Here is a 72089-nt window from a genome sequence, read left to right on the forward strand (position 1 = left end):
TTTTCTTCGCCTCCTCGAAACTGGTCAGACACTTGTTCCCCTTGGGAAGACGTTCGTGCCAGAATGACATGTTCTCGTCAAAGCATGCGTTGGTCATTTTGTGTTTTACCTTCATCTCCAGAGCCATGAGCGTTACTTTCAGGCGGGTATCCTCAGGCCTGCATCCTTCATAAAATGGAGTAACCGCGTCTATCTCCAGTTGATCCAGCTTGGCTTTCTCTCGGGCGACAGCTCTTGCGTTATCCGTCTGCTTGAGAAGCAGCTCTTGAATATGAGGGTCCTGCACCCAGCCTCCATCGTCGTCTGCTCCGGCATCTTCATCTTCATGATCATGCCCTTTGTCTTGATCTTCCTCATCATCATGTACGACATCTTCTACATGATGACTGTGTACAGTATCACCGCCGTGATCATGTCCTGGAGATTCTTCGTCTTCTTGCCCGCCCTCTCCGCGGTGGTACTTGTCTTGTTGCCCTTCCTCATTTCTTGCCCGCCCCCCATGGACGACTTCATAGTCATCTTCATCACCTTGCCACCGATAGCCATCCATGAAACCACGCAAGAGCAGGTGGTCCCGCACCTGCCCGAAATCCGGGTCTGCAATAAGGCTCTTCAGCTTGCATCTTCGACACGGACATCTTATCTCCGTCTTGTTCTTTTGAAGCATCTCGGCCTTCGCGGAGCTCAAAAACCTATTCACGATGCCTTCGGTCATCGTGCGGACCATGGTGGCCTGCGGGGTAGAGCAAAACGGTATTTTAGAACCAAGAAAAAATTTGGCATGACATTCCCTAAAAATAGGACCAAAAAGAATGCATAGTGCCAAAATTCTCGCCGAAACGGAAATGAATCAACATTTCGGTAAAATGTTGGCAACTATCGCATTTCAAATACCGGTACCTGCAAACACAAACACATGCAACACCAAAACACATGCAACACCACAAACATACATAGATCTAGCTAGGCCACAAAAAGTGCATGTGCACGTTGTTGGAGCGAGCTAGGGAGAAAAAAAAGTAGATCTACATCATGAAGATAGCTTTCCCCTTACTTACCTATCAAAAAAAGGTAATTTCACCACTTAATTTTGATGAATCTATGGTGCAAATGAGGTGAGGAGGAGGAGGCAGCCGAGACAAGCTTGGAGGAGGAGGTGGAGAGAATGAAGTGGGGAAAGTGAGTGGGTAGGTGGGCTGTCCAAAATATCTTGTTGGTTCCAGGTTACTAATGGCGCACCACCAGCAAATGCGCCATTAGTAACCCTGGTTACTAATGGCGCACCTGCAGGTGGTGCGCCATTAGTAGTTTTGTAGAAAAGTAATAAATAAATATATATATACTAATGGCGCACTGTGGAAAAGTGCGCCATTAGTAGTTTAAACTAGTAATGGCGTACTGTGACAAGGTGCGCCATTAGTAGTTTTGCAAAAAAGTTAAAAAAAAATACTAATGGCGCACTGTCTGCACGGTGCGCCATTACTAGTTAGAACTAGTAATGGCGCACTTCGACCTCATGCGCCATTAGTATGTATGGAAAAATGAAAAAAAATTAATACTAGTGGCGCACCGTGTGTCTGGTGCGCCATTAGTATATAGTAGTGGCGCACTACTTACCTGGTGCGCCATTAGTATCAATCCTATCTATAGCCCTTTTCCTGTTAGTGCTCTATTGAAATACTATATTTCATTAATTACAAAACTAATTTCAAAATTATTTAGCTCATTTCAAAATAATAATTTCACTCAATACAAGTTTAGCTCATTCCAAAATAATAATTTCACTAAAGTCAAAAACAGATTCCCCACACCGAATTAATACATTGAACGAAATAAGTGAATTGAAACGTTGAAATTTAAACATTTCAAATATATCCAAGAATGATCTTGTTGTAAAGGTCTTGATCCTAGAAGTTCAAATATAAAAAGAGTTTTAAAAATAAAACTATAAATTAAAAGATATGCATGATTGAAATTGTCAAAGCGAAAATAAAATGCGTGCGTGCTTCATAGGTACTTGTGTGTAGCAAGAGATGGCCAGACATGCATGTGTCCTTTATCTGACACATGGTAGGTCCTAGTGCATGAAATATACTACATGCAAATCTAAAGAAACAAGTGAAATACATCTCCTGTATAAGAATGCTTGACGTGGTGTCGTGTATCATTGGCTAGCTGGTTGCCGGTACATCCTGGCACCGGTAAAAAGAGGTTTGCGATTTCTTCCTTGTACACACACGCTGGACTACACAGAATACAGACAGCAGCGGTGCGCTGATCTCACGGGCCGCCGATACAAGATGCCAACATGCGCATGCTGCCGAACCTCCGGGACCTGGACAGCCCGCGCCCGTCGTTCCGGCCGCCGGACGCCGGAGACAGCTCGCCGGACAGGTCCTCCGGTGGCGGCCGGTCCTCGTCGTGGCCGAGGGCGAGCTCGTCCGCCCCGGAACGTCGGACGGGGAACCTGCAGCTCTGAGAGTACTGGTAGTGCCCGCCGCCGGCCAAGCTCTCGTGCTCCCGCCCGAGCCCACCCGCCGCGCCGGCGGGTACGGCGAGACGCTCGTAGCGGTCCGGTGGCCTCGGGCTCCGCCTCCTGATGGCCGAGCAGAAGAAGGGGAAGATGCCCTCCATCGCCGGCCCGGAGAAACAGATCCACCGAGTAGAGCGGCGAAGTTTCTTGTTAATTTGCAGAGGTGCTTGACTGCTTGGCTGGTTTCATGGCGAGATTTGAGGAACTGAGGGATGGAACGAACTGGCATCCTCATCAGGTTTCTTATAGCAGAAGAGGGCAGTAGGGATTTGACTTGCGCATTTGTTAATCTGATCAGCATGATTGATGGCAGGCTCTGTCGATGGTTGCAACGACTATGCCATGCTGCATATGCATATGCATGTGACCACGAGACGGTAACAGGAGTTTCACATGGACGCATGCAGTGGCACAGCACGATCGATCATCTCTTGATGGCCAGCGTGCATCCCACAGCTGCTTAACCGACATCAGTTGCGGATTCGCAGGTGAGTCAGGTGACTCCTGCACGTGCGCACCTACGTCACTGCGTGCGAAAATTCTTCTCTTCCGGCCGGGGATCCCTAGCACCATTTTTTTTGTCATGAATGATGCTTGAGATGGAGGCCCGTTGCCGCTTCGTGTGTGTTGGTGGACCGGGCCGATCGGAGAAAGCGTCGAGCGGGCCGGAGCTAAGGCACCTCCTCCCGTGGATCCCCAAACCCAAAAATCCACCGGAGAGAGAGAGAGAGAGAGAGAGAGAGAGAGAGAACGCCGGCCGGCCCTCCGCCGCCTTCCCCGTGCAGGCAGGCGAGTCCTCCCCCTCCTCCGTCCCCGGTTTCTCACCGTTGAGCTATCTCGGAGGGGAGGGCTAGCTCTGGGTGCGTGGATGGCGGGGGAGGAGGCAGGTGGAGGCCAGGCGCGCGTCCCCGGAAGCGTTGCACGTACTGACTTCCGCGCGCCGGCGACGCTCGAGCAAGGAAGCGGGAGTGGGCGCCGGCGGCCACTCGGGTAAGACAGGAACTGTTACCACTGACATTTTTTCCAGTCCCATACCTCAGTATACAAGGACTAATAAAAAGTGAAATAAATAATGGAGAAAATAATATTAGTACTAAGATTTAACCACTTGAAGGCCTCCTTCATGAATTCAACCTTTTGTTTGCTTCTCGATCCTCGATTGGTTCGGCTCCGTTGTCACCACCAGGGCAGTTGATTGAACACATAATAAAATGGAGATTTTTTTATACATCGGCTGGATATGTTCTACTTCCTGTGTCTCAAAATGCAAGTCGTTGTTGAGGCTTCAACGTCTTACATTTTGAGTATTTGACAGCTAATTTTGATTTAATACAGAATCTACATGTAATTGGCTTGTCTATCTGTAAATTTATAAATCAGTTGGACTACATAATCTAAGCTCAGAGCAATGGGTGTTGAAAATGAGATTGTCCAATGAAACCATGCTGCATCAGCACATCAATCACTTATTCTTTTGACTAACTCAGCGCAAGATGGACAAAAAATTGTCTAAAAAGGATGTAGTGAACTACTATTAATTCCCTAGACCGCCAGGTTTAACAGGCACTAAGACTGGCATGTAGGCTGTAGCAGTGCTTTTCGCCACCATGGTTAGCACTAGTTACCACACCATGGACTAATATCTGTTTGCCAGTGTTGACATGAATATATGACAGTGTGTGATCTCTAACTAGCTTCAGCTTGGCAATCTCTACAGCAGTGTCTAGTTTTCGTTTTGGACTGGTATAGTATCGAGTGTCCATATTGAACTTAGCTACTTGAGCTCTGCATATTGAGAAGAACAAGGATCAAACTATAACAGACCTTGCAACTCTGTAGTTCCATTTTTTTGTCCCCATTTCTCTCATGATTGGAGATTTCACGGCCTATTTCTCATTCTAGGGGGATTCTATTTCTCAAATTTAATTTAACCCTTGAATCATTCATCCAGCAACTTCAACATCTTCGCACCAGAGATTGCTTAGCGTACAGAGCCAGCATGCAGTGCATTTGCTGGGACCGACCTGTAAACCGAGAGAATGACCAGCGTCATTCTGAGTGCGAGAAATCTTCACATTCCTTTCTCCAGATATTAGCTGCCTAATTGCATCATCTGGATACGTGAGAGGGATTCTGGCCTGGACATTTGATAAGGCTGATACATATCCCATTGTCCACCGCCAAGGAGAAGGTTTGATGGATTACTTTCTCAGTCAAGATCAAGTGGAGACCCCCACCCCCAAAAAAAGGGCCGCAAAATTAACGATAGAAGTGGCGGAAAACCTAGCAGGAGAACTGTATATCAGCTATGCATCTTTGCGCCACTAAAAGAAGTCCTAAACATGCACTAAATGATTTGAAAGCTTTCTTCCTGCATTCATAAATCCCCTAGTCTAGTAGGCCTAACTTGCGGTCAACTAGCGAGACTACTCATTCGTGAGGTGTCGCAAATCGACTTCTCGACTTGAAAACCTTGTTCCATATCAAAAAAAAAAGTTCCAGACAATGTTAAAGATTGTATGAAAAGTTCTGTTAGAGATTCTTGTATGAAAAGTTCGTAAATCCCCTTGTCTGGTAGTGGTTGATTAGTTAAAGTTTGTGAGTCCCATTGTCTAATAGTGTTGATTAGTTGAATATAGCCGGCTGGAAGACGTCTCGGCTTGACTTGTCACTTTAAAACCTTGTTTCTGATATCATCAAAGATTTTCGTGTGAAAATTATAGTTATTTTGGATGATGATGTTTTTTTTGGTTGGGCACAATATCAAGCTGATGCAAGTGCAACTACAGAAGAGGTCACCTCTGAGCCTTATTTTTCAAGCGGGCACTTGTTTTTTCCCAGTTTGTTCAGCCTGTCCTCTCAGGATTCCTTAAACAAGTCTGTATGACAAATTCGAGTTGATTTTCTTACCAGCAGCGAAGGAGAAGGTGAAGCTGCCTAGAAGTTCAGCTGACTGGTTCGTGATAGTATGCAACTCACTTCAGGCAACTTCCTAGAAGGTTCGATTGTCATTTTCTAAATAGAAAAATAGAATTATTGCAAGGAAGGTAACCTCCTGGTAGGATTGATTGACACTTGGAGCACAATGCAGTTTTCGCCAATCCACATTCTCTGCATTTTCCTGGAATACTGGTAGTCAGGCGTGTAACCTCCTGGTAGGATTGATTGACACTTGGAGCACAATGCAGTTTTCGCCAATCCACATTCTCTGCATTTTCTTGGGATACTGGTAGTCAGGCGCACCAATAGAATAAGTCCAAGCGGGGGCGACATGCATGAACCAGTTCTGGCACAACGGTTGGACATCGTCACAAGGATAGTCAAGTTTAGGCATCGTTCACATGATAGATCAATACTCAAGTTCATGAATTCCACTTCTATATACATTGCTGCTTTGCAATGAACAGCCTCTGCCCATACCACTTGACATCTTCTCCCGTATCCTGAAGCCTCACACACAGTGCATAGGACTATTCGGATTGCTTGATTGTGGGAAGAAGATCCCACTACCAATGGAGAGGGTGATGGTGAGCGCTGTGACAGGAGTGATTTCACCACTCCTGCGCAAGCTCACGGCCTTGCTGGAGAAGAAGTACAAGCTGTCCAAAGATGTGAAGAAGGAGATCACCTCTTTGAAAGATGAGATGAGCTCTATGAGTGCTCTGCTCGTGACGCTGTCTAGGACCGAGGAGCTCGATGAGCAACAGAAGGACTGGCGTGACAAGGTCCGTGAGCTGTCTTATGGTATGGAAGACTGCATCGACATATTCATGAATGATCTTGATAGTGCTGATGCCAAGGCTGGGCTTTTGGGTGGACTAAAGAAGCTCAAGGCTCACTACAAGATTGCTAACAGGATCGAAGAACTGAAGGCAAAGGTCTTGGAAGCAAGCGATCGTCACAATAGATATAAGCTTGATGAGCATGTTGGTTCTTCTCGGGGCCCTGAAGCTATTGACCCTCGTGTACAGGCACTCTACACCGAGGCCAGTAGCCTTGTAGGCATAGATCGCCCAAAGGACAAGCTTATCGAGTTGCTGATGATGGAGGAGAATGCACCACAACTTCATGTGGTATCAGTTGTTGGATTTGGAGGCATGGGCAAGACAACTCTTGCCAAACAAGTTCATGATAAAATCAAAAGCCAATTTGATTGTACAGCCTTTGTATCGGTGTCTCAAAATCCCAATCTTGTCAAGGTATTGTCAGATATACTCTCTGGAGTTTGGGGGCAGGTGCCTTCTTTCCTGAATGATGAGCGCCAACTGATCGACAAACTCAGGGAAGTTCTCCAAAACAAAAGGTATGCTCATATTACTAGATCAGCTATAACAAATGATTATGATGTATGAATAGGCACATCGTAATTGGATAACCTCCACAGAATTGACTGGTGAAGTACTATCACTTCTTTATTTGTGGTGGTTCACAATTACATTTGCATGGCCCTATAATTGCTAAATTATTTGAGCATTTTCTGTTGACACTTCAGACATGTCGTTACTTCTTTGACTTATAGAACTACTTAGGCTTGATCATTTCTGCCTGGCCTGTAAAACAAAGTCCACTTAAATCCATGACATGCTTAGATCCTGAGACCAATAGTTTATGGATGTTGTAGATCAAGGATATGTGTAGCCGTATAACATATCCAACTAGGCTAAATGTGGGATGTTAACCATAGAGCACCACCATATAGTATGCAATGAGATAGGATTTGTTAGTACACAAAGCAACTTTTAGTCTGGTCCGAGACTTTGAGCACACAAGGCAGTACTTTAGGAGTGGAGGTCTAAACTTCGCTGTCATTTATGTTCCTAAACTTGAGAAATATACATTTAGGTCTCAAACTTGTATGCAAAAGTAACTACAGATCAGAATTACTCAAGTAGATATTACCGAGTAATCAAAATTCAAACTAAGCTGCAATTACATGTTTTCATTAGAAATTCTGTGAACCTTTTATCTGTATATTTCTCAAATCATGCATAATTATTATGCATGCTGGAAATTTTCCAGTGGTCTAAAATATTTCCAGGGTTCTTAAAAATATGTGAACTTAATGATGATACTTTCACTTAATTTGATTTTAACGATCTGTAACTACATGATTTAACTAGCATATGTAAGAGCGATAATAGGGTGGGATCCTACCATGGCTCTATACTAGTAGCGTGACAAATTGTTATTTGTTTGGCAGATACCTTATCGTGATTGATGATATATGGGCAATGGAAGCATGGAACATTATTAAATGTTCTTTCATGGAGAATAATCGTGGTAGTAGAGTTATAATTACTACACGTATTGAAGATGTAGCTCATGCATGCTGTTCTTGTTTCCATGGCCATGTCTACAACATCAAACCTCTTAATGATCTTGACTCAAGGAGATTATTCCATAGAAGGATTTTCCCCTTTGAAGATGCTTGTCCTGAGAAACTAACAAATGTTTCTGATGAAATTCTAAAGAAATGTCAAGGGGTTCCACTAGCCATACTGAGTGTAGCCAGCCTTTTGGCTAATCATAAGGAGGTAAATTCAAAGGAATTCTGGGAAAGGATACAAAATTATTTAAGTTTACAATTGGAAGGAAACCCTGCTTTAGAATGGATGCGACATGTCCTTAATCTTGGATACAACTATTTATCTCTGGATCTTAAGACCTGCATGCTATATCTCGGGATATTTCCTGAAGATTATGAAATAAGAAAGGATGATTTGGTTAAGAGGTGGATCGCCGAGGGTTTTGTGGGTCTAGAGGAGATTGCAGAAAATTATTTTAGTGAGCTCATCAATAAAAACATGATCCAAATAGCCGAGTTTGATGATTGTGGGAATGTGTTGTCTTGTCGAGTGCATGATCTAATGCTTGACTTTATCATACTGAAGTCCACAGAAGAAAACTTTTTCACTGTAACTAAGGAATTCCCTGTAATTCATGATCCACATACCATGAAAGGCTCCATGGAAGTTCGCCGACTGTCCCTCCAACTCAGAAATACAGAATGCAATCATGTGCTAGGGAACATTGCTCTGGCCCAAGTTAGGTCATTTAACTTTTGGGGCCCTGGTCAATGTATGCCTTCTCTCTCGAGGTTTCAACTTGTGAGAGTTCTACATCTTGATGTGTATGATTCCAAGGAAGAGCAGTATGATCTGCCTTCGATACGCAGTTTGTTCCTACTGACATATTTGAGGATCAGAGGTTTGAAGTGTGATGAACTGCTAAAACAATTGCAAACACTGAAACATTTGAAGTCATTGGAGATAGTCGGTGGAGGAAATCGTGGAGAGCTAGATGTTCGCTACTTACCCTCAATGTTGTGGCATCTCATTGTTCCTAAAAATTTGACTTTGTTCGGTGAGATTGGCAGGATGGAAGCCCTCCGTACTCTGTATCAACCCTTCATTATACATGTGGAGATCTTGAAGGGACTCGGTAATCTGAAGAACTTAAGGGAGTTAAAGCTATATCTCTTTGGATTCAGTGATTTTGAAGATGCCCTACTCCCTTCACTCTGTAGGCTCGACAGCCTTCGATCCCTAACCACCGATGGGTACACCTTAGGATATGATTGTTTGACTTATTGGAACCCACCTCCGCGCCATCTTCATAGACTGCATGTACTGAACTGCCCCTTCTCCGTGGTCCCAGATTGGATTTTGCAACTCGAAAATCTCAAAAGCTTGGAGATGCAACTCGTGTCACTGCCAAGGGTTGGTGTCGAGGTTCTTGCCAGTCTGACCTCGCTGGTGCACCTTATACTGCGTGTCAGGGGCAGTGTAAGGGATCATGCTCCCGAAGAAGACATGGTTATTGTCCGTGGTGCGACATTCCCAAACCTCAAGAATCTTGTCTTTGCGTATGAAGTGCCCTGCCTTACATTCGAGGCAGGCGCCACGCCAAGGCTTCAGAACCTCACTATAGAGTGTTGTGCACAAGCAGTGCGTCAAGCCGATGGTGTACTCAATGGCATCGAGCACCTAGGGAGTCTCAGGGCGTGCAAGGTGCATATTTACAAGTGGGTCAGTCTCTTCAGAGAGAGTTTTGATAGGTTTGCTGCTGTGGCACAAGGAGGGGAACACGTATTTCAGGAGGAGGCTCCACACATGCAGGTGCAGAGTCTCCGGGCTGCGATCAGCGAGGCGATCAACAAGCACCCGGGAAATCCCAGTGTCAGCATTGTAACTTTTTGATAGTGCAATCAAGCGAAGGAGATGGGAGGAAGCATCCAAGTCAAAATGGTAGGCATAGAACTTCCATACTCTTGTGTTGCTGTGTTTTTTCTTTCCCTTGTGTGAAAGCGAAACATACTCCCTCTGTTCCAAAATATAAGAACGTTTTTAACACTACACTAGTGTCAAAACCGTTCTTATATTATGGGACGGAGGAAGTATTACTTAAGCAAATGCAGCACCTGAAATTTTACATACTTGGCCTTTGACAGAACTCCACCAGGAAGCATGTCACATGTTTTCAGTACATGTTCATGGTTTTGTGAAGTACATAATCCCACTAATTCATCTTGTCATAACTGTGGTCTATTATGCAGGTGCTGTTCTTGTGTATCAACTGGTTGCGATGTGAGCAGATGGAAGCTGGGCCCAAGTGTTTGGAGTGTTGGGCTGCAGTACAAGGAGCAAAAGGAAGCTGATGTGGTGTTACGAGGGAGTTTATGTCCCAATCTGAATGATGATTATGTAATGTGTAATAATCTTTCTCGTGTTAAGTTGATATGGTGTGGTCTATCATGTGTTGAGCTTGTAATTCTTTACAGCTACTACTATGGCACTAATAGACATTGGGTTGTGTGCCTTGTACTGCAGCCCAAGAGGATTTTTTCATTCTTATCAACATATGGTTCTCGTTTTCTATTTTGCTATCAACTTGATGGCACCAGTGCTTTGTCTAACACCCAGAACTCCGGTTGGAGGCTTTAGTTAGTATGGGATAGGTTGTTCAGGAAGCGGAACATTTGTTATCTCTCTCTCATGCCCAAACTGCCATCAATAAAAGGAACAACATTGGTAATTCTTCTCCGCTCAAATGGTGGTGGGTGGCACGGGCCGCGGCGCGATGCCAGGAGGTCCTCCATTATGTATCTCCAGCGGCTCCGGCTCGTCAGGGCTTGCAATATCCACTGGCCACTGCCCACACTGATCGATGGAGGGAGGCCGCTCGTGGGAGGGAACGTGTGGCTAGGGATACTGTGAGGGGAGTGAGTAGGTTTCATTGCACAGTTTTGTCCCGAGGTTTTCTCCATCGGCAGTGGCGGATCTAGGTGTGGGGTCGTGTGGGCCATGGCCCCCAGAATTTTTTTGGAGGTTTACCTTTACTAGTTCATATGTATATACATTATACTCATTTTTGTGGGAGCAACTAATTAACGAGCGCTCCTTCGGGAGCCTCGCAACGATCAGCGCCACTTGGCGCGCTCACAGCCATTCGCCACGTGTCGCGCTCTGGGTGCTTCCTCCGGATTTTGTTTTTCTTATTTTTACGCACGCGTTTTCGGCTTTTTAAAGGGTTTTTTTTGGTTTTTTTGACGTTTTGGTTTTCTACCGGTCTTTCCTAGCTTTTCGACAATTTTTTTTTGAAAAAAATATATTTTTTTGCGCAAAAAATGCATTTTTTTTCGCGAGAGGCACGGTTTTGCTTCCGCCAGAGGCACGGTTGTGCTTTCGCGAGAGGCACGGGCGTGCCTCTTTCGGAAAGGGAAAAACGCGTTTTCTGTTTTTTTTTCTTTCGCGAGAGGCACGGTTGTGCTTTCACGAGAGGCACGTGCGTGCCTCTTTCAAAAAGGGAAAAACACATTTTCTATTTTTTTTTCTTTCGCGAGAGGCACGGTTTTGCTTCCGCCAGAGGCACGGTTGTGCTTTCGCGAGAGGCACGGGCGTGCCTCTTTCGGAAAGGGAAAAAACGCGTTTTCTGTTTTTTTTCTTTCACGAGAGGCACGGTTTTGCTTCCGCAAGAGGCACGGTTGTGCTTTCGCGAGAGGCACGGGCGTGCCTCTTTCGGAAAGGGAAAAACGCGTTTTCTGTTTTTGTTCTTTCACAAGAGGTACGATTTTGCTTCCGCCAGAGGCACGGTTGTGCTTTCGCGAGAGGCACGGGCGTGTCTCTTTCGAAAAGGAAAAAAAAACGTATTTTCTATTTTTTTTCGCGAGAGGCACGGTTTTGCTTCCGCCAGAGGCACGGTTGTGCTTTCGTCAGAGGCACGGGCGTGCCTCTTTCGGAACGGGAAAAAAACACGTTTTTGTTTTTTTTTCTTTCGCGAGAGACACGGTTTTGCTTCCGCCAGAGGCACGGTTGTGCTTTCGTCAGAGGCACGGGCGTGCCTCTTTCGGAACGAAAAAAAACCCCGTGTTTCCGGTTCGGTTTTTTCGTCGGTTTTTTCGTCCGGTTTTTTCGTGAAAAAAAATAGTTCGTCAAAACCTATCAACATGGGATCTAGTTTTGAAGATCTCGACGCGAGGAATCCAATGGCGAAAGCGGTTCGAGATTTGGATGCACGGTTTAAGAGATAAACCATTTTGAATAAACGGATCTACGAAAAAAAGGAAAACTCCCAGGTTGCGACAAGTGGCGCACATGCAGCGCGCCACTTGTCGCAACCTGGGAAAGTTGGAGTGATCTCCGCAAGGAGTACTCCTTAATTAGTGATTTCGCATTTTTGTGCCGTTTAACCATCATTGTGTTAGAATTAATGGGCTAGGCCCATAGCAATTTCTGAAATCTCAAAGCCCATGTGTAAAATGGCAAGTGGTGGTGCTAAGTTTAGTCCCACCCCGGAAGTTGAAGAAGAGTTGGACCTCTTTATATAATGGGTTCTCTCGACCACTCTAAGTGGTGTGTGAGAAGAGAAAGGGAAGATCACATGCGCGCGCTCGCTCGCCTCGCCTGGCCGTGGCGAGGCGAGGCGAGGCGTACGTGCGACATGCGCGTGAATTCCTTGCAGGAGCGCAGCTTCCTTTTGCCGTTTTACTTTTTATGTCTTGGCAGACAAGTTTTTGATTTTTTCTTCGGTAAGTATACGAAGTAGAAACCGAGTCGGTTTGGGATTGTGATCGCGACACAATACCGTCTCTGTTCCTAATATATATACAGCTACCGGCTGCAGCCAAAGATAGACTGAAAACAACTAGGGTTTTGCCTCATCTCACAACTTGCGCCGCCGTCGTAGTCTACTCCATCCCAAACACCGGCATGCATCGGCGCGTGGGAGATCAGGTCTTCAGAACCGTTCGTCTTTGCGATCCTGCACCAGGAGAGGACGGATTAGGTTTTTGGGAAGCGTTGTGCGCAACTGCTCAAATTCGTCATCACGGGTCGTCTTCCGTCCAAGTCGGGCGGTGCTACTCATCGTCATATTCATCGCCGTCAGCAGCAGATCATCGCCAACATCGCCATCAACACCGTCACACTTATAATAGCTAACGAACAGTACATCCAACATCATCTGTTCATGTCTATCTCTATAGCTATTGTTTCGTGTTTGCTGCTGTTATGCATGTCTTGCTGTTCTTCTAGTTTGCTAAATTGTTGCATTCTAGTATCTCTTCTAGTCATGAATTATTTACTGTAATTAATCATGAACTTGCCTAATTTTCCAACAATCCAAAAAACTAATTGTAGGCATTTTCCTGAGTTAACTATGGCTGGATTCGCTGATGCACTGAGGCCGGATAAGTTTACCGGTGTGCACTTTAAGAGGTGGCAGGTGAAGACCACGCTCTGGCTTACTGCTCTGAAAGTTTTCCACGTTAGTGTTGGTGCTCCAGAGGGAATGACTGACGAAGATCGGAGAAAATTCCAGGAAGCCAATACTATGTTTGTGGGATGCATTCTGAGTGTTCTTGCTGACCGTCTGTGTGATGTGTACATGCACATAGATGACAGAAAGACCCTGTGGGATGCACTGAATGCACATTTCGGTGCAACAGATGCAGGCAGTGAATTGTACATCATGGAGAGTTTTCATGACTACAAGATGGTGAATAACCGCTCTGTGGTTGAACAAGCTCATGAGATACAGTGCATTGTGAAGGAACTTAAACTCCTTAAATGTGTTCTACCCGACAAATTAGTGGCTGGGTGCATGATTGCAAAGTTGCCTCCTTCATGGAGGAATTTCGCCACAACTCTGAAGCATAAGAGACATGAGATATCAGTTGAAAATCTGATTGCATCTCTTGATGTTGAAGAAAAAGCTCGGGCTAAAGACACTACTGAAAAAGGAGGTGAGGTTCAGCCTACCGCTAACATGGTGCAAAGGTATCCACAGAACAAGAACAAAGGGAAGAACAAACCTGTTTTCAACAAGCCTACCAAGACTACTACCTTCAAGAAGAAGAAGTTCAACAAGGCTGAGCTAGAGTGCTTGCCTGTGGGAAGCCCGGACACTTTTCCAAGGAATGCCCTGAACGTGCAGACCGCAAAGGGAAAACGAGCCGAGACTGTCAACATGGTGACCGCTAGCAATACTGATGGGTATGGTAATTTACCTATTGTGCTTTCAGTATTTCAATCATCTTCGTGGTGGATTGATTCGGGTGCTAACGTTCATGTGTGTGCTGACATCTCCCTGTTTACTTCTTATCAAGTCGCAAGGGATTCTTCCATCCTAATGGGGAATGGGTCACATGCTTCTGTTCGTGGCATTGGCACGGTGGATCTAAAGTTTACTTCGGGAAAGATCGTGCAACTAAGGAACGTGCAGCATGTCCCTACTATGAACAAAAATCTAGTTAGACACTGCTGGTTTATCTAAGGCATGGTGGGGGGAGGCTCTATTGACTTCATGTCATGTCCTGAATAGAGTTCCCAACAATAATAAGGACAAAATCCCTTATGAGGAGTGGGTTGGGAGAAAACCATCACTTTATTATTTGCGCACTTGGGGATGTTTGACAAAGGTCAATATTCCTATTCCTAAGAAATGCAAACTTGGACCAAAGACAGTGGATTGTGTCTTTCTAGGGTATGCTCAACGGAGCATTGCTTATAGGTTTTTAGTGGTAAAATCTGAAGTACCTGATATGCATGCTGATACTATAATGGAATCTCATGATGCAACATTTTTGAGAACATATTTCCTATGAAAGATATGCATAGCATTGCTAGATTTTCTTCTAAGATAATTCTTGAATCTAGTACAACTGATGAATATTTCGAACAATCACATGAGGAAGTCATTGAGAAGGATAACAATGAAGTTTCTATAAGGAACAAGAGACAAAGGATTGCAAAATCCTTTGGTGATGATTTCATTGTATACCTTGTGGACGACACACCCAAGACGATTGCAGAAGCATATGCATCTCCGGATGTAGATGATTGGAAAGAAGCTGTTCATAATGAGATGAACTCAATTCTTTCTAATGGAACTTGGGAACTAACTGATAGACCATATGGTTGTAAACCTGTGGGCTGTAAGTGGGTGTTCAAAAATAAGCTAAAGCCTGATGGTACTATTGATAAGTACAAGGCGTGGCTAGTGGGCAAGGGATACACTCAGAAAGAAGGCGAAGATTACTTTGACACCTATTCACCCGTTGCTAGAATGACCACCATTCGAGTGTTACTTTCCTTGGCTGCCTCTTATGGTCTTATCATTCATCAAATGGATGTAAAGACAACTTTTCTCAATGGAGAGTTGGAAGAGGAAATCTATATGGATCAGCCTGACGGGTTTGTGGTAAAGGGTGAAGAGAGAAAGGTGTGAAAGTTGTTAAAATCTTTGTATGGTCTGAAACAGGCACCTAAGCAATGGCATGAGAAGTTTGAAAGAACTCTGACTTTTGCAGGATTTGTTATTAACGAGGCTGATAGGTGTGTTTACTATCGCCATGGTGGGGGCAACAGTGTCATATTATGTTTGTATGTGGACGACATACTGATCTTTGGTACAAACATTAATGTAATTAATGAGGTCAAGTCTTTTCTATCAAAAAGTTTTGACATGAAAGATCTGGGAGAAGCCGATGTAATTCTAAACATCAAACTTATTAAGGATGATGGTGGAATTATGTTAACACAATCTCACTATGTTGAGAAGGTCTTGAACCGATTCAGTTTTATGGATAGAAAGCCTTCTCCAACACCTTATGATCCCAGTGTGACACTCAGAAAGAACAAGAAAGAAACGAGAGATCAATTAAGATACTCTCAAATTTTTGGTTCACTCATGTACTTAGCTAGCGCTACAAGACCAGATATCTCTTTTGCTGTGAGCAATCTGAGTAGGTTCATGTCCAACCCGGGTGATGATCATTGGCATGCACTATCGGTGTCAAAACCAGCGGATCTCGGGTAGGGGGTCCCGAACTGTGCGTCTAAGGCTAATGGTAACAAGAGGCGGGGGACACAATGTTTACCCAGGTTCGGGCCCTCTCTATGGAGGTAATACCCTACTTCCTACTTGATTGATCTTGATGATATGAGTATTACAAGAGTTGATCTACCATGAGATCGTAGAGGCTAAACCCTAGAAGCTAGCCTATGATTATGATTGTTGTTGTCCTACGGACTAGACCCTCCAGTTTATATAGACACCGGAGGGGGCTAGGGTTACACAGGGTCGGTTACAGAGAAGGAGATCTACATATCTGAATTGCCAAGCTTGCCTTCCACGCAAAGGAGAGTCCCACCCGGACACCAGACAAAGTCTTCAATCTTGTATCTTCATAGTCCAACAGTCCGACACAAGTACATAGTTCGGCTATCCGAGGACCCCCTAATCCAGGACTCCCTCAGTAGCCCCTGAACCAGGCTTCAATGACAATGAGTCCGGCGCGCAGATTGTCTTCGGCATTGCAAGGCGGGTTCCTTCTCTGAATACTCCATAGAAGATCTTGAACATGAAGATCGTGTCCGGCTCTGCAAAACAAATTCCACATACCATCATAGAGAATACAATATTCCACAAATCTAATCTGCTAACAACTTCTCACAGTGTGACATCACGCCATGGCCCAGTTATTATACGAACCATTTTTCCCCAGCCTGCTACTACACATATTGCGAGGCGGTTTTATTGGTACGTCTTGTCGAAGCAGAGATCGTGTCCCCCTTATCATGTGATTCTCATCAATACGGGTGCGGGTAACCCAATCGTGCTGTTAGTATGACTCCTCGGTTTTAGGCAAGTTCCAAACGGCCATGCGGAGGACGCTTGATATTCACCCTCTTTATAAAGAGGTCCAGACCTGTCCTTTTTTTTCTACGCCCGATCCCTCCCTTCCCCTACCTCGAGTTCCAACACCCAAGGCTCAGGTTAAGCGCTCCGGATCTTCAACCATGTCCGGATCCAACCTTCAAGGCCGGTATATGGCCTCTTCTATTACAGAGGAGGACATCAAGAAGCTTAGGGAGGCTAGGTATCTCACCGCCGAAATCCCCCACAGGCTACCTGCTCAAGGGCAGGTTATCCCCACTCCCGAACCCAACGAGAGCGTTGTATTTGTTTCCCACTTCCTCCGAGGGCTAGGCTTTAGTCTAGATCCCTTCGTAAGAGGGCTCATGTTCTATTACGGGCTAGATTTCCATGATCTAGCTCCAAATTATATCCTTCACATCTCGTCGTTTATCGTCGTGTGTGAGGCCTTCCTCTGCATTACCCCACACTTCGGCTTATGGCTCAAGACCTTTAATGTGAAGCCGAAGATGATCGACGGGCGACACGTGGAGTGCGGAGGTGCTATAATAAGCAAAGGTGCCGACACCCTATGGCCAAAGGGCTCCTTCCTAGAGGTGTCCGACTTATGGCAACGGGAGTGGTTCTACATCACAGCACCCCGAGGTACAAAGCGGGCAGCCGCCCTAGCCTTCCGCCCGGGCCCTCCGCCCGGGCCCTCCGCCCCAACTGGCGTCATGGGGTCAACAAAGGGCTGGACTGGGGGCCAGTAAATGACGTGCTGACATTGCAAAGCCACATCCGAGATCTCCTCAAGAGGGATGTTAGTCTCGTCAAAGTAATTCAGGTAATGCTAGTTTGTTGGGTCCTGCCATGCCAACGTCGATCTCTCCGTATGTGGGAGTTCAACCCGAAAGGACCGCGAACTATTCAACACTTCTTCGGCGTGACGCTCGAAGGGATGTATCGTTTATTCTTCGGATCACGAATAAAGTGTCAGGGCACCACCGAGGATGCGGGTCTCAACTACAACCGTCCAGATACCCAAGTAAGTAACTCCACGACCGAACATACTGTCTTTATATTTTTCACAACATTATTCTGAAAAACTACCCTCGGCCAGGACTGGATAAGAAAGACGGAGAGGATCAGGTGTTCGGCCCCTCTTCCCGAAGGCTCGCCGGATCCTGTACTAACCAGGATGCTGGCTCGCGCACCCTATCAAGTGCCATCAGGAGAAGATGAGGGGGGGAATAGAGAAGCCGAAAGCGGGCTTCATACGTTACACATCCAAACCGGGGGAATTAGTGCCTCTGTGAAGGAGGGAGATCGTGGAGGTGAATCTAGAATCTCCTCTCCTCACGGGAAGAAAAGGGGCGCCCCAGAAGATTTGGAAACAGAGGTTTCCAAACGAGGGAAGAAACCTTCGCCAAGGGGCCCTGGCCCGGAGGGCGTCCTTACCGCACAGCGCCCGCAAGGGGGCCAGCCATCAACCGAGCCGTAAGTGAACAAAGGCACTTTGATAAATATATCTTGCTTTTTCTCTAAGAATAATAATCGAGACATATGTTTTGCAGTCCGGCTCATAGGCCTTCTCAACAAAGTTTGTCTTCAGGAGATCTTCTTCCGAAGATGATGGAGAGCGAAACGCCTCCCCCTGCTTCCCCGCCTCATGAGACGGACAACCCTGAGGTGTCGTCGCGGAGGATTTCTCATGATCCGCAAAGGCCAGAAGGTAATTCTTCGGCCGCCCGAAGTCTGGGGTCCTTGGCTCCTAAGGAGACCAACATAAATAGCCCGGGACTATCTGGTGTACAACCGGACACATTGATGGATCTTTTCACTACAAAAAAAAACACTTCCGTGATGATACGTGTTTGTCACAGTAGGTCACGTTTTTTTGTCATGCATGTACATCCATGACGATTTTATGACAGAATCAAGATAGTCATACCCGTGCTGTCATAGAAGTGTTCCATGACATTACCAAAATTATCATCACGGAAGTGTCCACTTCCATGACGATAAATCGCGCGTCACAGAAGTGCTTTCGTCAAGGGTGACTGACACGTGGCATCCACCGTAACAGAACGCCGTTAAGCTATCAGGTCGGGTTTTGGCTCCGATAACCCGTTAACAGCCCCGACCAATGGGGATTTTCCACGTGTAAAATCATCATTGGCTGGAGGAAACACGTGTCGGCTCACCGTTGGGACAGATCTCATCCGTTCATTGGACCAAAGTCACCTATGATACGGCGACACGTGGCACGACCCAACAGAGGCCCATTCCTGTGAAAAGGCCGACCCGTTTGACTTGGTCAAAAGGTGGCGGCCCGGCCCACGGAAAGCCTGTTAACGGCCTGTTCGCATATAGCCCATTTATAGCCCGCTAACCCATGACCCGTTACACCCTATCCGAATTAGGCCTAGTAGCGTCAACTGAGCCGTCCAATATGATTCAACCCATTTTAACTTCCGGCCCATGTGTGGCCCATGACTTCTTTCGGCCCATATGAGGACCTTTGTAACTCTTGGCCCATTAACGGCCCGTGGTGAAACTGGCCCGTAATGAACAGTGTATCACTTTATACCCATTAACGGCCCGTTATTCCATTGGGCCGTTTCCAGCCCAAGTTATCTTTCGGCCTTCTCAGGGCCCATTGATTCTTGGGCTCATTTGGAGCATTCGGTTACATACGGCCCGTTACTGTCATTTTCTGCTTGTGGGCCAAATTCAGCCCGTCGTTACAGTCGGCCCGTTTGTGGACCGTTAATACGTTGGGCCGTTTTCATGTCAAAAAAACCCGTTGGGCTGTTTTCATAGAGTTATCAAATACGGCCTATTAACGGCCCGTTATGGTCCATGAATAGTACGGCCCATGATTGGCGAAATGATGATACGCCCCGTAGAAGGCCCATGGATCCTACGGCCCGTATGAGGCCCATGGATAGTACGGCCCGTAGAAGGCCCATGGATCGTATGGCTCGTAGAACACCCATGGACCCTACGGCCCGTAGAAGGCCCATGGACCCTAAGGCCCGTATAGAAGGCCGATGGATCCTACGGCCCGTATAGAAGGCCAATGGATCCTACAGCCGGACGAAGGCCCATGGATCATACGGCCTGCAGGAGGCCCATGGTTACAATAGTCCGTGTGTTGCCATGATTATTTTGGCCTAGTTACCAAAAATAGGCTATTGTGGACACTAGAAAAACACAGAAAAAGAACTGCAGTGACTACAAGCAAACAACTAAACAAGACAATAAGGAAATAAATAAGCAAGCAATTAAGGCTAGCCTATTACCGCTATTACACATATTACATCCACTGGGCATCAAAGTTCGCCACCAGTGCAAATATAGGGAACAAAGCAGCATATTACATATACTGGCCGTCAAAATTGGCCACCAGTGCAAATAAACGCGGCAGCAAAACAAGAGCATAACTGAAACAACTTCAGAAGAGCTCAAGAAACGTTATCCTGGGTATCCACCATGCTGGCAATAAGCTTAGCAAGCTGATTAGCTTTGTCCTATTTGGCGCTAAAATCCTCCAACGCTTGCTGTTGCACCAGAAAGTATGCATCTGAATGCTCCAAGGACTTCCGCAGTCCTTTCGCTTCTTGTCGCAGCACAACTGATTGATGTCTTTCAGCTTGTAAATGAGACTCAAGAAACCAAACTGATTCAGACAGTGAGTTTGAATAGCTTGTGCATGCGGTAGTGGCCAGTAACTCGAATACTAAACCAAGACATGACTTTGGGGTTGTCTCGCTGTCTTCAAGATAGTCTTCCTTAGCTGTTTTATCAGCTTTGTTGGAGACCAACAAGGATGTGTCACTATCCTGAACCTTATCTGCATTACTTCCTTTACCATTGCTTAATAAGGCACTCTTCCCCAATATTCTGTCAGCATTCTAAAAGAAGAAACAAGCAGACACATAACAAGTTTAGCATGTACTAGTATATGAAACTCATTTTGGTGAACCAGTTCATTAGTAAGGTGGACAGGATTAAACTACCAAGTCTTCTATTGCCAAGTACTAGTACATAATAAAAGCATCAAATAAACATATATCTATATCCTATGGTCACTGCATTGTCTTGCCGAATCAAAATAGAGACACGATTCAAATCATATCAGTGCAAGATAAAGCAGCAATGAAAGAATACAAAGCGTGGGAAACTACACGGCACAACAAGATTTCAGATGGGTACCACGGGTCTACATGTAACAACACTATTGGCTCTGTTGTGATGCTAGTAATGTGCATGATATGAAAGTCAACTGTTTACACAATTGAAATTGAAATCAACAGAGCTATTGATAAGAGCAAACCTGTTAAAGAAATATGCGTGAACATACCTGATGTGCCATTGGAGTTTCGATTAGATCCTTTAACTTAAAAATAAGTTTGTATGAGTAAATACAGTGATACAAGAGCAAAGCAATCATAGTTAAAAAAGGCGCGCCTAGGCTCTAGGCGTTGGCAAAACGCATTGCGTATAACTACGCATAATCTATGCATAACTGTGCATAAGCATGCGCTTTGGTCAGTAAAGCGCAAGGCGGTGGCAAAATGCACAATTAACGCCTAGCGCTTTTTTGAACTATGATAGCAATGGAATCTTAAATTAGAACAGTTGTTCTTCAGGTTTAGGCACTTGTTCTACATGAACAAAGTACAGTAAGACGCAAGAATAAAATACTTAAAAATAGAAAATGAGCTCATAGACCTTACCACATTCTTGGTTCGGGACCAGTACAGAACAAGGCGTTCCCAGTCATCGTCCAGTAAATGTGTCTCAGGAGAACGTAAGGGAATTTGATGAGTTTCTTTGCCGATGAAGTACATTTTCTTCAGGTAATTCTGATACTGCCACCAAGCATTCTTGAAGATAGCAGAGGTGTTAGCACAGGTTACCTCATCCCGAGTTTCCAAATCGGTCCTTCTCTGTAGAGAAAAATGGGAAATTTTGCTGTATTATAACCATCATGGAGGTAGGATGTATGGGACGAAGCAAAGTAATTGCCATGAATAACATTACTTACACATAACTCCTGGACAAACACCTGCAACTGGCATTTTCCTTCATCTTCAGTATAATATCTCCAAGATGGGAAGATACGCACATACAATTTAACAACATCAAATGCGATAGATGCTAAACTACGACTGGCTGGTTGTGCTTCCTCCACAGGAATAGGCATACTAACTGGTGGAGTTGGGGTTCGCCGTGATAGTACTGGCCCTTTGGGCACTGGAGCTGCCTTACTAACTGCTCTTGTTTGGGAGCTCTGTGGTGGAGATGGTGCTGTGTCAACAGGAATTGGGTTACTATCGGCTAGGGTTGGGGTTAGATTAGGTGAAGCTGGTTCTCTGTCCATCGCAGTAGGGGTACAATCTGCGAGAGTTTGGGTTATGTGTGGTAGGGATGGTTCTTGTGCATGTACAACCGGGGTGCTATCTCCACCAAGAGGTAGCACTATTTATTTGAAGACCGTGTTTTTATTCCGCTAAATACTGGCATCACCCGCTCCAATTCAAATGGCTGATAAACGGGAAACATAGTTGAATGTACAGACATTGTATGAGAGACATATGCAATAGATAGTGTGGAAAAAAGAGGGCATAAAATACTTGACATGTATATTATTTAACTAGAACGGATAGCATGACATAATTTCACATATATGATGTCTATCTAAACTGGATAGCATAGCATAACATAATTCAAAGATATGATGAATAACTAAACAAGATCGCATGACATAATTCACCTACATGTTATCTAAGTAATCAGGATCGCATCATTTAATTCACATATGTGATTTATATGCTAAACAAAGGGCATTCGATATGATGTATGAACTAAGAACATGGTGTTGAATATTGTGTATATGATGTCTAAACTATGCAATGCAAGACACCGTATGCATGATATGAGCAATATAACCGTGCCAAGTTAGAGCATACACCTCAGTGGGGGAATTGGACTGGTCATCTGTCCCTGAATCCATCTCTGAGGAGCTATCGGGACCCAACAAGAGATCTGCTTCGACAGGTAGCACTGTCTGCTCTGAAGGCCTTGTTTTCACTCCAGGTTTTTCCTTCTCCCACCCAAATGGCTGATTCACAGGAAGAGTAGTTTAATGTACAAACATTGTCGACAAATGGAAATGTAATGAAGAAAAGGATGGGCAAGATATCATTTAAATATATGATGCCTGGTTAAACAGGATGGCATTGCACATTTCACATATATTATGGCTGGCTAAAAGACATGAGACTGCATAATTCCCATATATGATATAGAAACTAAACAGGTGGCATTATAGAACATGTCTAAACTAAGCAGATGACATATGTGATGTCAAAAGTAGGCACTGCAAGGCAACATATGCATGATATGACTAACATCATCATGACAAGGTAGATCAAACACCTTGGGGGGTAAATAGGAGTGGTCAGCGGCATCTGAATACGCCTCAGAACAGATATCTTCCTCTGGATTACAATCTGAAGAGGGGTGGGGAGGGTTTGCCATTGAACCCACCATGGAGCGATGTCTGCATGACATTGTATTGCCGCGCAAAACTCTTCTCCTTTTCTCTACAAGTTCAGCATGACTGTGTACAATATGACATGCATACGAAAAAAATATGGTGAGATTATGTAAGGAGAGCATGCAAAAATTTAGAGTGATGGTAACAACCAGTGGATCAACGTTTTTCCGTTGAACCAAAATAGCCCTAATGGATCGACGTGAATGTATAGTAATAAGTGATGCAACAAGTGTACAACCTCTTTGCCGTAGCCGTGTCGACCTCAGCATCATTGGGTTGGTCGCTGAAGCAGTTGAGGCAGAGGTGGCTGTCGGAGGTGTGGAGGAAGATCTGAGGAATCTGTAGACGGCGTCCAGGGCACTGCTCTGTTGTGATGGATTGTTCTGTCGTTGGAGCAGCTTCGATGAGCCGTAAGACGTCAAGGCTGAAGCAGCACAAGACAGACATCGCCAATCTCAAGTGGGATTCTAATAGCATCTCCAATAGATGATGTAAAATGGATGTAAAATTAACATCACCAAAAACCACCTAACTACAACAGATGAGGTAAAAACTATTGACTCTGAACTTAACTGTCGAAACTGAAATTTACTGTGGAATCTGAATGCTACTGTCGAAACTGAATGCAATGGTAGCAGAGAGGCACTTGACATGTAGTTTAGGGAGGGCCTGCAGTTCATCTTCAACCTGCACCCCTAAGCCGCCAGCCACCACCGGCCGAACCGCTGGCCCGAGCGCCGCCTCGCTGCCCCGAAACAACTCGCCACCGCCGCCCCGGCCAGCCCTCTAGGCCCCCTGCCCCCACCCTTAACCCTAAGATAGATAGTGGGGTACCTCTCCGGCGAGCCCCTGTCCCCGCTGTGGGTGGTTCTTCCTTAACTCCGATGAGCCCCCCCAACCCCTGAAAATCGACTGACCCAAAAGTCGATTCAGTCGACTGAAGTGTGGCTTAATCGGAGCAGAGCAGCAACACGAGCGAGGGGGAGAGCATCAGCATCAGCTAAGCGAGCGAGCGATCGAGCGAGAGCCGGAGCAGCAGCAGCAGCGTGAGCGAGCGAGAGCTGGAGCAGCAGCATCAGATCCGGCTGGTATGGACGTCGCCGCCGAAGGGGCCTCACACTGGGGGAGAGCCGCCATGGAGATGTCGCCCGCAGCGCCGGCTTCAAGGTAGCCGCTCCATGGGGGTGCAGGATGGAGCACCGTCGGCGCCGGGAGGTCGAGTTAAGGAGAAGGTGCGATGCGATGAGTGTACAACCTCTTTGGTGGCGCCGAGTAGGCCTCGGCTTCGTCCGAGGAGTCGGTGAGGATGCTGCGGTTCCGGTGGAGCAGGTTAAGGCGGCGTTGTGGGGATGGAGCAGCCGCGATAGACGAGGCGATCGTCGGAGCAGCTCCTTGGAGGTGGAGGACGGGGTGGCTGAACCGGCTGGACGACGAGATGGACGACAGATCTTCATCTAGGGAGGTGGACGAGGGACGTTGAGCTATTGCGGTGGACGACATCGTCAGGGAAGAGGCTCCGGCTGGGCAGCGGTGACGTGGAGGACGGAGGAGGGTGGGGTTTCGCGGCTGGAGCGGAGAGGTTATGGCGGCCTGGGATTTCGAATGGCGAAAAGGGGGCGATGGGAGGGGGTGAAGCATGACTTAGGGACGCACTTGTCCAAAATGTAGGTTGTGTTACAAAAGTACCCCCCACTGATTTGAACTAGCGGCCCTTTCGGCTCAGGGTTAGAAGGGGGATTTCACGTGTCGGGATTTGGCAGCTGGAGGGAGTTTTCACGCGCGTTGTGATGGCGCTAGTTTTGGGAGCACGATATCTGAATTTTCGGGATATAACAAGACGCGGGTTGAATTTTAGGGACAAGCCTAACGTGTAGTAATATTGTACTTGTACGTACCAAATCAATTCGCACTTCCCTCAACCAAAAAGAAAACGAAAAAATAAAACTATTCACACCACACAAAGAGAGAGTCTTGCCCCGTTTTACTATACAAATGCTATTCAAAGCTACTCCCTCCTTCCATCTATATAGGGCCTAATGCGTTTTTCGATGCTAACTTTGACCAAATATTAGAGCAATGATATATGACATGCAACTTACACAAAGCACACCGTTAACTTTGTCTGTGAAAGGTTCTTTCAATGATATAATTTTCACATTGTGCATGTCATGTACTATTAATCTTGTCAATAGTCAAAGGCGGTCTTAAAAATCTCATTACACCCTATATAGATGGAAGGAGGGAGTATGAATCCATGTTATGTCCGGTTAAATTTTTTCGCTTGTTGTATAATGCATGTAACCTACTCATACCAACATTTTAGTGCATTCCAAATGTCTATACTACCACTGCAATTCGAACTAAATTTGAATCTATTTCTCTATTTCAATAAGAATCTACAATCATGATTGTTGCCAACTTCAACCATCATAGTTTCCTTGCTATCCACCAGATATAAATCGGACGGCCTATAATGCAGGATGGCAGGCACACCATCATCAACAACTCCGTTTTTTATAAGAGTAGAGATAAAATATATTAAATGTAGTATAACATGTTCATAAACACACCATGTGTATCACCGTTATATATATTCACACATGCGTCGGTTTAAAACACTATTGAGGGAGTCCTGGACTAGGGGGTATCCGGATAGCCGAACTATCATCATCGGCCGGACTCCAAGACTATGAAGATACAAGATTGAAGACTTCGTCCCGTGTCCGGATGGGACTTTCCTTGGCGTGGAAGGCAAGCTTGGCAATACGGATATGTAGATCTCCTACTATTCTAACCGACTCTGTGTAACCCTAGCCCTCTCCGGTGTCTATATAAACCGGATGGCTTTAGTCCATAGGACGAACAACAATCATACCATAGGCTAGCTTCTAGGGTTTAGCCTCCTTGATCTCGTGGTAGATCTACTCTTGTAATACCCACATCATCAATATCAATCAAGCAGGACGTAGGGTTTTACCTCCATCAAGATGGCCCGAACCTGGGTAAAACATTGTGTCCCTTGTCTCCTGTTACCATCCGCCTAGACGCACAGTTCGGGATCCCCTACCCGAGATCCGCCGGTTTTGACACCGACATTGGTGCTTTCATTGAGAGTTCCTCTGTGTCGTCACCGATAGGCTCGATGGCTTCTTCGATCATCAACAACGACGCAGTCCAGGGTGAGACCTTTCTCCCCGGACAGATCTTCGTATTCGGCGGCTTTGCACTGCGGGCCAATTCGCTTGGCTATCTGGAGCAGATCGAAAGGTACGCCCCTGGCCGTCAGGTCAGATTTGGAAGTTTGAACTTCACGGCTGACATCCACGGAGACTTGATCTTCGATGGATCCGAGCCACAGCCGAGCGCGCTGCACTGTCACGATGGGCATGATTTAGCTCTGCAACCGGACAGTGCCCTGGAGGCCGCATATGAGTCCGCTCCGACCCTCAATTCGGAGCCGGCTGCACAGATCGAGGACGGGTGGCTAGACACCGCCTCGGGGGCTGCAACCTCTACGGCGATGGAGCCGAATACTGACGTGAAGCTCGTGACTCCGAGGCGCCGGACTCCTCGCCGGACTCCGAACCTCCCGCGCCCCCTCCAATCGAATCCGATTGGGCGCCGATCATTGAGTTCACCCCGCTGCGGACATCTTTCAACACTCACCTTTCGGCGACATCTTGAGTTCGCTAAAGTATCTCTCGTTATCAGGAGAGCCCTGGCCGGACTGCGGTCAGGACAGTTGGGATGCGGACAATGAAGAAATTCAAAGCCCACCCACTACCCACTTAGTATCCACTGTCGACGATCTAACCGACATGCTAGACTTCGACTCCGAAGACATCGACGGTATGGACGACGATGCCAGAGACGACCAAGAACCAGCGCCTACTAGGCACTGGAAAGCCACCTCATCATATGACATATACATGGTGGATATCCCAAAGGATGGGAATGGCGAAGGAACAACAGAGGATGACCCCTCCAAGAAACAGCCCAAGCGCCGGCGTCAGCGGCGCCGCTCTAAATCCCGCCACAGCAAGAATGGAGATTCCGGCACCGGAGATAATAATACCCCAGACAGTGCCGAAGACAACCCCCTCCAGCAAGATTCAGCACAAGAGGACGGAGAAGCCAGCCCTCACGAGAGAGCGGCAGACGATGAGGTAGAGGATGATAATTACATGCCTCCCTCCGGAGACGAGGCAAGCCTCGACGACGACGAATTTGTCGTGCCCGAGGATCCCGTCGAACAAGAGCGTTTTAAACGCAAGCTTATGGCCACGGCAAACAGCCTCAAGAAAAAGCAGCAACAGCTTAGAGCTGATCAAGATCTGCTAGCCGACAGATGGACTAAAGTCCTTGCGGCCGAAGAGCATGAGCTCGAACGCCCCTCCAAAAGCTACCCTAAACGCAAGCTGCTCCCCCGATTAGAGGAGGAGGCATATAAACCCGCATCACCAAAGCATGATACAGCTGACCAACCACCCCATGGCCGCGACAGAGAGGCCTCTAGGCCCTCCACTAGAACCGTACCCCGACATCGCTCGAAAAGCACAAGACCACAGGGGAACGCTTTGGACTTGTGAGATATATTGGAGGATAAGGAAAGACTATCAAGATCGATCTACGGATCGCGTGGGCGCCCCATGATACGTGACGACAACCGTCGCGCCAGACACAGCAAGTCCGGCCGGGCCAAACACAGTAGACCAAGCTCTTTTGAGCTTCGTCGAGATATAGCCCAATACAAAGGCGCCGCACACCCACTATGCTTCACAGATGAAGTAATGGATCATCAAATCCCAGAAGGGTTTAAACCCGTGAATATTGAATCTTATGATGGCACAATAGACCCCGCGGTTTGGATCGAAGACTATCTCCTTCATATCCACATGGCCTGCGGTGATGCTCTCCATGCCATCAAATACCTCCCACTCAAGCTTAAAGGACCAGCTCGACATTGGCTTAACAGCTTGCCAGCAGAATCAATTGGGAGTTGGGGAGGACCTCGAAGCCGCATTCCTTGATAACTTCCAGGGCATGTATGTGCGACCACCAGACGCTGACGACCTAAGTCATATAATTCAGCAGCCAGACGAATCGGCCAGACAATTCTTGACATGGTTCTTAACTAAGAAAAATCAAATCATCGACTGTCCGGATGCGGAGGCCCTCGCGGCCTTCAAACATAACATCCACGACGAGTGGCTTGCCCGGCACCTAGGACAGGAAAAGCTGAAATCCATGGCAGCCCTCACATCACTCATGACCCGCTTCTACGCAGGAGAGGACAGCTGGCTAGCCCGCAGCAACAACCTCAGCAAAAATTCTGGCAGTCCGGATATCAAGGACCGCAATGGCAGGTCGCGTCGCAACAAGAACAAATGCCGCATTAATGGCGACAATAGTGAGGATATGGCAGTCAATGCCGGATTCAGAGGCTCTAAACCCGGTCAGCGGAAAAAGCCATTCAAAAGAACTACTCCAGGTCCGTCCAATTTGGACCGAATACTCGATCGCTCGTGCCAGATACACGGCACCCCCGAAAAGCCAGCTAACCACACCAACAGGGACTGTTGGGTATTCAAGCAGGCAGGCAAGCTAATTGCCGAAAACAACGACAAGGGGCTGCTTAGCAATGACGAGGAAGAGACCTGACCGCCGAACAATAGAGGACAGAAGGGTTTCCCCCCACAAGTGCGGACGGTGAACATGATATACGCAACCCACATACCCAAAAGGGAGCGGAAGCGTGCACTCAGGGATGTATACGCGATGGAGCCAGTCGCCCCGAAGTTCAACCCATGGTCCTCCTGCCCGATCACTTTTGATCGAAGGGACCACCCCACCAGCATCCGCCACGGCGGATTCGCCGCATTGGTTTTAGACCCAATTGTCGATGGATTTCACCTCATCAGAGTCCTGATGGACGGCGGCAGCAGCCTGAACCTGCTTTATCAGGATACAGTGTGTAAAATGGGCATAGACCCCTCAAGGATTAAACCTACAAAGACTACCTTTAAAGGCGTCATACCAGGTGTAGAGGCCAATTGTACAGGCTCAGTTACACTGGAAGTGGTCTTCGGATCCCCGGATAACTTCCGAAGCAAGGAGTTAATCTTCGACATACTTCCGTTCCGCAGCGGCTATCATGCTCTGCTCGGACGTACCACGTTTGCAAAGTTCAACGCGGTGCCGCACTACGCATACCTCAAGCTCAAGATGCCAGGCCCTCGAGGAGTCATCACGGTCAACGGAAACACTGAACGCTCTCTCCGAACGGAGGAACATACAGCGGCTCTCGCGGCAGAAGTACAGTGCAGCCTCTTAAGGCAATTCTCGAGTCCGGCCGTTAAGCAACCGGACACGGCTAAACGCGCCCGGAGTAACCTACAACAAGACCACCTGGCACGTTCCGAGCACGCGTAGCAATGCGGCCCCAACCCCAGCCCCTGCAAAATTGCAAGACTGGTCCTTCGCGTACATCATTACGCTCTGGAGATACCATGGGCATAGGGGGAGGGGCACGACCACGATAGGCCCAGAATGCGGCTTAACCACACCAGGGGCTCTCAAGTGTGTCATTTTTTTTCTCTTTTTCTTTTTTACCCACAGGACTCCGTTCGTCAGAGGCCCTGTCCGGCAGTAGACCTGCCGAACTCACGATGCAACAGCCAGGGAACGAGAAAGGCTACGACGAATATCCAGGTGGTCTCCATTACGAGCATTAAATCTGTTTTGTACACCATTCCGCAGCCTACCCCTGGAGGGGGACATGTTTAATAGTCCCATCCCTTGCTTATCGCACCATTTGTATCGTTCTGCATTCACAGCAGTATTTCTTGAATAAACAATGCAACACCTTTTTGCTTATCATTGCATTTCTTTCTTATACATACGTTCATTTATGACATGTTGCATCCGTACACTTTGGTACGGCTAAATACACCAGGGGCTTATGTTTCCCGCATCATGGTGTGATAAGTCCGAACACTTTCACAAGTGCGGCACCCCGAACTTATAGCATTATATGCATCGGCTCCGAATCATGTCTTGGGTCAATAGTTGGGTTTGCCCGGCTCCCATGTTTTGGTACCTTACGTTCCGTTGTATCGGCTAAGGTAGCACTGGGAGAACCACTGCGATTGCGCCCCAGTTGAGCTGGGTGAGCGCCTCAGTGGAGAAAGCTAAAACTGACCATCATGATGAGGCAAGAGCCGGTCCCTGTTCGAGAGGTTTTTTTCGAGTCCCTAAACACTTATGCCGCTTAGAGCGAGGAACCGACTTTGTCCGGCCCAGGCGTGGATAGCGCCCCAAATTCGGCCTTCCGAACACTAGGGGCTTCGCCGAAATTTAAAATTATAGAATTCTATGGAAGTGAGAGTGTTCAAGCATTATAAGTCCGGTTTCCTGGTTCGTTGTGTTGAGCGCCTCCCTAGATGGACCCAAAAATGGGAACAAGAGTGCTCAAATTTATCCCGAACACCCCAGCACTCATGGCATGGGGGCTGAAGCCGACGACTTGCCATATCTCAGATTTGATAAATGGCCGCACAGAAGGTAATATTTTAAATTAACAAGCGTTGCTTAGCGCATATGAACAAAGTTTTCAGCGCACAAGATAAAAAAATGCGAGTCTACTCAAATATTACATCTTTTGAGCACTCACCCGCAATAATGCGGGCACCCTTCAGGACACTCTTATAATACATCTCGGGTGTGTGATACTCCTTGCCCGGCGGTGGCGCATTCGTCACAAGCTTCTCAGCATCCATCTTGCCCCATTGCACCTTTGCGCGGGCAAGGGCCCGACGGGCACCTTCAATACAGGCGGAGTGCTTGATGACTTCAACCCATGGACACTCATCCACCAGCCGGCGCACCAGGCCGAAGTAGCTCCCAGGCATGGCCTCCTTGGGCCACAGCCGAACTATGAGGCCCTTCATGGCCTGTTCGGCCACCTTGTGGAGCTCGACCAGCTACTTCAGCTAGTCGCTAAGGGGCACCGGCTGTCCGGCCTCAGCATACTGAGACCAGAAGACCTTCTCCGTCGAGCTCCCCTCCTCGGCCCTATAGAAAGCAGCAGCATCGGACACGCTGCGGGGCAGATCTGCGAACACTCCTGGAGAGCTCCGAATTCGGGTAAGTGATAGGTAATTCACACTCACATGCTTACTTTGCATGAAAAATTCCTTACCCGCCGCTATTTTCTTCAACGCCTCGATTTCTTGGAGGGCCTTGTAGGCTTCGGCCTTAGCGGCTTTGGCACTCTCAAGAGCCGATGCAAGCTCGGACTCTCGAGTCTTCGAGTCGCGCTCCAAACTCTCATGTTTTTCCACGAGAGCCTGGAGCTCTTGCTGTACCTCCGCCACCCGCGCCTCCTGCTTCTCTCGCTCGGTGCGCTCCGTGGCCGCATTACGTTCGGCCGCGGACACCGCCTCCTTCAGGGTCGCCACCTCGTTCGTGGCCCCTGCAATACCCACGTTATCCTTGTCATTCTTCTTGCAACCAAATCCTTTTCTGTAAGGTACAATTTTAAAGGTGTTACTCACCTTCCTTGTCCTCGAGCTGCTTCTTGGCACGGCCGAGCTCGTTCTCGGACCGCTCGAGGCTTTGCTTCAAAGTATTGACCTCCGCAGTCAGTGCGGCAGAGGTCAGCAGCATAGCCTGCAATCCCATATTGACATATTTTTTATGACTCCTGCGTATATCTTTTTAGATCCTCAGTCCGGCTTTTCTTTCCGAACACCGAACCGAGCATCAGGGGCTACTGTCTATGCGGTACTGTTTTACATATATCAAAATTCTTACCTCAAAGCCTGTTAGAAGGCTGCTGCAGGCTTCGGTCAGCCCGCTCTTGGCGAGCTGAACCTTCTGAATCACCGCACTCATGACGGTGTGGTGTTCCTCTTTGATGGAAGCGCCGTTGAGCGCCTCCAGCAAGCTATTCGGCGCCTCCGGTTGGACGGAGGCCGCCAGTGTCACGGTCTTGCCCTTCTTACGAAGGGGCCGCCCGCCGGACTTCGGAGCCACTATAGGTTCCGGTGCGGAGTCCGATGCAAAGTCCGGGAGGTTGCCTTGCGGCACCTCCGGGGTCTCCTCCTCCTGGCGGGTCCCTTCCCGGGATCCCACCTCGGCATCATCCGCATCACGGGGGGAGGAGGCGATCGGAAGGGAATCCATATTCGACGCACCCAAGGACCCGCTCGACGAAGCGGGAAGATCATCCTTGGGCGGACTGCAGGGTTGTATGCCGCATTAGAAAGACACCATGTGGCGAAAAGAAAAATCATGAAGTTATTCGGGAGTCCGGATACTTATGATCTCGCCAGGGGCTTGGCCCTTGGAGGCCAGTCCTCGTCGTCATTGCCGGCGTTGGCAGAGCAGTCCTGGGGAAGAGTCCTTCCCTTCTTGGACCCTTTGGCCTTCCTCGTTGGGAAGGCCTTCCTTTTCTTCCCTCCCCCCGCTGGGGGAGAGGCCTCTTTCTTCTCCTCCTCGCCTTCATGGGAGGAGTCCGCCTTGGTGTCATCGTCCGATGACACCTGAAAATGGGAACTCTTTCGAGTGTCCGTGGCCTTCTTCTTGGCCTTCTTCTCCGGCACCACGTGGGGTGCCGGAGCCAGCAGCCCCATTAAGCGGGTGTCCACTGGGTCTTCTAGCAAAGGGGCTGGACAGATAGTCTTCTCGGCCTTCTTCAGCCAGTCCTGTCAAAGGAGAGGGAGTTTAGATCCCGCATAGAGTCAAACTATGGAAAACAAGTGTCCCGTAAAGGGCAAAATCGCTTACCTCGCTAGCTGGAAGCTGCGAGCTGAATCCGCGATCTTCGGTAGCAGATGCAGGAGCCTCGGCGCCCTTAAACAGCACCCTCCAGGCCTCTTCGTACATAGTGTCGAAGAGCCCGCTCAAAGTTTGGTGCTGCACCGGATCGAACTCCCACATATTGAAGTCCCGTTGTTGGCACGGGAGAATCCGGCGGATGAGCATGACCTGGACTACATTGACAAGCTTGAGCTTCTTGTTCACTAGCTTTTGGATGCAGGCTTGAAGTCCGGTCAGCTCCTCCGAATCACCCCATGTCCGGCCACTCTCTTTCCAGGAGGTGAGCCGTATGGGGATGCCAGATCTGAATTCGGGGGCCGCTGCCCATTCAGGGTCACGCGGCTCGGTGATGTAGAACCACCCCGATTGCCACCCCTTAATGGTTTCCACGAAGGTGCCCTCGAGCCAAGTAACGTTGGGCATCTTGCCCACCATGGCGCCTCCGCACTCCGCTTGGCTGCCCTTCACAACCTTCGGCTTGACACTGAAGGTCTTGAGCCACAAGCCGAAGTGGGGCTGGATGCAGAGGAAGGCCTCACACACGGTGATAAAGGCCGAGATGTTGAGGATGAAATTCGGGGCCAGATCATGGAAATCCAGGACATAGTAGAACATGAGCCCCCGGACAAAGTGATGGAGTGGGAAGCCCAGTCCGCGGAGGAAACGGGAAAGGAATACTACCCTCTCATGGGGCCTCGGGGTGGGGATGAGCTCCCCCTCGTCGGGGAGCCGGTGCGCGATGTCGCTGGACAGATATCCGGCGCTGCGCAACTTCTGGATGTGCCCCTCCGTAACGGAGGAGGCCATCCACTTGCCTCCCGCTCCGGACATAGTTGGAGAAGGTTGAGGTGAGATGTGCGGACTTGGGCACTGGAGCTCGAGTTCGCAGAGATGGATAAGCAAAGGAGGAAGAAGGCGTAGGTAAAAGGGTTGGATCTTTATCCCCTTATATGGGCGGACGAAACCATACGTCCCCACCGGCCTGATAAAACTCGCTTATCTCCCAAGCGCCGCAATCAAAGGCGCGGTTGGGTTACCCACGTCCGTATTGATGGGAATCCTGGAATAAGGGGAATACGATCTCTGCTTCGACAAGACGTGCCAAGGAAACCGCTTCGCTAAACGCGCTGAGGTGGTACAATAAAAACAATTCGAGTAAAGGCTTGGTAGTGGTGTGACGTCATGCCACAAAATACGTCAGCAAATTGAACTTGTGTAAATATTATTCTCTCTATGGTGGTATGTGGAATTTATTTTCCAGAGCCGGACACTATCCTGGTGTTCACAATCTTCTATAAATTATTCGGAGCAGGAACCCGCCTTGCAATGCCGAAGACAATATGCGTGCCAGACTCGTCGTCATTGAAGCCTGGTTCAGGGGCTACTGAGGGAGTCCTGGACTAGGGGGTGTCCGGATAGCCGAACTATCATCATCGGCCGGACTCCAAGACTACGAAGATACAAGATTGAAGACTTCGTCCCGTGTCCGGATGGGACTTTCCTTGGCGTGGAAGGCAAGCTTGGCAATACGGAGATCTCCTACTATTGTAATCGACTCTGTGTAACCCTAGCCCTCTCCGGTGTCTATATAAACTGGATGGCTTTAGTCCATAGGACGAACAACAATCATACCTGTCGGGGAAACTGATCCACGAACACCAATGGGACCAGCGGACCGAGCCCCTTTCGGTTCGGCGGGGGGCGGAGAACGCACGAAGAGCAGATCGATGCGAAGCACACGAGCAGTTTACCCAGCTTCGGAGCTCTCCGGAGAGATAATACTCCTACTGCTGCTTGTCTGATTGTATTCTGTTCTTGCTCGGGAGAGCTAAGTGTTTTTCTGGCATCCGAATGAGCCGAACCCCCTCTACGTTGCGCATGGGCCTCCTTTTATATGCTCAAGGGGTCACCGACAGGTGGCAATGCAGAGAAGGGTAAAAATGTAAAAAGGAGTTGCGGTTGGTACACCTACTTGCACAGTGTATCCTACCTAACCCTGACGGCAGGGGACAAAGGCATTAAATGCCCATCTGTGTCGCCCAAACAGTGCAGAAAGGGACCGTCAGGGACGCCACCGTTCGCCATGATGGCGATCTTGTCAGCGCCGCATGCCACCGCGCACCGCTGGCTGCACAGCCTCCTGCCACGCGCGCCTGGAAAAGCCTCAGGGCGACACGTTGGTGGATGCACTGGAGCGTGGGTACAGGGTGGTTACTTGCCGCGGCAAGCGCCTTGCCACGGTCGTCGTCTTGTCGCGCCCAGAAGCTTGTCGCTCACCAGGCCTTGAGATGCCTTGGTTGGTCTTCCCGGCAAGCTCCTCTTGCCGGGTCCTTGTTGCCTTGCCGGGACGCGTGGCGCGTCGCGGCAAGTTCCTTGGGATGCCTTGGTTGGCCTTCCCGGCAAGCTCCTCTTGCCGGGGCCTTGTCTCCTTGGCTTGAATACTTTGTTCTTGAATGGCTCCAAGGGAACCACGGAGGACCTTGGCGGTCGCCCGGCAAGCCTTGCCGCGGGGTGCTGCAACTGCCCGTGCACAAGTTCGGGATACTAGGGTACCCCTACTCTAGTACACCGACAGGAGCCCCCGGGCCTGGGCCACACACGGTGCCGAGCGCTGTTGGGCCAGGCCCAAAACAGGGCACGGGCACGCGTGGCCTGGATTACGCCGTATCTTACTCCGTATCCACCGCGCCCTCCCCAACGGCACGCGTCGAATGCGGCATCGTGGGAGAGATCGTGGGTGGTTTCTTTATTCGGAAGGGCGAAACGTCCGCGCCCTTCCTCTTTATAAGCAGGGGAAACAGGGGCAGTTTGCCTACTTCGCCGGTTGCTACTTCATTCTCGAAAATCTCCGCCGCTCCCTCCTTCTTCCCGAAGCCGAAAGAGAGCAGCGCTCCGCCCCCCATTGCCACCAGCTCCACCGACGCCGCCGATCTTCCTCACCACCTCCGCCATGGCTCCGAAAGCCGACAAGGGGAAGGGCGTGAAGTCGGCCGAGGCGCAGCGGCTCGCGGCGCTGCGAAAGGAGCGGGCCATCTTCCCCCCTCAGCTTGACGCGAAGGAGCTGAGGGAGTACTACTACCTCTTCTGGTCGACGGAGACGCGAGCGCATCCGCGCACGAAGGTACTCCGGCCACCGCTTCAAGATTGGCTCTGAACGGGTATCCCTTCTTCGCGCTGTTCTTCTACTGCGGGCTCTGCCCGCCCTTCTCTGAATTCTTCTGCGATATCATGAACACCTACGGGTTCCGCCTCCTTGATTTCACCCCCAATGCTGTTCTGACCATGGCGGTTTTCGCACATCTATGCGAAAACTTTGTCGGAGTCCACTCAAACGTAGCCCTTTTCCGCCACTTCTTCATGCCTCGAGTCGAGAGAGGAGAGCCCCTTGCCAGAGGAATCGCTTGGATCTCGAGGGTCGGCAAGAAGGAAGCTTATCTGGAGGGAGAGCTCCGCAGCAAATGGGATGAATGGAGAGCAGAGTGGTGCTGGGTCGTCGAGGAGAACCCGCAGCCATTTACTGCCCTGCGCCAAGCCCCAATAGTACGCGGCAATGATTGGAGTAATGTGGCCCCGGAAGATGATAGGCTGAAGATTGCCGTCACCCGCATCCTTCGCCTCAGGCTTGCCGGGCTTACTGTAGGCGCTGTAGGCGCAGATTTCCTTTGCTACCGCATCACCCCCCTGCAGGAGAGGGGGAGACCCGCCTGGGAGTTCCAAAACTCGGCGGATATCATGAGGCTGCGCCCAGGCCTCAACTTCAACTTCACTGTTCTGGAGCTGGACGCGATGCTCCGGGAGCTGTTCAAGCGCGATCCCCAGCATCCATTCATGTTGCCGCGGGACGTTGTTCCGCTGTGCAACAATTCTTTGCTTGACCGCACCCGTGCAATGATGCTGCTGTGTGACTCTCACGGAATCGTTCCAACCTGGCAAGAGCCGGCAGACGCCATCGTGCAGGAGTTCTTCGATGGCTTGGTAGAAGTGCCGGTCCGCGCTGACGAGCAGAAGAGCCTCACCCGCGACACCATGCGGAGATGCAGCGCATCGCCACCAGGCTGGAAGAAGCGGTAGCAGCTGCTGCCGCGGGTGTATTTGGATTCACCGTGGAGGAGGCGGAGGCAGCGGAGGCAGCAAGCCTTGCCGAGCGCGAGGAGTTTGCCGGCGAGGAAGATATTGCTGGCCCTGAAGCTGAGCCGAGCGAGCCCGGCGAGGAAGAGCCCGAACCTTCAGACAGCTTGCCACAGGCGGAGCCCCCGGCTCCGGCAAGGAGGCGTCTCCGCAAGGCCGGGGACGCAGCGGGGCGGCAGACGGGCCAGCAGCCGCCAAGCCGTGCGACACGCTCTACCGCGGCAAGCACTGTTGCCGCGGGAGCGCCTCACGCCGCTGCGGCAACTGGAGCGGGGTCTTCCCGGTCCACCGCCACTGCTCCTGCCAAGCAGGCGAGGGAGCCTACTCCTCCGCCTCGTCGCACCGGAGGCGAGCCGCACTTCGATCTCTCCGCGCTTAGCTCCGACGAGGAAGAAGAAGAGTAAGATCCCTTGCCGTTCTTGTTGTTCTTCGATCTTTGTTGGCTTTCGTCTTGTATCTGACTTGCTTTGATCTGAATCCATTCCTTTCCAGGACGCTGGCCCAGAGAGCGGCGAAGAGAGCCAAGGCCCCGGTGATTGTCATCGAAGATGATCCCACCGTGTCAGCAGGGAGTGTGTCTGAGACCACCTTGACGGACCCGGCAACTACTCCCCAAAGCAGCCCCCAGCGTAAGTTTATAGTTTACTTCCTGCCGTCAGGCGCGCATGGGTGCTCTTTTCTCTACTGATATCTTGACTGTTGGATTTGTGTAGGAGCAGAACAGCCTCACCAGGAATGCCCGGAAGCTGCTCCCGAAGTGCCATATGCTTCGACTACGCCGCCAAGGGAGGAGTCCCCGGCAAGGGAGCGCTCTCTGGCAAGGGAGAACTCTCCGGCAAGGGACAGTTCTTCGGCAAGAGACGGCACCAGTGATCCTCCGGTGGTTGAGACCGCGACCGCAGATCCTAGCACAGGTAATTTTCTTGCCTGAAAACTTCCCTTGGGATCTTCTTCTTCTGATTTTCTTTTTGAATATTCACTTGACCTTTCTCCCCTCTTCGGTCGTCAGATCCATTTGCCATGGAGCCCATGGAAACCGAGGCCGCCGGTGAGGAGAACGTGCGCGGCAACAACGACGACGCCGCGGCCACCGAAGAAGAGGCTGGTGCTGATGATCCCGCCGGCGAAGAGGCCGCCAAGGTTGCCGCCGCAGAAGCAGGCGAGGGATCCGGCGATCGCACTGACGGCCCCGAGGCTGCAGGAGCGCCAGGCGCTACGCCGACCGTCGATCCCTCCGCCGATGCTGCAGCGCCAGGCTCCGAAGAGCCCCAGTCTGGCGCCTACTTGAAGGCCGGCGACGGTATCTTCATCAAGCTCCCCTGGGCGTCAAGCTCCAGGGCGCCGGTCGAGGGAGAAACCTTGGAGGGAGAGGTGCTCGCCTCTGCAGGGTTGACGGTAGTCGACGCGCCAAGCAGCAGCAGCGACGAGCCTGAAGAGGAGAGGCTGCTGCGGAAGCTAACATCGCTCTACCGTGCCCGACAAGCCAAGCTGGCCTCCCGAGAAGCGCTTGTCACGAAGGCGGGAGATGATATTGAGAAGCGCGCGGAGGAGCTCCGAGGCCTCAGGCAGGAAGCTCTCCGGTCCTTGGCGGAGGAGCGGGAGCAACTTCTCGAGGAGCGGAAAGCCTTCCTCCTCGAGAAGGCTGAAGCCGAAGAGAAGCAACGGCTTGTCGCCGAAAACTTATTCGTGCAGGAAGGAGAGTTGGCGCAGCGCAAGGTCAATCTTGACAGCCACGAGGAGGAGCTTGCCGCGTGCGAGCAAGCGATTGGCGGGGCTCTCAAGGAGGCAAAGGATGCTGCCGCAGCTGCCGAGGCCGCCAAGAAGGAGCTGGAGACAAAGGTGGCGCAGCTGGAAGCCGATCTCCGGGCGGGCGGCGAGGAGCTCACCGCTCTCAAGCGTGAGCGCGAGAAGGATGCTGCCGCTCATGGTGAGCTGCAAGGTCTCCTCGCAGAGAGGAGCAAGGAGCTTAGCGCCGCCAAGGACTCCAATGTGGATCTTGAGTTGAAGTTGGCTACTTTGACTCAGACGCTGGACGGCGCCAGGGAGCGGGAGGTGGCCTTGTCGGAGAAGATCAAGGCCGACGAGGCGCTACTGGCGAATGCTGCTGCCGCCCACGACGCCTTCAGGGAGACTGTGGAGCACTGGACTAAGGGTCTGGTGAATATTGCCGCCGCCATGGACGGGGAGCTGGCGCAGCTGGGGATGGAGGGGCTCGGGTACTCCTCCGACGAGCACCTCCAACCCAGCGCCAAGCTCAGCCTGTTCTTCAAGGGCGTGGCGACGGCCCTCCAGCGACTCCGGGAGAAGATCCCAAAGTAGCTGGCCGACGAGTCGCGCAGGATCTGCGCGGGGGTTCTTCAGAAGGTGCTGGTGAAGGTGGCCTTCCGCAATCCAGGCCTCAACCTCACCAACGTCCTCAAATCCTTGCCGCCGGATGCTGATCTGGATGCGCTCAAGGCCCTTGTCGCACCCATTGTGGACAAGGTGAGCGAGATCAAGAGGGTTGAGGGCGATCGCGTAGATTAGGCTGCCCGTTTTCTCTTTCTCTTTGTCGCTGTTGGTCATGTTACGAGAACATCTATTAGAGCCGCGACAAGCTATCTTGTAATATAACTCTATTTTGGGTAGAGATTTGCTATGTTATTCCTTTTACTTGATTCCTTCCTTTGTATGTTTTTACCCTACGCTTTTAGGGAACTTGTCGGTGCAGGCACCTGGGCCGCGAGCACTGAGTGCGGGATGTCAGCAGCCTGCTGGCGGTGCTGCTTCCGACAAGAAACCTTGTCGCAACTAGTCGCAGCTCACTTAAATTGTTGAGCGGACTCGAAACAAAGTAAGGGCGCAACCAGCTACGAGTTGGTTCCTTCGCACACAGTTTTTCCATACAAAGTACGGTCGTTCGAGGAGATAACTTAAAAATTTAAAACTGATTGCTCAAACTTTGGCAACTTAGCTTTTTTGTCGTTTGCTTCCCGGTAAGGCGAAACTTCCTTGAACGATGCCTGGTCCACACCATTATCTTCTTCATTCCCCCCGGCAAACTTGTGTGTGAGGGAATCTTCCTTTCCTTTTTGAGAAAAAGAAAGAAGAGAAAATAAAGGCATGGAGCCTTATAGCTCGTTATTGCTTACCGGGGGTAGGTGCTGCACAAAGTGTCAGATAACGCACGCAAATATAAAGTAAAAGGCATGAAATTGACAAGATGTGCGGAGCACATGAGCTTTACTTATGCACGGGATCTGCGCCCGGCTTTGTACAAAGGATTACATGCAACATCGGCAAGACTTGTACAAAAGGTGGTTGCCGGAACGGGTTCCGGCAACCGCGCCCTACGGGTAAAACTTACGAAGATGCTCAATGTTCCAGGAGTTGCTCACCGGTACACCATCTTCGGTCTCAAGGCGGACAGCGCCAGGCCTAGTGACTCGTTTCACCCGATAAGGGCCTTCCCACTTTGGCGTCAACTTGTTGGAATTCTTGGCGGACTGAACGCACCGAAGAACAAGGTCGCCTTCCTCAAAACTTCTGGCTTTAACTTTGCGGCTATGGTAGCGGCGCAAAGCTTGCTGGTATCGAGCAACTCGTACAGCAGCCTGAAGACGGTCCTCCTCAAGGAGCAGCGCGTCATCTTGTCGCAGCTGCTCTTGCTCAAGCTCATCATAAGCGAGCACTCGAGGTGACCCGTATACGAGTTCCGTGGGGAGAACTGCCTCTGCTCCATAGACTAGAGCGAAAGGTGTCTGGCCAGTGGCTCGATTTGGCGTCGTCCTGATCGACCAAAGAACCACCGGCAGCTCCTCAATCCAGTTCCTTCCGCACTTGCGCAGCCTGTCGAAAGTTCTGGTCTTGAGCCCGCGTAGCACTTCAGCATTTTCCCTCTCCGCTTGACCGTTGCTTCTCGGATGAGCAACAAAAGCGAAGCAGACCTTGGCGCCAAGATCCTGGACGTACTGCATGAAGGTGCGGCTCGTAAATTGTGTGCCGTTGTCGGTGATGATCCTGTTAGGGATCCCGAAACGGCAAACAATCGACCTGAAGAACTTGACTGCTGACTGTGCTGTCACCTTTCTCACTGGTTCCACTTCTGGCCACTTTGTGAACTTGTCGATTGCAACGTACAAGTACTCAAAGCCCCCGACAGCTCGGGGGAAGGGGCCGAGGATATCTAGCCCCCAGACCGAAAATGGCCAGGATAAAGGGATCGTCTGGAGAGCTTGAGCTGGCTGGTGTATCTGCTTGGAATGGAACTGGCACGCTTCACACTTGGTTACTTGTGCAGTTGCATCCTGGAGGGCTGTCGGCCAAAAGAAACCTTGCCGGAACGCTTTGCCGGCAAGTGCTCTTGCGCCAATGTGGTGACCACATATGCCTCCATGTATTTCTGCCAACAGCTTTTGTCCGTCTTCCCGGTGAATAAACTTCAATTTCACACCGTTGAGTCTTCTTCTGTACAGTGTGTTGTCGACAAACTGGTACATACTTGACTGCCGGGCTACTCTTTCCGCTTCTTCTTGCTCTTCGGGTAGTTCTCCTGTCTGAAGGAAATGGATAGTCTGCTGTGCCCATGCTGGAGCTTGTGGCTCGACAACAAGGACTAAAGGCACATCTGCTGCTGCGGGAACATCCGCTTCTACGACAAGAACTTGTGGTTCTGCCGGAGCTTGATGTTCCCCGGCAAGCTTGCCGGAGCAAAACTTGTCGGGAGCGTCTGCTTCAACGGAACAAACCCTAAGGTTTGCCGGAGTAGACTGCTCCTCAGCACTCTTGGTGTTGATCCTGAGGAACTTCCTGGCGGCGGCTTTGGGAAGCTCTGCCGGAAAATAGTCACCAGAAAACAACTTCCTCTTCTTGCTCTGTCCAGTTGATGGTGTTACGGATGGTTGAGTCAGCTTGAGCACAAAGATCCCTGGTTCCACAGGTAACTTAAGCGCGGCGCACTTTGACAGGCCGTCAGCAATGTCGTTCTGAGCTCTTGGAACATGCTCCATCTGCAGGCCATCAAAGTGCTCTTCTAGCTTTCTCACTTTACCGTCCTCCTTGGCGGACACCTTCTTGGTCTCTGGTGGAGCTACCATTGTCTTCTTACTCTTGCCGGACTTGGTCTTCTTCTTCCCCCCCGGGAGCTTCAACGGCAAGTGATCTGCGATCTGTTGTGGCTGCTGCTTCCCGGTAGATCTTGTCGGCGCAGATAAGGGCATCCTTCTTGTCGCCAGGGACAGAGATGACACTTATCGGGCCTGGCATCTTCAGTACATTGTACGCATAGTGAGAGGCTGCCATGTACTTGGCGAGTGCTGGACGGCCAAGTATCCCATTGTAGGGCAATGGGAAGTCTGCAACGTCAAAAGTGACCCTCTCCATCCTGAAGTTCAACTCGCTGCCAAATGTTACCGGCAACGTGATCTTTCCCTTTGGCTTGCTCCTCCCCGGATTGATTCCTTGGAATGTGCCGGTCTCTTCGAGCTCGCTGTCAGGGATCTGGAGTTTCTAGAGTACCACGGAGGAGATCAGGTTCAAGCCGGCCCCGCCATCAACTAGCATCTTTGTGACCTTGAGGTTGCGGATAGTTGGTGAAACCAACATCGGCAAGCACCCGACCGCAGTTATGCGATCTGGGTGGTCCTCAATATCAAAGATGATAGGCGTGCTGGACCATTTCAGAGGCTTGCGTGACTCGACGGGCAGTTCTGCCGCATTGACTTCCCGCACGCACTTCTTGAGCTGACGGTGTGAAGTATGCAGAGAAGCACCACCGTCAACGCACAGGACCTCTGTGGCTTTCTGGAACTCCTGCTCGTCGGTCTCATCATCATCCATATCTTCATCATCATCGTCATCTTCATCTTTGTCGCGGCTGCGGGGAGGTCTGTCTCCTTGCCGCTGCTTGGCCTTGCCGCGGCGTCCTCCTCGGCCGGGACGTTTCTTGCCAGCTCCTCCAGCACCTTCCTGGGCTTTCTCCTTGTCGCGCCGCTCGTATTCAGCCTTTTGCTGCTCAACAAGCTGCTCGACCTTCTTGCAGCTCTGGAGGTCATGGCCCTTGGTGCGGTGGATCTTGCAATACTGCTTGTTGGTGTTGTCCTGCTTGTCGGTGACCGCCACAGCTGCGGCAACCTCCTTGCCGAAGCTACCAACTTCGGCTTTCTTGCCGGACTGCTCAACAACTAGCACATCTTTGCCTTTCTTCTTCCTGTTATTCCGCCGCCGGTTCTTCCTTGCCGGGGCAGTCTCCTCACTATCAGATCCTCCTGCTCCTGTGTTCTCTCCGGGGAGTTTCCTCCCTTCCTTAGCACGTGCACACTTGTCGGCCAGGGCATATAGCTCACTGACGTCTCTAATCTTGCACATCGCCATCTCCTCCCGCATCCTGCGGTTTCGCACATTCTGATGGAACGCGCTGATCACCGCGGCAGGGTGGATGTCTGGGATGTTGTGCTGTACGCGGCTGAATCTTTGAATGTACTTGCGCAGGGGCTCTCCTTCCTTCTGGGCGAGCAGATGAAGATCGCTCTCTTGGCCATGAGGCTTGTGGCCGCCTATAAAGGCGCCGACAAACTGATGGCATAGATCAGCCCAGGAGGATATGGAGTTGTCCGGTAAGTGCATGAGCCAGGATCTGACATTGGGCTTGAGCACCAGCGGGAAGTAGTTGGCAAGGATCTTGTCATCCCGCCACCCAGCAGCTTGCACCGCGATGGTGTAGATGCTGAGGAACTCCGACGGATGCGTCTTGCCGTCGTACTTCTCTGGTACATCTGTCTTAAAATTCTTTGTGCTGGGCCACTGGACCTGCCGCAGCTCACGAGTGAACGCAAGGCAACCTACCGCGTACGGTAAGTCGCCTGGTTCCCCTGGCGCATGCATGTCAACAGAGGGCCCAGCGCGCTTGTCGGATTTTCGTCGCGCTTCTCTTCGGCGCTCGATGCGAGTACGAGCGTCTTCTTGCTGTCGTTCGTGAAGAACTTGGCGCTGATCGCGACGAGCTCGTGGATCTGATGATGCGGTGGAGTCGCTGTCGAGGTGGATCCGGCGAGTTGGCGATCTTGGCCTTCGGGGTGGAGAGTGCATGGTGGTTGCACCCCCACCGGTTTCGTCACCACCGGCTCGCGCCTGGCAGTCCTGCCGCGGCTGCGATGCAGTTGGCTGCCGCGGAGTGTCCCCGTTGGCGAAGCCGATGAGACTCTGAATGGTGGCCCTCCATTGGTCGATCTTGTCTTCTGCTGGAGGGTAATCCAGGAGCAGCTGAGCTCGCGCCAAAGCTTCTGCTGGAGTGGTGGGCGGCAGTGGCGAACGGTGCGAGGAACGGGATATGCTCGGACTTCTAACTATGTTAGAAGGAGCAGTATCCCGTCCAGGCGATCATGTCTCGCTTGTGCCAGCACGTTGGCGTGCATGCTGGTCTTGAGCACCCCGAGATCCACCAGCTCGATCTTGTCCCAACGAACGTATGGTACTGCGAATACCATGACGCTGTCGGTCCTGCGCCTCCTGAGATGGGCGCGGTACATGTACGGACGCCGAGGTCTGCGCAGCCTTGTCCTTGGACCTGGCAGCATCGTGAGCTTCCTCGTCGATGTCCATTCTTCCGCCGGCACCTACTCCACCACCCGTTTGCTCCGGTGGTGGTGGAAGTGACGTGGACGGAGCAGCTGCCGCCGAAGTCTTCTTCTTCGGTGGCATGTCGATGAAGAAAATGAAGATCTAGCTCGTGTGAACGCCGGATCAGGTTCACGCAATCTCGACGCCCCCTACCTGGCGCGCCAAAGATGTCGGGTAAACTGATCCACGAACACCTATGGGACTGGCGGACCGAGCCCCTATCGGTTCGGCGGGGGGGCCGAGATTGCACGAAGAGCAGATCGAGGCGAAGCACACGAGCAGTTTACCCAGCTTCGGAGCTCTCCGGAGAGATAATACTCCTACTGCTGCTTGTCTGATTGTATTCTATTCTTGCTCAGGAGAGCTAAGTGTTTTTCTGGCTTCCGAATGAGCCGAACCCCCTCTACGTTGCGCATGGGCCTCCTTTTATATGCTCAAGGGGTCACCGACAGGTGGCAATGTAGAGAAGGGTAAAAATGTAAAAGGGAGTTGCGGTTGGTACACCTACTTGCACAGTGTATCCTACCTAACCCTGACGGCAGGGGACAAAGGCATTAAATGCCCGTCTGTGTCGCCCAAATAGTGCAGAAAGGGACCGTCAGGGATGCCACCGTTCGCCTCGATGGCGATCTTGTCAGTGCCGCATGCCACCGTGCACCGCTGGCTGCACAGCCTCCTGCCACGCGCGCCTGGAAAAGCCCCAGGGTGACACGTTGGTGGATGCGCTGGAGCGTGGGTACAGGGTGGTTACTTGCCGCGGAAAGCGCCTTGCCACGGTCGTCGTCTTGTCGCACCCGGAAGCTTGTCGCTCACCAGGCCTTGAGATGCCTTGGTTGGTCTTCCCGGCAAGCTCCTCTTGCCGGGGCCTTGTTGCCTTGCCGGGACGCGTGGCGCGTCGCGGCAAGTTCCTTGGGATGCCTTGGTTGGCCTTCCTGGCAAGCTCCTCTTGCCGGGACCTTGTCTCCTTGGCTTGAATACTTTGTTCTTGAATGGCTCCAAGGGAACCACGGAGGACCTTGGCGGTCGCCCGGCAAGCCTTGCCGCGGGGTGCTGCAACTGCCCGTGCACAAGTTGGGGATACTAGGGTACCCCTACTCTAGTACACCGACAATACCATAGGCTAGCATCTAGGGTTTAGCCTCCTTGATCTCGTGGTAGATCTACTCTTGTAATACCCACATCATCAATATCAATCAAGCAGGACGTAGGGTTTTACCTCCATCAAGAGGGCCAAAACCTGGGTAAAACATCGTGTCCCTTGTCTCCTGTTACCATCCGCCTAGACGCACAGTTCGGAACCCCCTACCCGAGATCCGCCGGTTTTGACACCGACAACTATGATAAATTCTTCACATATCCGAATTCGCTTTTTATAATGAAGTATATATGATCTCTATTCGTCTTTTACACCCACACAACCCTCTTATCTTTGTAGCTAGCGCTAACTTTCTCTTGTGCATGCACACATCCGTATCCCTCTCACCCTCCCTCAGCATTCTCTAGGTCCATCGCGCAAATTCGTCTTTTCACTTTAGGTCGTTCACCCACGGTGTGTGTAGCCCCCCCAGCTCCTTCTTTACAGCACACATCGATCGATATGCCTCTCTAGCCAGGTGTGCCTAGCACAAACACAAGCTTCCCCTCTTCTATTGTCACCGTCCATGTCTCACTCCCACCACTCGTTTCATCATTCTCGTACTCGCACACTCCTCCCCGCTCGATATAGTATGCCTCTCGTACCACCTCCTACATGCATCCCTCTATCTCTATCCTTCTCGTGCCTCGTTTGCTTCTAACACACACATGCATGTATACCAACCGATCTCCCAACATATACCTGGATCGACTTTAACTACCCCCCCATCGATCGACGTACCTCACAAGTTATGTCTCTCCTTTCTCTAACAAAGGGCGATTGATCTTCCTATGTAGTTATGTCTGCTTACCACAGCCACATCGTCTCCCCTCATCATTCGTGCATGCCTCCTGACCCGTCTCTCACACGCACGTGCACAGACAACAAGCAGCCATCTCCTCTCTTATTGATATTGCGGGCGTGCCCTCCGTTTGTCTAGCAAGCCTATCCCACCATTTGTTAGAAGCAACTCCAGTACCACCCCCTCCAACACTCTAGCTCTGTCTCTCTCCCAACCTTATTCCTCTCCTGCACATATGCATGGATGCCGATCGATCTCCCTTAATACATGAGGTAGATCGATCTCCTTAATACATGAGGTAGGCCTCTCTCCTCCTCCACACATATACCAGCCATTGTACCTCTATAGTTAATTGGGCCTCCCTCTTCCCCCACCACACACCGATAGTCGAGCGCTGCAAGTAGGTATCCATGCCACAGAGACAAACTGCACATGTCCCCTCTCACGTTCCAGTAGGCCAGCCACTCTATATCTTTGACGTGGGCACACACAAATTCGATGGCACTCTTTATCGATCGTGCGCGCACACACACACGTCATCCCTCTTTTCGATTCTATGGACACCTCAAGCCGGTGATACCTCCACTCTCTTCTCGTGGATCGCCCCCTCTATATATATGTTATATCCAGGACTCTATTTCACACACATTGCATATGTTACATTTTTTGATTGACCCCCCCCCCAAAACTCTCAAGAACCCACACACTATCTCTCTAGGTTTGTATCTCTCTCACACAACCCCACGTAGGTGGTGTACGTATACAAGAAGAGAATAGGTGCACCGTGCACGTACTCACGCTTCGTGCCTAGCCACACCAGCGCGGGTACATGGTGGAGCTCATTTCTTTACGAAATGGCAGCCCACGTGCTAATTTAAATGCCTGTAGTGGTTGTTTACCTAGGGAGGTTGTGTACCACGCCTGCACGAAACAAAGTTCAACTTGACGCGTTGCCGTGTTATTTTTAAATAAAGTTATAGCGCTCAATGGCACGTACATAGAATATAAAACGATTTTTATGGAGAAAAGGTAGTCTGCTCACTATATACAATGGAGCCTTGCGTGCCTGGTTTGTCGCTCTTCAGAGTATCTCACACAAGGCTGTGGTGGCCTCTCTCTCTCTCTCACCATTGGTCACTGATCCGGCCGCATCCCGTTCGCCGGGGGAAAGGGAGTGCGGTGGCCTCTCTCTCTCTCTCTCTCACCATTGGTTACTGATCCGGCTGCATCCTGTCCGCTGGGGAAAGGGAGGAAGTGCATCGTTTCTCTGTTCGACGGCGCCGAGGCAGCACGTCCCAATCTGCGGTACAGGCCGTTCTCTCTGACCAAGCTCCGACGCGGCAGGGCCTACGCCACCTGCTCGCAGATTCCGCCTGCTGCCGCTCACCTAGTTACATCCCGACGACCTCCAGGTATCCCCTCTGGCCTTGCTCCACTGTCCGTCTTCCCACGTCGCTGCATGTGGATCTTCCATAGTTCTTTTCCCAAAACGTAGCTCGTCCAGCGTACTTTCCATATTGCATTCTCGTCCTCACACCGTTTTAGACAAACACAACCGTGTTGTTATCTTCCCTTAGGGCAAGGAATATGCTTCTTTTTTGTCGTCGCATGTGTCATCAACTGTTACTGGCCAGTAATTGTTTCCTTTCTACCTCTTTTTTGCAAACAGGGCTATCCATTTCACCTCGTTGCATTGCGACCTTTTGGTGAACTGCACAAATCACTTTTTTCTTAAGAGTGTTTTGCGCAGTTGTACTAAAATGTCACATGGGCAACGTCTCTACATTTTAGTGCGACTGCACAAAGGGAGATTGGTTTTGCTCTATCCTCCTCATCCAACTCCGAGCCTAATCTTCTCCAACTAGTTAGTCTTAAGAGAGACTGCAAAGGTGACCGGCTTCTATTTATGTGTTTATTGTTTCATCAGCAGTCCTCTATTATCGTAATCACACTTAATATCTTTGGAACAGGGAAGCTCAACTCTATTTTAGTGGAACTGCACAAAATGATCGAAATGTTGCATGCTCCAGACAGCTACTTTTTTTCCCAACACGCCTTGTTGATTTAGACAGAGCTGGGGGGACGTTGCTGCCAATGAAAGCATGGATCAATTTTAATTTAACACCTTCTCACAACTCTGTCTTCAGTTGTGATGTAATTATTAGCTCTGATCTGCTAATAATTGACATGCCTTAGCAAGGAAGTTAGTGTTTTATTGTTTCTGAAAGAGCATCGATGGCAAGACACGCAAAACAGAAGCTGAAAGCTCACACCATTGTACAATTTCATGTCTCGCTGGAAAATTATTTGTATAGTACGTCAATTATGTAAACAAATGATGGAAGCTTGATAGCATTGCCAGAAGCCTCTTCATCATCCGGGTCCATGTGCCATGCACAAAATTATATTCCTTCGTTCCTAAATATTTATCTTTTTACAAATTTCAAACGGGCATATTTTAGAGTGTAGATTCACTCATTTTGCTTCGTATGTGTACTCCCTCCATTCCTAAATATTCTATTCGTCTTTCTAGAGATTTCAACAAGTGACTACATACGTAGCAAAATGAGAGAATCTACACTCTAAAATATGTATATACATCCGTATGTGCCAGTCCATTTGAAATCTCCAAAAAGACAAATATTTGAGCAGTCACTCGTTGAAATCTCTAGAAAGACAAATATACTCCGGAGTATATTTAAGAACCGAGGGGGTAGTGCACAACCGCATGGGAGACCCAGCCCGGTCGTTGCGCCGAGTGAGTAATGAGCAGTCAAATCGTAAGCCCCACCTTTCCCACTGTAAGTTGCTCTGAAGAAGCAACCATCAATACGCTCTTCTTTGAATCCGCTCATACTACTCCATCCGTCACTGCTTATACATCATGCTCAAGAAAAAAGAAAAAAGATTTGTGAGACCAAGGCGACTAGCGACCGGCCTGAAAAATAGCATTAGTAGTTATAGCACGGCGTCTATTACTAGAGGTAATATTGCGTACACACATGCATGCAGTGCTTCCACCCTGGGTACACACATGCATGCACTTACTCCACTCCGTAGGAGTAGTACAGAGTACATGGAGAGAAAATTGTGGACTTGATTGCGGTTACCACACCCTAATTAATTGAGCATTAAACCAAACACGTCTAAAGTCTCTCTGGTGGTGGAAATGCATTGAGAGAAATGCATCATAATGAAGCGCACCCTGTAAACTGTGACGGAGGGAGGAGTAGTATGAAGGTTCAAAACCAAGTACGCGTATGGCCAGTCGGTCAAAGCACCTCCCGTTGGCATATCACTGACATGTGGGAGAGGAGTGTGAGCAAACCGATCTCAATTGACGACAAAGAGCCAACCCGCCGTTCCTTGAGAGAGACGAGGAACGAGAACACACAGACGGGTTCGCATGGAGTCCAAGATATATTCGAGCATGGTTGGTTGATCGATATCATTCATTACATGTTGGGCTGCCGTTTTCCGCCCTTCTCTGGAATAAATGTGTACTTTATCAGAGAAAAAAAAAGAGTACAGACGCTCCACCATGCGGTTCTAGTAGTAGTACTACTCGTACTACTGCGCTTGGCTCTTCGCCTCTTCGTGAAGTCGAACAATGATTGTACTCCGCATGTTGGGTACTACAGTGTATGCCTCTGTCAATCTGACACCGAATGGACTGATGCATGTTCACCGAGGGTAGGTTGCATTAGTCAAAAGGAGTAAGCGAGCTTCACCTTGTCCTGCAAGCTTCTCCTCATTCTGCGAGTTGACGGGACACACCAAAAAGTAGTGCTAGTCCATACTCCCTCCTTTCTGGTTAATATGGCTTAATCTTTTTTGCGGGTAAATGAGAGAGCTTTATTCATATATAAGCATTCCTAGGACGATCAGCCAAGACACTGGTCATTAGGAAGCGAGGTACCCTGCAAAAAAAGAAGTAGGAAGCGAGGTGTTTCATCAAGCCAGCTCTCGGCCACATTCAAAGTGCAGTAAGCATGGTTCGCATGAAGATGCGCCGCAAGGTTTGCTGACCTGTTTACATGCCGAATAACAAAAAAAGAAGAAATATTACCGAGCGCTACTATTTGTAACAGGATATGAGCCAGAATTAAGCGAGAATTGTGGCGAGTGTTCCATGCAATTGACTTCCATTATCACATGCGAGAACCCTCGAAGAGAACCAAATGTGTTGAAGATTGCTTTATAACATTTTAAAATTATAATAAGAGTGCAGACGCTCCTCCATCCAGTTCCTAGTACTAGTATAGTACGTACCTTTATAGACTATATTAGTAGTACTAGTACTAGTAAACTTTGCGCTTGGCTATTCGCCTATTCGGGAGGTCGAACAATAGTAGCACTAGTAGTATAGTGTATGCTTCTGGCAATCTGACACCGAATTAACTGTTGCACGTCCACCACCTGAGCGAGGGAGAGCTTGCATTAGTCAAAAGTTTCTCCTTGTCCTGCGAGCCACCACGCACAAGTAATGCTAGTCCATACTGCCTCCTCTCCGGTTAATATGGATTAATTTCAAACGAGATAAATACACTATCTGTCACTGTATATTTGTAAAAATACGGTCAATGGACTTCATAATACGCTCATTGTGCTCAATATATATATTTTCCGGTGTTTATACGGTCACTAGCTCACCCTGACTGAGTATGTGTGTGCATGCACATGTAGGTTGAGCACTTAGCATGACCGTGTGTGTTCCGTCGTGTGCTCGGACATGCATGCATTAGGGCGTCGCGTGCGTTTTTGCGTCCATGTGTATGTGTGACTGTTGCATACACGTAGGGGGAGTACGTGTAGGGGCCACTAAGGAGCAGTCAAATCACACAGTAAGTTAGTCGGAAGAAGCAACCATCATTTCACTCTTGAATGACACGTACACAATATAAAATGGTTGATATGGAGAGAAAAAGAAAACCACTATATATACACTAGTAGGAGCCTAAGCTACAAGCCTGCTTGCTAAGGTTGCTCTCTTCACAAGCATAGAATGACGGGCCTGATCCCGCAGCTGGGGGAAGGGAACAATGTTCTGCGTAGACGCGGTCGACATCGGCGAGGGAGAAAACCCACAGTCGGTGCGTCCCAATCGAGGGTCACCGCGGTATGGGCCGATGCCGCATCCCAACCACCCTTCTAGGTAGAGCCCGACGTCCCAGGTAGTCCATCTTCCTTTTGGAGCCAGCTTGCTCCACTGCCGTAGCTCCATCTCCATGTCGATCTTTCTCTACTTTTACCGGCATCTACTTGTGATGAGTTTATGTCTCATGAACTAGTGCCAGTACTATTATTCTAATCACATTTCTTCAATATCTTTGCCATGAGGGATGCTCAGGTCGATTTTAGTGGAACTGCACAAAAGCATCATATGATCCGAGGGTGCCAGCCGTCTTTCCTTCGACATGTTCTATCTGGCCAGGGAATTAAATCATGTTTAGGGTTTAGGGTTTAAGTCATAGTGACCCCATCAGTAGTTTTTCTTTCTTACACGCTCTCACAACTTTTTTCTTTATTTATGAAGTAAATATTGGCTATGATCTGTGAATCATTGAGATGCATCAGCATGCGTGTTAGTTTTCCTTTGTATTTGATGGAATGTTGTAACGGGGCAACCTTGGAATAGGAATGAAAATGGAGTGGAAAGTTTCTGTTTTTCCGGAGAAAAAATGGAAACGGAGAGAAACCAACGTTTCATTTCGTTGGATCGCGCCATCAAGCAAAACCAACGTTTAAATCACATCTGTCGTGTTCGTGTCTCACCCTCCTCCACGGCTCGACCCCACATGATCGCTCGGCATGCCACTCACCGCAAACCGAGTATACGATAACTTTCCCGCCTGCTTGTCGATGGATCGCGCCATGGAGTACTACTAGCACTACTGGAAGAGATTGACGAGTTGGGGGAGGACAACTAGCTGTAGCACGGACTCCCAAGAACTTTTTACATGCATGTTGTAGCCGTCTATTGCGACCTTTGAACGCGGAGCAGCCGCGTGCACCCGGAAGCGGCGCGGGCAACACTCTCTCGGCCGGCGCACCGCTTCAATGCCGACACCAGTGAGAGGTCGCGTCCGCTCTGGTCGGCATGAATGTGGCACTGACCGTTTCGGGCGGGAAGAACGCGCGGGTGATGAAGAGGGTTCGGGTTGGTCAGGACCGGCCGTGGCAGCGGCCCGGACGTGTACAAACAAGAGATGTTGTACGTTAATATTGCTGCGTATATAATTAACAACGTAAATAATGTGCCAGTTGGACAAATATGATTGGAGATGGAGATGGAAATGGAATTTTACTTAAACACGGATATGCATGTCTATGTCTATGTGTGTGTGCGTGACGACTCTCGCGACCTGGAAGCGGGGGCGTGTTTTTGATCGAGTTTTCTTTCTTGGTACGTTAGAAAATCAGTTTGTCTAATTCACATCTAGATGTTATTTAAGGATATCACATCTAAGCTCCCACAAGTATATAATGTAGCAACAAGAAACAAAAAAAACTAGGACAAAAAAAAATAGACCACAAACAGAGTGGACATCAACTTAGACATCTAGATGTGTCCTAGAGGGACCCTTAAAAAATTGTCCGCCAGTTTTCGTTTCTTTTTTCTGGGAACGCGCGTATTCTATTTAAAACCACTGCTATGGAGAGATTTTTTTACTCCATTATAGCCTCTTGTTTGATAGAGTTTCTCGCGTCTCGCTCTCTCACCCTCGCCATATCGAAACAAGATGAAAGTGTCCACTCTATCTCTCTCCTCACCGGTGGTCACAGATCCGGCCGAATCCCGTCCGCTGCGGGAGGTGAGGAGGTGCAGCATTGACGTTGTCGCCGTCGGCGACGGAGGGAGCCGATGCGCACCGTCCTCTCGGAGTCGGCGCTGGCACGGATGAAGATCCTCCGCGCCCTTGTTCGCTGCCGTCGTGTGGGCAGATCCCGCCTGCCCGCCTAAGGCTGGTCATAGTGGGGAGTAACTTAGACTAGTAACATGCATAGTAGCTAGGGTTCGTCGGCTGGTCCAACATCACCTGCTAGTACTATTATAGAGGAAATGCCACTCGAAAAGTTGTCCTGATTTATGCCTTGGTGGAGGTATACATGTTGTTTCGACAAAAAGTACATGGTGGTTGTGCGGTCATTGTCCTTATGGTGGTAGTACTATCACTGGTTAAATGAAGAAATGCTTTTTTTCTCGGGTATCCTGGTTTAGTTCCCATCAAGATATAATTATGATGCTTCTATTTGTTGGTGTACTTTTCATTAACCCTTTTTTATATTTTTGGAAACATCGATGCGTGTCTCCATACCCAGGCATGTCTTCCTCAATTTTAGTGGAACTACACAAAATTGGATGGCCATTGTTGTTCCGCCTCACTGTCCTCTGCCACGTGGTTCTTCCTTCCTCGAGCTTGATTACTGAGAAGAAACAGACCACAGTGAGGATTTGTCGAACTTCATAGGTGCCTCACCCAAACTTGATGCCAAATGGATGATGCATCACCACGATGACCTATCGATGCTCATGGTTGCGCCTCATGGTTGCGTCGACTGGTGAAGCTGATCGATTTTCAATCAAAACAAGCTGTCTTCCATCAGTGCTCTTTGATTGTTATGCACAAAGATGATATCCTTCGTCAGTTCATCTTGGTTGCGTTGGAGACGCAGTCGTCTTTCACGTTGGTGAAATTTTATCACACAATTGGCTATGAACCAAATGTTTCCTCGAAGAAGGATCGACGTTGGTACTAAGAGCATAAGTTTTGTATTGATTTCTAAGCCTTCTCACAACTTTGTCTCCAGCTCCCTCTGTAATTTCATTTGTCCAGCTATTAACTTTGATTTAAAAAATGGTGTGGACTAAAAACCCGGATGGACGTAGTAGCCCTCCATTTTTATTTACTCTGCATATTAGATTTGACTGAAGTCAAACTTTGTAATACTCTCAAACCTTTCCGATAATTGAAATTAAAATTCTTTATTTGTACACACTCTCACACATTTCCGATAATTTGGCGCATGTGTGGTTGTTCACTTAAGGGAGGGTAGTGTACCACATGTGAAGGACAGGAAGTGCGACCAGGACGCGTGGGCATGGATTGTTAGTTCATCGGAAGTACTACTAGTTTTCTTCACTGTACATTAAATAAAGAGCTTCGTTTCATACTTACACAATTTAAAATGATTGTTATGGAGAGAATAAGAAAACCACTCCACTATATATTAGTCGTATACACACGAGAGTACTATATGGATGCAGCTTCATCGACTTAGTGCACCTGCCTTTGGGTTTATGACAGGTGGGCCCAAAATGTGGCTGGCTCACCTGTCATACAGCCAAAAGCAGATGGAGTGAAGGCACCAGAGCTCAGTCCGTACTACATTAATATATATATATATAAGCGGGAGCCTCAACGCTTGTTCGCTAGGGTTTGCACTCTCCACACGCTCGCCGCAATACATATATGTTACACGCTGGAGGCTCAGCGTTCATTTGCTAGGGTTTGCTATATTCACGGTCTCTCACCCTCTCTTCACCAGATCTAAACAAGACTGGGTTGGCCTCTTGTCTCTCTCTCCCCCGTCACAGCTGGTGAAGGAGGCGTCCGTATCCCGTCGCACCGGGAAGGGGAGGAGGTGCAGCGTTAACTCTATCACCTTCGGCGAGGGAGGAAATCCACTGCCGGCTGCGCTGTTCTCTTTCACCTAGCGCCTGTGCGGGAGGGCCACCGACCCCTTCTTCCTCGCTGCCGTATGTAGTGTGGGCAGATCCGGCCTCCTGACGCACGCCTTGCCACATCCCAACGACCCTAAGGTATGAGTTTCTCTGAAACCGTCGTTACTCTAGCTGCATGTGGATCTTTTTCGATCTGTAGTCGAATCTAGGTCTTGGTTCAAAGAGGAAAGAAAGGTGCAGTGGGGTGGAGCATGAATCTAGGACGTGGTTCAATGAGGAAAGGAGGGAGGAAAAGTAGTATATAGACTGGCTATCCAGCCGCTTTGTTGGTCGAAAAGGGAAAATGGGGGTAACCCATTACACACATCTGTAAGGAACTGATCTCTTTGTTTAAAAGGGAAAGAAACTGGGGGGGGGGTCGGGTAGTTTGTGCAGGACTAGATTTGCTGCCCTCACATAGGAAAAAAGTTCAAAGAGAACAAATATGGGACCAACACAGATGTGCTGCTTGGCTACATACTCTGCATCACCCATTTATACGTGTGGACGCACATGGTGCTAGCATGTCCCATACAACTATTTTGCTGTTGTTAATCTAAGAATGTTGCCGGAAAATTGAAGTAATGCCACTATTAAAAGTAAATTACATTTTTTTAACGAATGTTGTTTCAAGAGAGTGTCTCTGTTAATATGAATCAATGCAACCATTTTAGAAATGCTACTATCCTACTTTGTTTTCCATCCAAGATAAGTTAGATGCTTCTTTCTGTCATCGTTTGTTTCATCCTCCTTTATCGGCAAGTAATTGTTTTTTTTGATCGGAAGACTGTAAGGGAACCCCCTACAGTATAGTTTGTGCAACAAATCCAAATTGCAAGTACCATGCCTTGAACCTGGGTGGGTGGGAAGGCATCAGCCCCTTCCCACCACTAGGCTATGCCTTAGTCTGCCTCTGTTAAAACAGGGGTATCGATTCAACTAGTTGCTATTGCGACATTTTGCTTCGCTACTCGAAACACTTATGTTTTAAGAGTGTTTTGTGCAGTTCAACTTGAATGTCACACCGGTGACTTTGCTTAATTTTGGTGGAACTGCACAAAAGGAGATCCGAGATTTGTTTCCAGTGTTCCTGTCGAGTTGTTTCAAATCTTGGTCTCAACCACATGATATCTATTCAACTTGTTGCTATTACAACATTTTGCTTCGCTATGCGAAACACTTTGCTTGATTTCAGTGCAACTGCACACAAGGAGATTGGATTTCCTATTCATGTTAGCTGATTCGTATTTTATCCTGGTGTTCTCATGAAAGGTCAGCACATGCCTTCATCCACATGATTGTGCAGTGTGCTTTGAGATGTTGTGCTACCTGTATTGGTACTGTTTTAAATAAATGTTGAATTGAAGCTATTGTATTGCTGTCTTTTCCCATTAAGTAGTGAACAAAAATGGGACCAACCCATACATGATGCTTGTTGCTTTGTTACAACAAACTCTGCATCACCCCCTTTATAAGTAGTTGGAAGCACATATTGTTGTTGCGCCCACTCTCCCCTGGAACTGTTTATGCTTTTCGTTAATCTAATGCTCCTGGTAAAATTAAGCAATGCCACTCTCAGATTTAATTAACTACTGAATCTTAGTTCAAAACTGCAACACTTGTTAGGAATGGTACTATCCTGCTTTGTAGTTCTTTCTACATGTTTAACCAAGGTATTGTTAAGATAATGTCTCTTTAAAAATGAATCAGTTGCATTGTTTTAGGAATGGTACTTTTCTGCTTTGTCGTTCTTTATACATGTTGAAACAAGGCATTGTTAAGATAATGTCTTAGTCAATATGAATGAATCACACTGATGGAGAATTGCTACTCTCCTGCTTTGTTTCCCATTAAGACAAGTCATCAACCGTTATTTCTCAGTAATTGTTTCCTTTATACCTATTGTTGCTTACAGGGATATCAAAATTAAAGCTCGGTTTTATTCCGACTTCGATTTTAGTTGAACTGCACAAAAGGAGCCAATGTGTCCAAGGCAAACTGCTACGTTACTGGGTCCAGTTGGTCGTTCCACTTTGTAGAAAGAAGCAGTCACTAGTTGCGGTACATTATAGAAGGAATGACCGAGAAGCTTTACAGAGTATTATTAGACACCGGTGACATGACTAGTCTGCAGAGACCATTGGCAATTTAACAACATGTGGAGTGCCCTGGGCAAAAAGTCCCCAAACAAGGACAAGAATCTACGACGGGACACGATCATAGGCATTACATATTTTGAATGGGAAAAGCATGTCAAAGTTTAATCATTGATGTTAGCAAGAAGACGTTAGTTTAATATATTGGAATTGGAAAACCTTGTCAAAATTTGCTCATTGATGTTAGCTAGAAGACATGCATTTGATATTTTTGAGTTGGACGCCCTTGCTGTGAGCAGCGTCGAGTGTTTTTTCCTATTCGTGTGTTCAGTTTAGAAGTAAATAGTTACTCTGCTGAGATATTCAAGTGTTAAGAGTTTGTTCTGAATATTGTCTATGTAATGCCAAGCCTTGTGTTTGACTGCAAAGTTGACCTTGGAATGTTGTGGCATGCGGCATCACGAGCTATTCACCGTGCCTCCTGAGAATAATGCTTCGTATTGTTTTGCATGTCGATCTATTGCCAGTGATTTGCTTATTAAGAAGATCATCCTCTTCTGTTGTTTCCGTGCATAAGAAGTTCATCGTCTGTTGTTTCATTCATAGCCTATATGACATGTCGGGTAGGTTAGACATGAAAACATATGATCTTCCGACCAACTCATGATATTAGGCCGTGATTGGATCGTCGTTTTCCAACCAAAACCGCTTGTAAAACTGACGCTTGTAAATTAAAGCAGATGGTCTCGGGCGAAGGCGCTTGGTTGGTCGATTTCGACTAGTAAAATATCGGAAGTACTTCACACACGATAAAAATGCTGAACGACACTCAGAAGATTGCTAATCCAGCCGTTAGCTACTGTTTCAGCCTTGCCCATGGATGGCATGATACGCACGTCGTGCATGTATCGTCTGGTAATGTCGTCCATATAGCAGTGCTCATAAAATATACACTGGTCTCTCAAATTACACGCTTAACCCGCCGGTTTTACTTACAGACCTCGGGACTTCCGATGACGAGTAAATTACACTTGTATGTTAATACAAGTTTGAAATAAACCAGAGCTCCCAAGCGCGGCCTTACCATTTCATGCCGTCTCAGTTTCTCGAAGGTGCTCATAGGTGTCCGATGATCCTGGCTTCCTGAATGAGCAGCGGGCGCTGTATCAGACCTCCATAGGGCCCACGAGGCCCTCTCCGTTGTCCTTCGAGTTGTTGCGCTCGCCGTGGCGCCGAGCATTGTTAACATGGTCAACGAACATCAGGATTCAGGAGATGACTTTATTTTGACTGGATGACACTAGGGACCCACTAGGGCCATAGCCGTACGTACGCAAGTGCCTCCTTATTATGTACAACTACAATTTTTTTGCTTTCTCCTGGTTTCCTGACATCACGGTCCCACATCATTGTCAACCTATGTAGTCAATATAAACGAGAGAATTGCACAAGGTGCGGCCGACAGCTGGGACCAAGCAGCTCGAGCAGTATTTGTGTTTTTGAGGTGTGAGCACTGCAGAGTTTTTCTTGGCGATGATTTCATTGTTGTTCAGAGGAGAGCAGGGTATTAACTGGGCGGGCTGTGCTATACGTCTTTTTGAGGAATATCCAGGCAAGGTCAACTTGTTATTCTCCGCCCCGCTGGGCTACAAATCTTTCCTAGGAGGGATGCATTAGGCTTAACAGGAAAATGGGCTTTAAAAATAATAAATGGGATGTATTATAAAAACTGGGTAGTAACTATAAAAAATGCACCAAACACGAAATTAGTTTATAAAATATTATTTATGGATTTTGAAAATCTTAAATTTTCATTGTTGCACGCGCAATGTTTCGTTGGATTTTTACGTAATACAAATTTATATTTAATCTGACTTGAAATTTCGGGATAAAAATATTTCGGATCCCATCAAAATGTGGGAAATTTTATTGAATTCTGTTTTCAACGGTTGGTTGAAATTATTAATCGTTGTCCTAGCAAGAAAATGGGCTATACTTTTAACAAACTGTAAATCGGCTATTGTAAATTTCATTAGAATTCAAAAATGGGCTGTACATTCTTACAAAACGCAAATGGTCTATAAGTTCTCTGCCACACACTTGTGGGCCTACTAAGTGACGCGTCCCCTAAAAAAATAAGTTGACGCATATGCAAGGCTTTGTCAACTTATTATAGTCAACACACGGTTCTAGCAGCAGTGGCCGTCGGATATCTATCCAACGGATGTCGTGCTTCTTCTTCAATCTCGGATATTCTTAGCTTCGGCCGCCCAAAAAATGATTCCTCCTCCTGACATCTGGGGCGCACCGTTTCGGAGGCTGACCTGCGGGCCTACTAAGTTGGAGCGTACCAAGGGCTTTCTCAACTTAGTCAATATAAACGATTCTAGCTTCAGTGACCGTACGATGTCCATCCAACAGCCGTAGTGCTTCTTCAACCTCTGGTCTTCTTGGTCCAGCGGCCCAAAGCAGCGCCGGTCGTGCCGCCTGCTCCTGCCTCCTGTGGCCGGTTCTGCTGCCACGGAGGCCTCACCGCCCCCATACTACTCCCACCGCTGGCCAGGCCATCCCTCCACTCACCCACACCCCCTGTTATTCTGCGGCGACGGCAGCCTCACACCGCAGCCGAACCAGTTAACCCTTGTACTCCTCTCCGCGCGGGCTTCCACTGCCGCGTCTTCCGCGGCTCCACGTTGTCCCCTTCCTAGGCGTCGCCGTCGTCCACCGCCCTGGTGCTCTCGATGCGGCGTGGTCAACATGGTCAATGACCGACTTCCATCGGAAGAGTACTTTACGTGGAGAGGCTGACAGCTGGGTCCACGGCGGCCGCAAGGAAGTGCCTCCTTATTACGCGCAAAATAATTATTCCTCCACCTGACAGCAGGGACCCACCGGACAAGCCACCTTATTTCACGAAAAAAACGTTTCCCCCCTGACTGCTGGGACCCACCGGACGGGCCACCGTATTTCGCGAAAAAACGTCCCCCCCGCTGTTAGCTCGGACCCACCGGAAGTGCTGCTAGCTGGTACTCACCTTGGTGGGAAGCTGACTTGTGGGCCTACTAAGTTGACGGGGACGGAGGGCTTTGTCAACTTAGTCAATATGAACGATTCTAGCTCCAGTGACCGTACGATGTCCATCCAATGGCCGTAGTGCTTCTTCAACCTCTGGTCTTCTTGCTCTGGCCGCCCAAAGCAACACCGGTCGTGCCGCCTGCTCCTGCCTCCCGTGGCCAGCTGTGCTGCCGCGGAGGCCTCACCGCCCCCTACTATTCCCAACTTAGGCCAGGCCCTATAGCGACGGGAGCCTCACACCACAGCTGAACGAGTGAATACTCATACTCCTCTCCGCGTGGGCACCCACTACTGCGTCTTCACCTGCTCTGCGTCGTCCCCTTCCTAGGCCTCACCGTCGTCCACCGCCCTGGTGCTCTCGGCGTGGCGTGGTCAACATGGTCAAGGAACGACTTTCATCGGACGTGGACTGTACGTCGAGAGGCTGACAGCTGGGTCCACGGCCGCAGCAAGGAAGTGCCTCCTTACTACGCGGAAAATAATGATTCCTCCACATGAGAGCAGGGATCCACCGGACGGGCCACCGTATTTCGTGAAAATAACGTTTCCCTCCTGACTGGTGGGACCAACCAGCTACACCTTCGCACACAAGGAAGTGCATCCGGGCAAAAAAACCCAAAACGATTCGCCCCCCTGACTGCTGGGACCCACCAGCTACATCTTCGCAGACAAGTGCCTGACAGTCGGGACCCACCTGGTCGAAGCGTACGTAGCGTTGTCATTCTGGTCGCGAAAGTGTACGTACATGCTGGTCAATGTAGAGGCACACACGTTTCGTAGTAGAGGCGCGCACGTGTCATAGTAGAGGCGCGCACGTGTCGTAGTAGAGGCGCGCACGTGTCGTAGTAGAGGCGCGCATGTAGCATGTACACGTACGTACATCGGCAAGGGTGCAAGAAAGAAAATACAGCCATGTACGTACATAAGGGCAGGGTCTCGAATGCCTACACGTGCATACATACATGGCTGGGTCAGAATGGAGAAACAGCGTTGTCGTTGTGTTCATGGGGAGCCAACAGAATGCGTCGTGTTCATGGGGAGGCAACGAAATGCATCGTGTACATCGGGAGGCAACAGAACACGTGGGAGCCAACTGGCTTGGACGGAAGAGGCGATGGAAACGAGGCCTGGCGTACCACACAACGGAGGAAACATACCTCCTACGTTCGGAACAGGGTCCTGTTGATCGGAGGGGTGTGCCGTACCACAAAATGGAGGAAACAGACCTCCTACGGTCGAAACGGGGGTCCTGTTGATCGGGAGGGGTGTGGCGTACTGGAAAACGGAGGAAACAAACCTCCTACAGTCGAAACGGGAGTCCTGTTGATCGGGAGGGGTGTGGCGTACCGCAAAACGGACGAAACAGACTTGTGTTGGAGCGCTACGGTCGAAACAGGGGTCCTTTTCATCGGGAGGGGTGTGGCGTACCGCAAAATGGGACTCAACGGGATACTGTTCATCTCCACCGTCGACCTCCTCCAGCCTCCACGGGCTCCTGTTCATCCAGCCTCCACCGCGCGCTACTCCACCGGCTACTGTTCAACCACCCCTCCACCGTCTACTGTTCATCCAGCCCTCCACCGTCTACTGTTCATCCAGCCCTCCACACCACGGGGTCCTGTTCAACCACCCCTCCACGGCCACCCCTCCACCGTCTACTGTTCATCCAGCCCTTCGCACCACGGGGTCCTGTTCATCCAGAGGCAACGCCACCGCTCACTGTTCATCCAAACCCCCCCGCAAGGTTCACTGTTCATCCAATCGATCAGCTTCAGTTAGCAGTAGTAGCGAAGGAATCGCTCCATCGGGTTCAGTTAATAGCCATCGATCGATCGCTCGGGTTCAGTAACGCGTAGCCTGCAGTGCAATCACTCGGGTTCAGTTAGATCCCAATGCCTCGCTCGGGTTCAGTTAGAGCCAACGCCTCGCACACACGTGCGTATGTGTATGAGAGAAACGCGCATCGCTCGGCCCCCGACCTCCCACCGTAACCGGCAACTCCCCGAAATTTTCCTCCCCCTCGCTTCTACCACGGTTTTTTCCGTCATGGAGGGCCCAAAGAATGTCATGCAGCTGCGTCTCCAGCCCGCCCAGGATGAAAAGCCCATTTTCTATCATGATTTTTTGTCATAGAAGTAGGAGCCCACCACATCTATGATGATACCAGGTTTTGTCACAATTATCGTCATAGAAGTGTCATATGTATGACAGAAAAAAAATTCGTTTGGCCCAAAATGTCACGGATGTGTCTTTTTTTTGTAGTGTTTGGAGCAAGCGGCTATCTCAGAGGCACATCGTACCTTAATGGGTACGGTGGTTGAGAGGATCTCCTCCGCCAAAAGTGGGTTGAATGAAGCTTTTACGAGCCTGCTAAGAGGCTTTGAGGTACACAAAGTGATATATATGTTTTGACTGTACCGCACACGCTAGGTATGCTCTGCATATATAGTAGCCTCTGAGACTCTGGTTGCCGTCCAGAGGCGGCAAACAGAGGATCATAGTCTCAGGTAATGATAGCGCTGCTTTCATGCGCAGGCGGCTGAGGGTCCAGCGGCTGACCGGACTGCTGATTTTGCCGAACTAAGGCGGCAGCTTGATGTGGCGGATGCAGACATCACGCTTGTGAACAAGCGGCTTGACGAGGCACAGGGTATTTATATTCGGGTGGTCAACAAATATTAATAGGATCATGATGCTAGTATATATAATATGCCTTGATTGTAGATGGAGCTGCCGCCGTGGAGACCCTTCGGGCAGAAGTTCCCCGAGCCAAGGAACAAGCCAGGAGAAGTGATGCGGCCGCCCTGAAGGCAGCCGAGGAATTAAGAGCCGAACAGGCTGCTCTTCGCCAGAGCGAAGATAAAATAGCCAACATGGCTATTGAGCTGCAAACTGCCGCTAGCCGATATGAGCTCCTTGAGAGGGAAAGCCAAGCAAAAACGTCTGACCTGAAGAAGGCCTTGGAAGCGGTCAAGGAAACTCGCTCTGAAATCAGAGTGGCACGGGAGGAGCTTTGTCAAGCTGGAGATATCACGGCCGGGAGGCCCTTTTTATTGCGGACGAAGTTCGGCGATCCGAAGTACGCCCCTCTTGATTAATTATGGAGTTCTGCAGACACGTACTTGGATTTAGCGAAGAGTGCTACTGATGCGACAGAGTATTTCAAAGATCAAAAAGGTCATGAGGTGGAAAAATTGTTCTGGTCGTAGTTCAGCGCTCCAAAGCGTCCACTGCTGTTGAATGAGCAAATGGCCGAGTGGACCGAGCTCCATAGGTTGTTCGGGCTTGCCATGAAGTCCGTCGTGGATCATCTTTGGCCGAAGGAGCCAAGTCCGGATAGTTATTTTGGTTTAGTGCAACGATTTCTTCGTGCTGTGCCGCATATTGACGCTGTCAAGAGGTCGGCGTGCATAGAGGGTGCACGGATGGCTCTTGCCTGTGTGAAGACATATTGGGCGAAGATGGAGGCCACCGCTGTTGCAACCAGGGGTCCGCCCGGAGGCCAGGACTTGCCCGAGCACTATTTTGAAGAAGTCCTAGAAGGTCCCCGTTTAATAGAGGCTCAGTGCTCAAAGAGTACCATGTTCGAGTGACATGTATCTTGATTGTAAACAATGCTTTTGATAGTAAAGTCTATATTTATACTTTTGCCTGTAAAGTATTGTAGTGCCTCCTGTGCGGCCGTTTATGTATGTATGTATATAACCTGAAAGTTTGCAGTCATCGGCTTCAGCCCCCACACACATAATGCGGGGGTGTTCGGTAAAGCGCATAATCACACTTGATCCAACGTCTTGGTCCATTAAGGAGGTGATAGCGTGACGAACAAGGCAATCAGACTATATAGCTGTAACACTTTCACTTAGCCATAGGAGTTTGATGGTGGGGCTACTATATAGCCCCTGGTATGTCCGTGCTCATCCGAATACGGTGCGCGTACATACGTGACCGGGAAACCGGTCCTAAAGATTCCGCTAAGTCATCGAGTGGTTGACAAGTCTCTCACTTTATCATGACAGTCAGTTTTCGGCTTTCTCTACTAGGTGCTCATCGAGGTGAACAAGGGCACAATCACAGTAGTTCTCCCGGTGCCACCTTAGCCGATAGAGCGGAACGTAAGGTAGCAAAACACGGGAGCCAGGCAAACCCAACTATTGACCAAAGACATGATTCAAAGCTGATGCATATAAGGCCAAACTCGCGACGCCGAACACTCCCAAAGGTATTCAGACTTCAAAACATATACTGGGCTGAGTATCACCCTCGATAATGAGCCCTGAATTTCCAGGTACATGCATTAATCTGGCGTGACGAAAAAAGCTTGCCAATAACGCCAGTGTCCCTCTCGGTTTATTTGAGTACCCAGAGGGTGTAAAACAACAAGAGACAATAAAAAAGGTTTACATAGAGTCTTAATCTAAAAAGAAACCTTTGAATGGGGCCCTGCTGCATGTCTGCGCCTTTTTCTCCGTTGGGCCGTATCCTGGAAGGGTGTAGCATGTTGATCATCTGTAAAAAAGAAAAACCCAGGTAAAACAATCTGGTGTGATCGTGCGAAAAGTTGGTTATTCTTAATGAACCATGAAAATGCAATCTATTATTGTATTACTAGGGTCGAGCCGAACTATGGGCCCTTTTACATGCAGGCAGCCCCTAGCACCACATATGAGGGTATAGTCATCGACCCAAGCTCAGTTTTATCTGAGCTGCTACAACTAGTGGTGCGCTGGACACATCTAGTCGTGTCCGTGGTCTTTACGACCGATCATTTGTTTGGATTGAGGAGGCCGTCCAGTGGTTCGGCTGCTAGAGCCGCCACATATTCTTCCGTATGTAGGGAACGCTCTGTATTTCCGCTGATTGTGATGACGCCACGTGGACCGGGCATCTTAAGTTTAAGATAAGCGTAATGTGGTACCGCATTGAAACGAGCGAAGGCAGTTCTTCCGAGTAGTGCGTGATAGCCGCTTCGGAATGGAGCGATGTCGAAGATTAATTCTTCGCTTCGAAAGTTGTCGGGAGAACCGAATACAACCTCTAATGTTAGAGAGCCCGTACATCGGGCCTCTACGCCTGGTATTACTCCTTTAAAGGTAGTGCTGCTTTGGCTGATTCTTGACGGGTCTATCCCCATCTTGCAGATAGTGTCCTGATATATCAGATTAAGACTATTGTCGCCGTCCATAAGGACTCACTCGGGTGAGATGGTATCCGTTAATAATTGGGTCGAGCACCAAGGCAGCCGATCCTCTGTGTCGGATACTAGTCGGATGATCCCTGCGATCGAAAGTGATCGGGCAGGCCGACCAAGGGTTGAACTTGGGGGCGACGGGCTCTACAGTGTATACATCTCGGAGTGCGCGTTTGCTCCTCCTCTTTGGTATGTGAGTTGCGTAAATCATGTTCACTGTTTTGACCTCTGATAGAATTTTTTTCTGTCCCCCAGTGTTCGGCTGGCAAGGCTCGTCCTCGTCTTCACTTGGCGTCTCCCTCCCCTTGTGTTCGGTGTTTAGCTTTCCGGCCTGCTTGAAGACCCAGCATTCTCTGTTGGTGTGACTTGCAGGTTTTTCGTGGGTGCCATGAATCTGACATGATCTGTCTAGAATTTTGTTTTGGCTGGACGGTCCATCTCTGCTGCCTTTAAATGCCTTTTTCTGTTGACCGGGTCGAGAGCCCCTAAATCCGTTGTTTACCACTGTGTTGTCTGGGCTGTCTTCATTGTTTCGATGCTTGTTTTTATTGCGTCGCGGCTTCCCATTGCCGTCTGCTACGTCTTGAGCTTGCGTTGGTTTTCCTTGAAGAGGAAAGGGTGATGCAGCAATAGTAGCGTAAGTATTTCCCTCAGTTTTTGAGAACCAAGGTATCAATCCAGTAGGAGGCTCCTCAAAAGTCCCACACACCTACACAAACAAACAAAGAACTCGCAACCAACGCAATAAAGGGGTTGTCAATCCCTTCACGGCCACTTGCGAAAGTGGGATCTGATAGAGATAGTATGATAAGATAAATATATTTTTGGTATTTTATAATATATATTGGAAAAGTAAAGATGCAAATAAAAGTAGATTGAAAGCTTATATGATAAAGGATAGACCCGGGGGCGATAGGTTTCACTAGTGGCTTCTCTCAAGATAGCATAAGTATTACGATGGGTGAACAAATTACTGTCGAGCAATTGATAGAAAAGCGAATAATTATGAGATTACCTAGGCATGATCATGTATATAGGCATCACGTCTGTGACAAGTAGACCGACTCCTGCCTGCATCTACTACTATTACTCTACACATCGACCGCTATCCAGCATGCATCTAGAGTATTAAGTTCATAAGAACAGAGTAACGCATTAAGAAAGATGACATGATGTAGATGGATAAACTCATGCAATATGATATAAACCCCATCTTTTTATCCTCGATGGCAACAATACAATACGTGCCTTGCAACCCCTATTGTCACTGGGTAAGGACACCGCAAGATTGAACCCAAAGCTAAGCACTTCTCCCATTGCAAGAAAGATCAATCTAGTTGGCCAAACCAAACTGATAATTCGAAGAGACTTGCAAAGATAACTCAATCATACATAAAAGAATTCAGAGGAGATTCAAATATTTCTCATAGATAAACTTGATCATAAACCCACAATTCATCGGATCTCGACACACACCGCAAAAAGAGTTACATCGAATAGATCTCCACAAGAGAGTGGGAGAACATGGTATTGATATCCAAAAAGAGAGAAGAAGCCATCTAGCTAATAACTATGGACCCGAAGGTCTGTGGTAAACTACTCACAACTCATCGGAGGGGCTATGGTGTTGATGTAGAAGCCCTCCGTGGTCGATTCCCCCTCCGGCGGAACGTCGACGAAGGCTCCAAGATGGGATCTTGCAGATACAGAAGGTTATGGCGGTGGAAATTGTTTTTCGTTGGCTCCCTGGATGTTTTTGGGGTACGTGGGTATATATAGGAGGAAGAAGTAGGTCGGTGGCCGCCCGAGGGGCCCACGAGATAGGGGGGCGCGCCTTGTAGGGGTGGGCGCGCCCTCCACCCTCGTGGCCACCTTGGCTTCTTCTTGGCTTGCACTCCAAGTCCTCTGGATCACGTTCGTTCCAAAAATCACGCTCCCGAAGGTTTCATTCCGTTTGGACTCCGTTTGATATCCCTTTTCTTCGAAATACTGAAATAGGCAAAAAAAACAGCAATACGGGTTGGGCCTCCGGTTAGTAGGTTAGTCCCAAAAACGATATAAATGTGTAAAACAAAGCCCATAAACATCCAAAAGGGGTAATATAATAGCATGGAACAATCAAAAATTATAGATACGTTGGAGACGTTTCAAGCATCCCCAAGCTTAATTCCTGCTCGTCCTCGAGTAGGTAAATGATAAAAACAGAATTTTTGATGTGGAATGCTACCTAGCATAATTCTCAATGTAATTTTCTTTATTGTGGCATGAATGTTCAGATCCAAATGATTCAAAATATAAGTTCATATTGACATAAGAAATAGTAATACTTCAAGCATACTAATAAAAGCAATCATGTCTTCTCAAAATAACATGGCTAAAGAAAGTTCATCCCTACAAAATCATATAGTGAGGCTATGCTTCATTTTCGTCACACAAAAATGCTCCCAAATTCTACACCCCCGATGACAAGCCAAGCAATTGTTTCGTACTTAAATAATATCAAACTTTTTCAACTTTCACGCAATACATGAGCGTGAGCCATGGATATAGCACTATGGGTGGAATAGAATATGATGATGGGGATTGTGTGGAGAAGACAAAAAAGGAGAAAGTCTCACATTGACGAGGATAATCAACGGGCTATGGAGATGCCCATCAATTGATGTCAACATGAGGAGTAGGGATTGCCATGCAACGGATGCACTAGAGCTATAAATGAATGAAAGCTCAACAAAAGAAACTAAGTGGGTGTGCATCCAACTTGCTTGCTCACGAAGACCTAGGGCATTTGAGGAAGCCCATCATAGGAATATACAAGCCAAGTTCTATAATGCAAAATTCCCACTAGTATATGAAAGTGACAACATATGAGACTCGCTATATGAAGAACATGGTGCTACGTTGAAGCACAATATATGAGACTCGCTATATGAAGGACGTGGTGCTACTTTGAAGCACAAGTGTGGAAAAAGAGATAGTAACATTGCCCCTTTTTATTTTCTTCTTTTTTTCTTTTTCTTTTTCTTTTTTTCTTTCTTCTTCTTTTTTTTGGGCCTTTCCTTTTTTTGGCCTTTCTTTTTTTCTTTGGACTTTCTTTTTTTTCTTTTGGCCTTTCTCTTTTTCTTTTCTTTTTGGGGACAATGCTGTAATAATGATGATCATCACACTTTTATTGATTTACAACACATGAATTACAACTCAAAACTAGAACAAGATATGACTCTATATGAATGCCTCCGGCGGTGTACTGGGATGGTGCAATGAATCAAGAGCGATATGTATGAAAAATTATGCATGGTGGCTTTGCCACAAATACGATGTCAACTACATGATCATGCAATGGCAATATGACAAAAGTAATGCGTGTCATGATAAATGGAACGGTGGAAAGTTGCATGGCAATATATCTTGGAATGGCTATGGAAATGCCATAATAGGTAGGTATGGTGGCTGTTTTGAGGAAGATATAAGGAGGTTTATGTGTGATAGAGCGTATCATATCACGGGGTTTGGATGCACCGGCGCAATTTGCACCAACTCTCAAGGTGAGAAAGGGCAATGCACGATACCGAAGAGGCTAGCAATGATGGAAAGGTAAAAGTGCGTATAGTCCATGGACTCTACATTAGTCAAAAGAACTCATATACTTATTGCAAAAATTTAGAAGTCATCAAAAACCAAGCACTATGCCCATGCTTCTATAGGGATAGATTGATAGGAAAAGACCATCGCTCATCCCCGACTGCCACTCATAAGGATGCACAATCCAAGGACACTTCATGTTTCAAATTTGTTACACAACTTTAACCATACACGCATGCTACGGGACTTGATAACTTCAACACAAGCATTCTTTAAATTCATAATCACCCAACTAGGATGACTTTAATATCACTACCTCCATATCTCAAAACAATTATCAAGTATGAAATTGATCATATATCCAATTCACTTCCTATGATAGTTTTTATTATACCTAACTTGGATGCCTACCATTCTAGGACCAATTTTATAACCATAGAAAATACCATGCTGTTCTAAGAGACTCACAAAATAATATAAGTGAAGAATGAGAGACTAGCAATTTCTACAAAATTAAGCCACCGATGTGCTCTAAAAGATATAAGTGAAGCACTAGAGCAAAAACTATCTAGCTCAAAAGATATAAGTGAAGCACATAGAGTATTCTAATAAATTCTAATAAAGTAGGCTTCTCCCAAAAGGTGTGTACAGCAAGTATGGTTGTGGAAAACTAAAAATCAAAGACTAATATCATACACGACACTCCAAGCAAAACACATATCATGTGGCGAATAAAAATATAGCTCCAAGTAAAGTTACCAATGAATGAAGACGAAAGAGGGGATGTCTTCCCGGGGCATCCCAAATATTAGGCTTTTGGCTACTCTTGAATATCTTGGGGTGCCATGGGCATCCCCAAGCTTAGGCTTTTGCCACTCCTTATTCCATAGTCCATCAAATCTTTACCCAAAACTTGAAAACTTCACAACACAAAACTCAACAGGAAATCTTATAAGCTCCGTTAGTGAAAGAAAACAAAACCACCACATAAGGTACTGTAATGAACTCATTCTTAATTTATATTGGTGTTAAAACTACTGTATTCCAAGTTCTCTATGGTTCATACCACTTAATACTAGCCATAGATGCATCAAAATAAGCAAACAACACACGAAAGGCAGAATCTGTCAAAAACAGAATAGTCTGTAGCAATATGTAACTAACGCAAACTTCTGGAACTCTAAAAGTCCTACCAAAATAGGAAGTCCTGGAAATTTTTTCTATTGATCAGAAGAAAAAGAATCAACGCAAAAGCACGTTTCTGTGATTTCACAAAACTAATTTCGTGCGTGCAAAGTTTCTGTTTTTCAGCAGAATCAAATTAACTATCATCATAGGTTATCCTATAGGTTCTACTTGGCACAAAGACTAATTAAAACATAAAAACACATCTAAATAGAAGGTAGATGCAAAATTTATTACTAAACAGAAACAAAAACAAAAAACACAAATAAAATTGGGTTGCCTCCGAACTAGCGCTATCGTTTAATGCCCCTAGCTAGGCATAAAAGCGAAGATCGATCTAAGTAGTGCCATCTTTGGCACTCAATTCATAAGTAGATCGCATGATAGATTCATAAGGTAATTTGACTTTCTTTCTTAGAAAGTGCTCCATGCCTTTCTTTAATGGAAATTGGAATTAATATTCCCTTCCTTCATATCAATAATCGCGCCAATCGTTCTAAGGAAAGGTCTACCAAGAATAATAGGGCAAGAAAGATTGCAATCTATATCAAGAACGATAAAATCTACGGGCACAAAATTTCTATTTGCAACAATGAGAACATCATTGATCCTTCCCATTGGCTTTTTAATGATGGAATCCGCAAGGTGCAAATTTAAAGAGCAATCATCAAGATCATGGAAGCCTAGAATATCACATAAAGTTTTCGGAATCGTGGAAACACTAGCACCCAAATCACATAAAGCAAAACACTCATGATCTTTAATTTTAATCTTTATAGTTGGTTCCCACTCATCATTAAGTTTTCTAGGTATAGAAACTTCCAAAATGAGTTTTTCATCATAAGATTGCATCAAGGGATCAACGATATGTTTGGTAAAAGCTTTATTTTGACTATAAGGATGAGGAGAATTAACAACGGATTGCAACAAGGAAATACAACCTTCTAAAGAACAATTTTCATAATCAAATTCCTTGAAATCTGAGATAGTGGGTTCAATGCTATTGAAAGTCATGACCTCTCCAATCCCACTTTTACCAAATTTAGCATCAAGATCTAAAAACTCCGAATTATTGGGACGCCTTCTAACTAAAGTTGACTCATCTCTAGTACCATTATTATTAAGATTCATATTGCAAAACAAAGATCTACTAGGGGACACATCAATAACTATAAGATCTTCATCATTATTTTCATGGAAACTAGAAGAACACGCCTTTACAAAGCAATCTTTCTTAGCACGCAATCTAGCGGTTCTTTCCTTGCACTCATCAATGGAAATTCTCATTGCTTTGAGACACTCATTGATATCATGCTTAGGAGGAGTAGATCTAAGTTTAAGAGAATCAACATCAAGCGAAAGTCTATCAACGTTCCTAGCCAAATCATCAACTTTGAGCAATTTTTCTTCAAGCAAGGCATTAAAATTCTTTTGAGAAATCATAAATTCTTTCACACTATTCTCAAAATCATAGGGCATATTATTAAAATTACCATAAGGATTATTGTAGGA

General features: G+C 48.3%; 1 protein-coding gene across 2 annotated transcripts; it reads left to right on the forward strand.

Annotated features, from left to right (window-relative positions):
* Nucleotides 1-3217: 3217 nt before the first annotated feature.
* On the forward strand, nucleotides 3218-10422 carry LOC123112737 (disease resistance protein RGA5). 2 transcript variants are annotated; one of them, XM_044533811.1, is made up of 5 exons: nucleotides 3218-3523; nucleotides 5450-5532; nucleotides 5625-6836; nucleotides 7734-9780; nucleotides 10089-10422. In XM_044533811.1, exons 3-4 carry the CDS (start codon nucleotides 6046-6048, stop codon nucleotides 9730-9732), a joined length of 2790 nt encoding a protein of 929 aa, XP_044389746.1. In that variant the 5' UTR covers nucleotides 3218-3523; nucleotides 5450-5532; nucleotides 5625-6045; the 3' UTR covers nucleotides 9733-9780; nucleotides 10089-10422. The 2 variants fall into 2 exon arrangements, with proteins under 2 accessions (XP_044389746.1, XP_044389745.1); XM_044533810.1 differs by having other exon boundaries at nucleotides 5447-6836.
* The last annotated feature ends 61667 nt before the right edge of the window (nucleotides 10423-72089 follow it).

Source organism: Triticum aestivum, chromosome 5B (genome assembly GCF_018294505.1).
Source record: "Triticum aestivum cultivar Chinese Spring chromosome 5B, IWGSC CS RefSeq v2.1, whole genome shotgun sequence".
Taxonomy (NCBI): domain Eukaryota; kingdom Viridiplantae; phylum Streptophyta; class Magnoliopsida; order Poales; family Poaceae; genus Triticum; species Triticum aestivum.

Coding starts and splice junctions, on each gene's coding strand:
- LOC123112737 (XM_044533810.1), top strand. CDS start 6,046: ATGGAGAGGGTGATGGTGAGCGCTGTGACAGGAGTGATTTCACCACTC. Junction 6,837..7,733: donor GAAGTTCTCCAAAACAAAAG/GTATGCTCATAT, acceptor TTTGTTTGGCAG/ATACCTTATCGTGATTGATG.